Here is a 68,018-nt window from a genome sequence, read left to right as displayed (position 1 = left end):
AACGAAAGCCTATAATACATGAAGAGGCCCTGGGACTGCATCACGACGGTTTCTATTCTGCATGAACCGAGTAATTTTGTCTGCCATTGGTAGAAGATACCTTCAGTGAGAATTATTGTGCTTGGTCTGAGATTCAAGATACGAGATTGCAAGCTCAGCAGCCTTGCTTCCTGAAGCTATAACATTACCAACAGCCAGCCCATCCTTGTTATTTCCTATATGACAGCACAAAAGCTCACACAAACTTTTCAAGCTAACACACAAAGACTCGGGTTTAGACTGTTCACAAAAACTATTCATTGTTTGCTAAATGTTTAGACTGTTAGTTGACATGTTTTCTCAGATAATAGAATCCATTTCAGAAGATCTAGAAATAACGCAGTAGCAATGGGAAACTATAACAGGTTGACTAGATATTGAAAAATATTGTGGTACCCAGTCAACAAGGGGCATAGTTCATTTATCTAACAATTGTTTTGAACAAAAGACTAGTGGCTTGCCTGCGTAGAAGAACCCTGGAAGATTTTTCTCCATCTTCTCTATAGCGTCCAATACTGAACCGTAATCACGGCCATACAAAGGAAAAGCATTTCTCCAGTATATATGCCTGAGTACATAAGTACATAAAAGATAAAGTAGAAAAATATGAACATGTGGTGGTTAAAAGAATTGCACAAATGTTACTCCCTACAAAATGACGGACCACAAGAAAAGAAAACAGCATATAGCAATTGAATATCTACAATTAGAATAGCATGTTTGAGTACTTACTTCACAAAAGTTGGTTGCCCTTCTACACCCAAGAGCTTTTTAAGGTCAGAAGTCACAAGTTGTTTCAAAATAGACCTGTACAGGTATATTATCAGAAAAATGTAGCTAAAATGGAGAAAGAACAAAAATAATCAAAATAAGATTTATACGTTGGAGCTCCAGCAAGATCTCTATTGTGGCTTCCCCCAACAAATGTTGTATACAGATATTGGTCATCAGGAGCTCGATCTGGGAACATCATTGAGGAGAACAGAGTCCCTACACAAACAGAGGCATGTGTAAGGATGACAAACAGAATGTACTAAAGCAAACCAAAGTATAAATGCAGAGTCCAGATAAAAAGAGGCAAGCTACTTTATACCATTTAATTCATGGCTCAAAACAACAAGACTTGCAAACTGAGAACAGTCCAATTAAAGCTAAGCTAACCTACCAAGGGTTTTCAGACCATGTTTTTGCTGTTCCTTGTAGGGTATCAAGACTCCAAATCCTTCCAGAGGTTTTTTGACATCTTCCTTCTTAAAAGCTGTCACCATAAGAGATAGCGGGAGATAATTCACCTGTATAATTAAAAAAAATGAAATGTAGATAATGAAAGAGGTTACATCTCATGATTGTAAAATTTTAATATGATAGCTTGCAAGAACAACAATGCCAATGCTGCATTTGGTAACCTAAAAGGGTGATCCTAACCTGACCTTAGGAAGAAAGTCTAGCACAAAGGGAGCTCCACCTTTTCTGAACTTCATCCTCTGGACATTAGACAATGGAGCCTGAAAGAAAAATTGCAGAGGGAAAATATTATTTCATGACTATACTTGATGTTTATAAAAGCCTGACTGATTACAAAAGTACCAATCTGGCAAACTCTACAGATCAATGGCAAGAAATCTATTAGATCAGAGCCCAGAAGTTCTAAAAGATGAATCCAGGTTATAAGTTCTTACTGTCATTATAACAGCATCGAAGGTTTGGTTTTTAGCAAGATCCTTGCTACCAGCATCCTTCGAATCAACAGAAATCGACCACCCACCGGTCGAAGGGAGCCCGTCAAAGGTACATGCCAATGACAATACTTCTGTACCAAGCTTCACATTATCATCTCCAACTTCATTGTGAAGTGCATTTATTAGTGACTGAAATAAAAAATAACTTTTACGCTTTCTCAACCAGAAAAAAATTAGAGAACTTTAACAACATAGATGTTAGACAATACTGATAAATATAGAGAACTTTAACTGCATAGATGTTAGATGGTACTGATATTGTACTACAAAAAAATGCATTCCATACAGTGGGTATGGGCTTTTTTCAGACAGAGATAAAGGGACAGGGCAGTATTGAATCTGAATCGTTAGTATTTCTCATGATAAGTGTGTATATTCAGGACTCATCATTTCTACCATGCAAACTATCTAGAAACATTTAAAACTTTTTAGTTGCTTGAAAGACATTTTTCACTCAGTCATTTATTTGCTCAAAATACATATATGCAAGCTTATAAACCTGTATCAAGTCTATAAATAATGATTATGGAAGAATGTAACAGGGTGACTTGAGTTGGACATGGATATAAACAATAACCACATAGTACCAGCTTTTCTGGCCTGTGAGACTTATTAAAGAAGTGATACTCTTTCATGGAAGTGATGTCCTTGAGTGGTACAAACAAACAACTCTTTTAGTTGCATGATCTGAAATCTGAATTCACCAATTTTAAGTGGCACCAACAGTAACAGCATTACTAGGACTGATGAAATTTGAAGGGCTTTCCGATAAAATCATTTACAGTACTAAAACAGATGACAGTATCTCCATCAAGGAATTATAGTTTGAAAAGCAACAGGGGAGGAATACCTGCATGCCGCCATGAAATGAAAATGACGCACGTCTATTCCTTCTTTTCCCTGATAAATCACTTCCTGTCTTTACTGGGTCACCTTTAGCTGTTAGCTTAGACAAGATGGCACCAACAATGATAGAATGGTACCTGGGAGCATAGAAGGAACATGAAGTAATATGATTAGAAAATAAAAGATTGTTTTAAAATATAATTGAGCATAAAAGATGATTTTGACCATATTTATCACAAAGAAGTACTGAAATATAAATGTCAAGGAAAAACTCCACCAGGTTATCGGAAAATATGATTTAAAAGACAAGACAAGTATGATGCAAACAATAAGCAGTATCAATAGGTATTCGCCTGCCAATTCCCAATTCATGAAATTACAGCAGAAAATTAAAAGTGCAGTAGCCAGCTTACAGCATGAGACAATAAAGGCATGCAAGAAACTAAATTTGATGAATGATGATAATACCATGAATGCTGACTTGAAGGGTTTTCAAATTAAATTGATAATATGATACAGCAGCATGCAGGTACTAACATAAGAATGAATATAAAGGAACGGGATAGCAAAAACAAAAATATGAAAAAGAAATTATATTGAAAAGGTAATAAAAACATAATAAAGGAATGAACAGGAAAATTGACATGCAACTTACTTTCTTTCCAAATTCCACAATGCTGGAAATGCATGACGAATCTGCACAATCGAACAATTACTCATAACCAACACAGAAGCTAATGATATGATCGGATCATATGGGCCAGTAATTTTGTGGAATATCATCACTAAAAACACACCACACAATCAAGGGATGTACTGTTATGCACAAGTTACATTACTGCAAAAATATAGAGAGTAATATGTGTCCCAAATCTATAAACGAATGATGGGAAAAGGCATAGTAGCTCACAGATAATGACTCGGGATCTCCTGCACTTGTTCCAGCTACAAATGGATCAATAAGATAGTCAACAACCTGTAAGAAATTTAGAAGTTTTTAGCCACGGCCAATTCTGATGCTGACTAAGTCTGTTAATTTTCAGTCACTTGATTATCCATATTTTCTTCAAGAAACAATAACTCACTTCTCTTCCAAAGTGGCGTTCAAAGAAGCTCCCGACACTGCGAATGTTTTGAAACAAGACAATTCTATTATCTCCACACCCAAAAGAAAACACTGCAATGATGTACATATTGACATGCAAGGATATGTGTACTGAGGAAACACTTGGTATATAGCTCAAGACTTAAACAAAAATAAGAGTTTATTATATGATTGCCATTTGAAAATCCGCAGCAATGCAAGACACCAAAAGTATGAAGAATCACCTCTCACTTAAATGCTCATCAGACACTTTCCCAGAGTTTCTTGTGTTACTTTTCTTGTACAGAAATGGCTCCAGAAACAACGCAAGCTGCAAAGAGACAAGGATAGCACATAATTCAATACAAAGAATATAACATAAGCATAACTACATGGCTTGGAGAAAAAATCTGAATAAATGTAAAATTCGTTAAGTAGTTAACGTAAAGTAACTACAAGTAATGGAGGTAGGCACTGATAGTAGGAATGATATGGTATATTGTTATGCGAACCAACCAATCTGGTACTTTACTACGGAACTAATTCCAAAGAACTGCTAGTGAGGAATGAAAGAGTTTCTAGTGATAGGTGCTGCTATGAGTTAGCATAGCCCCAAAGAAAGTAGTCTGAGATCCCCTTTGAAGTAAGTGAAAGGGTGGAGCGAGCAAACCAGATAGCCCACAGAGTATCGGCTGTTTTCAATAGCTGAATATACCTTTGATTTCGTAGAAAGAACACTGCTTTTCATTAGTGAAATGGGATCCGCAGGAATCTTGAAACCAAAAGGCAGAGGTGAAGGTGAGGATAATACGTGGGAAAAAAAAGAGACACCCATGATTATATCAAAGCTTTTTTACCAGTGCCGGTGCTCCATCTTTGACAATGTAACGCTTGTGCTGGGAGTTAGGCTGAAACAGATATTAAACCATCAGCTATATGAAATGGGAAAAAATTAAGAAAATAAGTAATGCTTGGAGGGCAACACTAGCACATACATACTGCTGCCTGTCTTGTAGACCAAGATCATCAATTAGCCTGCTGACCTCCAGTTCACCTTCTGTCTGCAGGCAAAATATTAAGTAACCTCATCAACTAATCTGCTAACCTCAAAACCAAATTCCAAGCTAAACAAGGAGAGAAATCCATGTTCACCACCAAAAATGCACAATCAGCAGTCCAATTGCCCACAGAAGCACATGTTTTCGAGATGATGTGGCAATGCGGACTAAATGCTAATGCAGACAAACAGCAGGTTGTTCAATTGGCTTGGCTCGTTTCAACGACTACTGACTAAGTAACTAGTGGCACAATAACAATCATGCGGGGGAGGGAAATAGCAATGCAGACTAGCACAACCAAGGCCCACAAATTGTAAGCAGAACCGAAATGCACTCACCATGGTGTTAGCCCCTTCGTCCCAGAGGAACCCGGCCTCCGAATTGGTCCGTATCTTCCCACCCGCCCTGTCGGCCGCCTCGAACACTGTCACGTTCACGCCGCTCTTCCTCAGCCTGTACGCCGCCGCGAGCCCGCTGCACGAAACAACACAGAGCACACCCCCACCACCATTCCATCAAACACCTCACGGGCACAAACACAGATCAAAACCCGCAAGCAGCGCCACCACCGAAATGCGTGCGCTCACTCACCTGACTCCGGCGCCGATGACGGCGACCGACCTGGCGGGCGCGGCGCGGGGGTCGTCGGAGCCCGCCATCGCGAGGACGGGGCGGAGGCTGGCGCGCGGGTAGGCGGGGCGATAAGGATGTGACGAAGCGGGGGAGGCGGTGGTAGTCGAAGAAGAGAGCATTTGATTTGGGGTTTGGATGGGGATTTGCTTGTTGCCTTGTGCGCGGATCGGAGTTAGCTGGAGAGCTTGGGAAGGGGTGCCGTCTCGTGGAGTCGTTGGGGGCTTTCAGGTCAAAAACCTTTCCGGTGGGTTCCGGCGTTTCGCACGCCGTTTCCCATGGCTGGTGGTATACTGGTAGTGGATTTTTTACTATGCTCTTTAAAAACTGCGATATTTCAAGTACACTTTAGTTTTTGTTTGCATATCATAAAAATTAAATATGTTGGGATGTTGAATCCTTGAGCTAAAATTTATTACTTGTCACATCAAATCTTCGGATGCATGAGCTAATTATAAAACTAATTACATAGATGGAAGCTAATTCGCTAGACGAATCTATTAAGCCTAATTAATTCATGATTAGCACATATTTACTGTAGCATCACACTGTCAAATCATGAACTAATTAGGTTTAATAAATTCGTCTCGCGAATTAACCTCCATATGTGCAATTGGTTTTGTAATTAATCTATATTTAACTTTAGTGCTCGGAACAAAGGACCTCAGTAAAACGTGTTTTTAGAGAATTTTTAGTAGAAGCCAGTTTTTGTCCGTGGTTCGGCTTTAGAAGTTGGATGTTGGGCCGGCCCCGCTTACGAGCAGGGTGGGCTAGCCCTGCTGATTTGCTTTGCTTCATTCAATGTTCCAGTGCTGGTAGCCCATCAATTGAAAGAAAATTAATGAAGAAACATGGCCTAATGGGCAAGCATAGAGGGGTGCCAAGCGACAGAGGTCTTATAGAATCACATTTTCACTAGAAAAATATGCAGATCGTACGCAAGACACTGGAATGGCGTTTTTCTTTAGCATTTTCAGATAACAAAGAGATAATGCCAGCTGGAAATCGGAAATAATATTTCAGGTACAGACATGGCATATCACACGCAGGTCATGAAACGAATCATCATATTTTCAACAACCAAATGCACGGGTTTGTTTTTGGCACGCGAAAAAAGCTCGCCCAGCTTTGCCAGACAACGCATGGCGGCACCTTCCTCTCAGGAATTTGTCCACATACTGACATTGGAGGAACAAAGGTAGTTTTAGCAGAGCCTTTCGGAGCTCACGCGTCACAAAAATGGTGAATAAACTAGGAGCAGCAATGCGGTGTGCAATGTGGAGGAACAACTCCGATCCCAGGCTGAACACACGGACACAAAAGTCTGAAGAATACAGGAACCCGACGAACTCTGACACTGGAACTGGGCGGGGGCATTCCCAGCGTAGAGCCAACTTACTCATACATGCTAATTCGAAGCAAGAAACATTATCAGGGCCAACTGCTGCTTATACACACAGAAAAATTAAAATTTCAGCGTATTCCAACTTCCTACGATCAAATCTGAGCTAAGAGTGAAAAAGATAGGCAACGAGCAACATTCTAGGCCTGACAGAATGGAGCTTTTCAGTGCGAATTGTGCTGGTAGCTACAGTAGTACACAAGAAACTCGAAAGATGCTTCTCAGTTTTCATATGACAAAGCCACATGGACAGCAAGGATGACATGGCATATTCATACGCAGGTTTCGATCGGTTTTCAAGAACGCGAAACAGAATAAGGAGAGAGAATCCTTCAACGAACCTCTCCAAGAGCTTATCCAGAGCTCCAGACTGTCTAAGATGTCGCATTGAAGACCCATCATGTACGTCTACTGCGATGACTGCAGTAACGGATCCTCCAACCTCCGCGACGGCTCCTCCGACACCGGCATTGGTTGCTCCGCCGAACCCGACGGCGCCGGCGCCGGCGACAACGGCGGCCGGGCCTTCCACGGCAGCACGGGGAGGGGGCTATTGCGGCAGATGGGGCAGATCATGCTCTCCTGCACGAGCCACCTGTCGATGACGTTCCTGCACTTGTCGGTCTCGCGGCAGTGGAACACGTGGTTGCAGGAGAGGGTGCGAACCACCTCGCGGGCGTCCAGGCTGTACTGGCACATGGCGCAGTTGTAGCTCAGCTTCCGCTCCAGGGTCGTCACGCCGCCGAGCGCCATGACCCGCAGCCACCGCCAGCACCTCGCTAGCCGCCCGGTGCCGTAGGCCTCCATGGCCCAGAAGCCCGCGCCGACGACCAGGAGCATGGAGAAGCTGCCCACGGCCACGACGGCGACGGCCTGCCCGAGGCTGGCGGCGTCGTCGTCGGCCATGGTGCCTTCTCAGTTCTCACCCCTGACCTCTTGACTGCTTCTTGCTTCTCCTCCTATCTCGCTCTCTTGCTCTGCTTTAGCTGCTTTCTTGTTCGCTCGTGTGCCGTGTCGAATTGTGCTGTTTGAACGGTGGCCTTGGCGCGGTGGCTATTTGTAGACGAAGGGGTGGCTGCGCATGGCTATTTGTCGTTGGTTAGCATATGGGGCCCAGGGTCTCAGATGTGGCCAATCTTGGATAATCTGTTTAGATAACTCGGAAATGATTTGCTAAATGCCTAAATGAAATCGTTAAGGTACTGCATCAGATTGGTGAAATTAGACATTTCTCGATTTTCGAAGGGTATGGTCGTATGGATGAGTTTTGCCGGCGCAACCGTAGGCATCACAGCGGCCCAACCCAAAGCGTACCCTCGAACGAAGCCCACACGACATTTCGTCGAACAAATCGCGGGCGCCAAGGCCCAGATACACCCGCTCAGGCAGAAAAGCAAAGAGCTCTCGCTGACCTGACGCCGGGCGGCCGGGCGTTGAGCCGCTGACGATGACGACCGAACTCGCCGGCGGGGCGCAAAGGCCGGCGGCGGCTGATGTGGCGATGAAGCGGTTGTGCTTGTGCCGAAGCGAGCAAGCGCGCAGCGCAGGCAGCTGGGGCGATAATGGCGGGGCGAAGCGTGGGAGGAAGAGACGCTAGTGGCAGTCGATGAGACAAGTTCCTATGGCTTTGGGGCTCTGATGGGGATTTGCTTGTGCCTTGTGCGCCGTTTTGTCTGTGGATGGGAGTTGCTGGTGCAGTGGTGCTGGAGGCGCAGATTGTTCGCGGTCGTGGAGGCCTTGGGGTCAAATTGGGCGCTCCGAACTCTGAACGTAACGGATCCAGCAACTCCGAGTTCTGAATAGTAAACAGCGTATGAGTAAAATGAGGATCACAACGCCACGGCATATGCCACCCAACGACGGATGCTGAGCTTGGTCCTAAAAAAACGGATGCTGTGCTTGTTAGTTGTCGCAATGGAAGCAGACAAGCAGTGCTCCTGGCTAATTGGCCAGTCTGAAGAACTCTTGAATGCTTTGACACTGGCACTGAAGCTATAGCAGGGGAATTCAGTACTCCCCCCAAATTCAGAAAGGAAGGAGGCCAATGTGATTATGTGAACCACAGCAAAAGGACAGTTCACTGAAACCTGAATCTAAACAAAATCAACAAAATTTAACTGCTGGGGGTACTCCAACGCCAATAACTTCTATGACTGTATCTGAATTAAGTGAAAATTTATGAAGAAACAATTGGCAAACATTTTTAGCCTGACGCAATAGAGATTTTCAGTACCAAAATGTGCTCCTACTGCAAAAGAAATTGGAAAGACACTTTTCAGATTAGAGAACCGCAAAAGAAAGGATTGATGTTGAGGTTGTAGTATTTTATGTGGCTATCATGATTGATGTGGCCTATGGTATGAACTACTCACTACTAGTTAGTTGTCGCAACGAAAACTGTGCTACTTGGCTAATTGACAAGTCTGAAGAACTCTGAATGCTTTGACACTGAAGCTAGGAGGGGAACTCAATGCCGGCCCAAATTCAGAAGGGAAGGAAGCCAAAGTAGATAAACAGAGAACATCAGGGGTATGTAACTGGTGAAAGTGGTACTTACACTTGAACCACAGAAAAAGGAGAGTGCACTGAAACCTAAATCCAAACAAAACCAGTTGAATTTAACTACTGGGGGTACTACTCCAACGCCTGTGCCTACTATGACTGTGTCTGAATTCTGAACCTATGAGTACAGATAAAAAATTTATCACTTGGATTGAAAAATAATGAAGAGACAAATGTGAACATTTTTAGCCTAACACAATAGAGCTTTCCAGTACCGAAATGTGCTGCTACTGCAAAATAAATTGGAACGACAGTTTTCAGATCGGAGAACCGCAAAAGAAAGGAAAATGGTGCATTCTTGAGCAGAACGCCATAGGGGTCATTCAGAGCTCATCCCCTACTGAAATATGGAAATGTCTCACTGGCATGATGGGAGTAGAAGATCAGATTCAAGAGAATCGATGCATCAACTGTTCCTGATACTAACACAAAATGGAATGCTGGAACCTAACGTCATCACCTAATTAGCCATTTCATACATCAAAACAGCAGAGAAGTCATGAAACTGAACATTGAGAAGGCACATTCCCCTACTTCTGCTTCAGACTAGTAAATTGGCACCATCAGTCATATACTAGTCTTCAGGTAACAGTACAAGCAGTAGCTCCTGTTGCTATCACTGAACTAGAATGCAAGAGCAATCAGATGAAGCAAACAAAACGGCATCAAAATAAGCAAAGCAGGTCACAAGGTCCATTCATCATGTGTTAGACAAAAAATCTTCAGAGTTTGGGACTCAGATAAAGAATTACCAGAGGATTTTGTTTTGAGGCGGCATTACCAGAGTATTTCAAGCAGTACCGCAAGAAAAATCAACAATGCATTCTACCGTTCTGACCAAATCATAAATTTCTCGGCATAAGATGCCTTCTAAGCAGTATCAACTGGAGCAGATTATTAAAAGCGACTAGCCAAGAATCCACTGAATTTCGTCAGAACATTATAACTGATCCAACAACTAACAAATCACCATTTCTTGACCACATTCAGATGATTAGTACATCACAGGTGAACGCAGCTCTGAACAAAGAGCATAAACGCAGGTAAGCTCGATCCGTTTTTGACCAAATTCTTCAGATGTTTAGTACATCAGAGGTGAACAAAAGAACAGGAATGCATCTAACCTCGATGTGTTCCAGGAAAGCAAAATAGCGAAACAACGAAGGAATCTTTCAAGAACTAATCCAGACCATCAGACAAGACTCACTACCGTCCATCAGTTCCAACAACGCAGAAAAAGAAACGATGAAAGAATCCTTGAAAAAACTCCCGAAGAACTGATCCAGACTGCCCCACAAGACGCACCGTTTCATCCAAGCTCGATCGTGCATGTCTACTGCGATGGCGATGGCGATGGCGATGGCGATGGCGATGGCGATGGCGATGGCGATGGCGATGGCGATGGCGATGGTGATGGCGATGGCGATGGCGGCTGTAGTGTATCCTCGAACCACTCCGACGGCAGCCGCGGCGGTTGCCTCCGCGGTCGCGCCACAAAGGCCGACGGCAGCGGTAGCTGAGCCTCCAAATCCGTCGTCGACGGCGACCGCGCGGGCGCCGGTGGCGCGGATGCCGGCGGCGGCTTCCATGGCAGCACGGGGTAGGCGATCTTGCAGCAGACCGGGCAGCGCATTTGGTTCTCGCGGAGCCAGGCGTCGATGGTGTTCTCGCACTTGGCGCTCTTGCGGAGGTGGAAGACGTGGTCGCAGGAGAGCGTGCGGACCTCCTCCCGCTGGTCCAGGCCGCGGCGGCACAGGGCGCAGTCGTAGTCCAGCGCCTGCTCCAGGGTCGAGACGCCGCCGAGCGAGCCGACGCGCAGCCACCACCACCCTCGCGAGAGCCGGCCCTCGCGGTAGGCCTGGAGCGCGCACCAGCTGCACGCGCCGGTAGCCAAGGCAGCGGAGGCGCCGCTCGAGAGCGCGAGGCCGGTGAGGCCGATGATCTTCGCGACGCTGTTGTCGTCGGCCATGGCGCCTTCGCTCCCCTTCCTCCTCCTCCTCGCTTCCTGCGTCTCCTCTCGCTCTCTGGCTTTCGAGTTCGCTCGCGTTGCTCTCGTTGGATTGCGCGTGTTTGGGAGGTGGCGTTGCCCCTGCCCGTGCCGGTGGGTATTTGTAGAGGAAGACGAAGACGGCTGGCTGATGAGTTTGTTAGTGGGTTGGTTACGATGTGGGCCCCAGGTCTCGGTTCCCGACGACGGCCGTACGGTGCACCGGACGCCGGAAGAGGCACACGCAGCGCGTGGGGGGAGGACGGAAGGGGATGCTGCGAGTAATTGCGTGCCGGTCAAGACATCACGGCCGTCAGATCCCACCGGGCAGGTTGTTTCAGACCAATTTCACCTGGCAGGCTCCGCGACAGGTGGAGGAGGATGGATTGTTTTGCCCAAGCACCCACCAGCGTGAAACGGAACATTTTCTTGGTTGGCCAAGGAGGAAGGAAAGAAGGAAATGAGGCAGAAAAGTGGCAAAGCCCAAAAGCTTTTGAAGCAGCCCAATAGCAAGCGGCTCGACTGCATTTGTGGCGCAATCTGTCAACCCAAAAGTATCGAATTTTTTTTATTTTTATATTTTTTCTTTTACGATTTTGCAAAAATAAATAGCCGATTCAAAAATTTGCAGAAATAGACCCCTACCACCGGATTAAACTACCGCTATTTGAACCGACGGTAACTTCCCTCCTCTGGATAGTACACATGGACAAGGACCACCGATCCCTCTTTGGCACAGCTCATTTTAGCTTTGGCTTCATCTATTTTGCGCAAATCGAGACAACTGTAGCGTGAAGCTATTTGCAAGCTGGGGCTAAAATAAACTAGAAGACAGGTGAAGCCAATTTTTTTTACTTCACCGACTTTCGCTTCACCGGTGAAGCCGTTTTGGGAGAAATCCTCCCAAACGGCCCCTAAATCTGGCTTGCAAAATCTTTCCAAGTTCGACGCATCGCCTATCATAGCTCTGTGAATGAACTGAAACTGCAATCTGACAGAATGAGCTACTTTACGTTTAAAAAAAAAGAAGACAGAATGAGCTACTCTGACACTGAATACTGAAGAAAGAAGCGATGATGAGAAAGGGCAGAAGAGCGCAAGTCACACAAAGGAGGCAACATGCATGACACATTAGCATCAGAGAATCACTGATCGACTGCAGTCTGAAGAACATGACGGGCCTACGAATTCTGAACCACTGATCGACTGATCGACTGCAGTCTGCGCCGGCGTGCAGCAACAAGCTCGTCGGCTCGCGGCCCTTCGCGGCGTCGTACCACCAGTCGGCGAACACGGCGGCGAACCGGGCCGGACTGGACTAAGGAGGTCCGGTCGCCGCGGGACGCGCACGGCCAGCACGGAGGCGGGGGACGCGAATAGCGGCCGCTACGGCCAGGGGCCTGGGCAGCGGGTACTCGGGTGGATGGCCGTCTCGGCCACCTGCACGTGGTTGCTCGTCGCCTTGACCGGGTCTCCCTCGTTAGGCGCCTACAGCTAGCCATCTACGTACTAGGTGTGCATTGCACTAGTTGTTAGATCAGATTGATCGATCGATCACTTAATAATTTGATCCACGTTATGGCTATCCGCACGCACGCTCGCTTTTTTTTTATAAAAAAAACCTGAATTCGTGTAATACAATTTTCAACAAAGAAGCATTATATATACCACACGCACACCTAGCCCTGCTAATTGGGCTGTAACCCAAGTTGTAACCCCACCAACCTATTCTCACAAGGGAAATAAATGTAACCCGCTCCAATTCAAACCTTCACAATCAAATACCATACTACCCCAACTTTCTAGTGCATAAGTTATATAAACTGCTGACCAAATATGGTTACAACCCAATAGGTAGCTACTAGTAGCCAAACAAGTTGCAAGGTCCGCTCCCATCAACAAAAATGGAACACGGAATTCCTGTAGAATCAAAACAAAAACTTTTGCTCAGCTATTTTTTTTGTTCAACGGGGAGGAAGATCCCCACCTGATTCATTCATTCATTGAGCCTTTTGGAGGCCAAAAGTCTTTACACTGACATTTTTAGCAGGTTTGAAAATAGGAGGGGGTAAGGTTTGTCAGACATACAGTTCGGTTTACATTGAACCAAAAACTAAACACCAAGTCTCAGCGGTAACTCGCTCTTCTGCCCTAAACCGTTGGCTCCACAATCGGGCTTCGTCTCTGCAGGTTTGCCAGAACCTTTCGTGCGACGGAGGGGAGTGGCGGAACACAACCTCATTCCTGTGTTTCCAGAGAAGCCAGCATAGTAGGAGGAGGAAGCTTGAGAATTCTTGCGCTGGGACCGTTGTCGGACGAGCAACAGTCCACAGCTGCTTTACTGAAGCACCGGTAGTTGAGATACCCAGCGCCTCCCATGCGTGTGCCGCGAACTTGCAGTGAAAGATGATGTGGTCGCAGTCCTCGGGCTGCCCACACAGTTCACAAGCCGGATCATCCAGAATGTGCTTCTTGGCGAGATTCGCGCGGCACTGAATGCGCTCCTGAACAAGCAGCCAGCCACTGATAGGAGGCCAATTCCGTTCACTGATAGGAGGCCAATTCCTTCGCGTCCCAATGTAGGGACAGCAAGTTGGTACAAGAAAGCATATGGTTCATTCAGTCATACATGGCAATTTTACACTCGGTAATGTGTATGAGCCAGTTGCCTAGATGGCAAGTGAAATTCATAGCTCCATCACTAAGCTCACTTCTTGAGAGTAGCATCTTCGGAATCGCATGGTACAAGGACTAGAACTGGGACTTGCAAGGCTATCGAAGTAGGGATGCTCCATCGCTGCGACAGCTGATATCCTGTTTGAAGGATCAAGCTGAAGCATTTTCTGCAACACGTCAATCACAAAACCATCAGCTCAATTTCTTTGTTTCTTTCTTTTGGACAAAACATCCTAATAAAGCCATAAGCAGACTTTTCTCTTTCAGGGCATAATCAGATATTGATTTAGCTCTGAAGTGACAATTTAGCCAATGTTATCACTGACAAACGAATGAACAAACTGATATGAAGCATGTTAAGAACATACAGGTAATACCAAAAGAAAATGTAGACACGATAGACCCATTCCAAATATGAGAAAGGAAATGGATCAAATTCAGGTTATATATGCACAATTGTCTATTTCTTGAAAGTTAGAACAACCAAGGGTACTAGTAGTGTCTAACAGAGAAGAGTGAGGAAAATCAAACTGTCATCACACATAATAGCACATTTCAGATTATGCCAAGCAAGAACTAATTTAATGCAGCATTCCTTCAACTTGGTTAGAGAACCATAACTTCACGACCAAAAGAATGACACTATCCTAGCAACTAAGCAAGGTATTACTCATATTATGGCACCAACGTCTGAATGCAGAAGGGAAAACATACCTGAAAATGCGAAGCAACGGTTGCAACTCAGAGTCACCAGGAAAGAGAGCTTGTCTTCTGACCATTTCAGCTGCATTGAAAAGTTATGAATATCACAACAGGGTAAAAGTTTTAAGTACAAGTGTGAAATCTTTTAAATGCATCATCTGTTTATTAAGCCTAAGCAAAATATGCTATTTGGTTGTTCATAAAGTTAAAGGTGATGTGGACAATGCAGATTATGGGGCATTGTTAAGGGAATTGGGACTCAAGAGTTCAAGAGTCACCTCCATCTAAAAAATTTCCGGGATCAGAAAACAAAAACGCAAGCAAATTACATGCATTGTTTTTTTATTTTCTGGTTGACAGCACAAATAAAAGCGGCAGCAGTGCATCTCCCTTTTCTCCTCCTCTCCACCTCCAGCAAGCAACTCACCGCACCGGCCGCACCACAACATTTCGCTCCAGTGCTGCTCTCGTCAACCACGAAACCATTGCCACAAGAAATAGGGAAGCGGGTGGGGGATTTACCTTGGAGCCACGGATCCCGACCGGCCGTCTAGTGGTGGTGATCGCCGGAGGGACGGTGGACGCGGTTGTAGGCGGCCTCGCCTATGAGGTAGATCCCGAAGGCCGGATTCTTGAACAGCTCGGCCGCCGGCTTCATGGAGAGCTCGTCCCTCCGCCGGCCATGGAGGAGTCTGGATCGGGAGGGAGGCCAGGTGTGGTGGCGACGTGGCGTTGGCTGCGGCCTGCGGGTGAGATGGTGGTGTTGCGGCAGCGCAGGCGAGGCGGAGGTGGGTCGGGCGCGTGGCGGCGGTGGCGGGGAAAGGGAGGCGAGGTGAGAGGATGCGATGGGAGGTGGGTCGGGCGCGTGGTGAGTCTGGTGACTGCTCGGTGCTCGCTAGGCGCTAGCTACTCGCAGTCGCAGACTCGCTACCGGCCCATGCGACAACCCATGCATAATCGCCACACCAAATTCCAAATTGCTACGGAGGTAGAACCCAAACCGTGAATTTATTAGCAACGTTAGCACATTCGCACCTACAGTAAGCTCAAAGCAAAATCCAAACTGTTAAAGTTATTTCAGCTCAAACTATTTTTAGAACTACGCACACCTATATAAAATTAAGGGCTCCTTAGAAGCACAGGTTCATTAGCCTAGGGAAGGAATGGCTTTACAGGAATTTTTCTTAATTTTCAAATCCCTTCCACCATAGGATTTTTTAGCCCTTTCCCGTCACTGTTTGGCTGCTGCTAGCCCAACCCGGTGCCACCGCTGGCCGGCTGCTCCACCCGGCTATACCGTGACCCATGCCGCAACCGCGCGTGCTGGTCACGGCGCTGCCACCGCGCGTGCGCACGGTCCGGCCGGCCCCTCCTCGCCCGTGCCGTCTCTGCTCGACAGCACACCGCCGCCTTGCCTCAGCCTTATCTTCCCAAGCCGCTGCCGCAAGCCTCTCTCTCCCGCTGTTCTTTCTCGCATGAGCGAGCAAGCAGCTGTGGCTCCTCAAATCGCCAGCACCTGCAGCCTTAATCTTCCTGCACTTCCATCGAATCCAACAACCAGCACACCGGCTGCTCCAATCGGTCTCCCCTTCCTCCTAATCTCTATCTCTCACAACTCAAGCACCAGCAGCACAAATCCATGGAGGCCAAGTCATCTCAGGTCCTCTGTCCTCCCTTGCTCGAGCAGAGCAAGCAGACCAGCGCCCCTCTCACAAGCTCCATCCCCTTCTCTGATTTCCTCCACCAAGAAGCTGCTCCCGTCTTCCATGCTGCACGAGCTAGCAGCTTGATGTCGCCTTCATTCACTTCGTGCTTGGTGAGCATCCTCCACATCGAAGGGGGGAGGAGATCCAAGTAGCAGGAACTAGATCTGGGCGGACGGGGAGGCGGCGTGGTGGAGCAGACGCGGAGGCGGCGTAGTGGAGCGGAGAGAGGAAGGGCTCCCCATCGACGGCGCTTGGTCGGAGGGGCCGGCGTGGTCGGAGGGGCCGCCAGGGAAAATCAAGGGATAGGGGTGACAGACCCGTGGTCGTGGGCTGCCAAACGACGGGAAGATTTGGCCCGAGGCCGAAATCCACGTGGTGGGCCTTTCTGGGGAAAAAAAGGATCCCTGTGGGAATTTGGGTTCCCAAAGGAGCCCTAAAGGTAGTAAGTTTCCCGTCCATCTAGGGCTCATCTAGAGCGTCAACGTATTACGTTTTACGTCTGCCAGATCGAGATCAAGTCGTCATCATGAGGATTCTATCGGCGCCGGCGCCGGGACCGACGGTGGGGGAAGTGAACGCCAAGTCGTTGGTACCTCGTGCTGCAATGTGGGTGGTGGCCGCCTTCCTCCCATGTTTCAGCATCTGCGGCGCGGCGGCTATATGCTACTGCCTGAGCTATGATGAGTACGTCTTCTCCGAATCCGTCCGCAACTCCGTCCGCAGCGACCCGTGGCGGCTGGCGGCTGTCATGATGTGGGGAATCTACATGGCGGTGCTATCGGCGGTGATGATGTACATGCACCTGTTCCTGCCAAGCGCGCCCTTCGCCGTGCGGAAGGCACTCGTCGACGTCGGCGCCACCTGGATCGGCCTGCCCCTCTCGTGGGTCGCCCCTCTCGTCGCCTGCTTCGGCTACAACTGGATGGCCGTCGCCTTGGTTTGCGTCTTCCTCGCCCTCATCGCTGCCCTCCTGGCCCTCGGGGCATGGCTTTCTCGCACATACAACAACTAGTACTGCTAGGTTATTATTAGATTCGTTCGTTCATTCCATCCTGTTATTTGGTTGTTGATGATCACTTAATAAATCTTGAACATGACGATCACATACATGCTCTAGCTTGTTTTCATATTATGATGTGATGTAATTTTAATTCTATGCTCTTGAGACGGTGATCGGTCTTCTTCTTGAAACATATGGATAGATGTTTCTTGACACTGATCAATCGCCCTTAGCTAGTCGATGAGCCAAAGACCGCCGTCGCATTATTGGGCTTCGCCCTGTACGTCCGGCGGGGCTGCGGCCCCACGTTGGTCACCGCGCCGTGCCGCCGGGAGCTGCACCGCGAACGTAGGGTAGTTGATGGACCCGCCGTGGCAAAGGGCATCGCCGCGTGCCCGTCGGATAGGTCGAGGACGGCCTGCCCGTCGGGGTACGCCGTGACCGCTGTCATCATCACTCATCAGCGTCAAGCGGATCGCCGAGGGGCTCCACTGCGGCCGCGCCGCGCCGCCCGTGGAGGTGCATGCCCGGTCTGGTGTGTCGCCGGGGCCGGGGCCCCCGACGGCGAGGTGTCCCCACCCCACGCCACCAGGATGTGTGTTCACCCTGTGGCCGATCATGTCCGGCTTGAGCACCCCCGGCGACAAGATGTTCGACCCCCAAGACAAGAAGCCGACGACCACGGGCGCCGACTGGACGCCCGTCGTCACCGGGCGATATGACGGCCACGCCGTCGGGTTTGCGCCGGACGGCCTTGATGGCGTCGCCGTCAGTTTTCCCAATCGCTGGCTGCCGGGAGGACGTGCAGGTCGGGGATCAGGTATTCAGGTCCTCGCCTTCCACCGCCGAGTTCACCACAACCATGCCGGCGCCTCCGGTGTTCTTGACGGTGATGCCTTTCTGCACCACGTGGTCCACGCCACGGTTGCATGCGGATTACCATCTTGCCGGCCGGCCAAGCAGAGCCGCGCCCTTCCTTGCCCGTGGTGTCGTTGGACGCTTTGGCAGCAGCGTAGACGAGCAGCAACGGCAAGGGGTCGCCGGTACGAGGACACCCCGGTGAGGTTCTTGCCGTTGCCGAGGACGAACTAGCTAGGCGGTCGATGGCGGTGGTGAGCCACGGCGCGCCGTTGGCCAGCGTGCCTATGCCCGGCCGGCCGGCCTCTAGTTCCCGGCGGAGCACGCGACAAAGACGCCATTCTCCGTCGCTCTGTAGGCGCCCACGGTGATGCCTTCCTTGAAGATGGAGAGCACGTCGACGCCGTCTGCCGCCGCAGCCTGTCCCTGCCGCCCTGTTGGCCACCCCCGTTCGTCCGCTGGCCCTCGCCGCCCGATGGCAAATGGCATCACATGAACCTATTCAACTATGGCTCGAGCATTCATAGATACACAAGAACTAGCGCCTGGGGATGACAAAATTCCATTCAGAATGAAGAATACCTTGGATTGGGTTCCATGCTGCCAGCCTGATTCAGAAGCAGAATCAGTGCCGCGCAGACAACGTACTGTACGCGCATGTGAGGATGAACCAGTAGCAGGCAACAAACGAGTTGCCAGGCAACGACGTCAACACCATTCTTCTATGTTATAATCTAGTTTTATACGCCAGAATTACACTAGACAAATCCAACAAGTGCAAATCCAAATCCAAAATAATGGTACGGTGCAGGTGCAAATCAAACAAGCATATAGGGACTGTTGCATGCCTAAACGTAAACGTAAACTATCATCTGCACACAAGTATCTCCGTCATCCCGGTCGTCTGTACATCCAAAATTTGTGTTTCCTCGTTCCTCCGGCGAAATTTCGTCAGCTGCATGTGATCATCTGGGGATCCTGAACTTCCGTAAGGCATAAGGTCTTGGCTGTGACAGAGGGATGAAAGAAAGTGTTAATATTGCATTCTTTTTACTTCACTATCATGGAGAAATGTGTGGCTCGTGAGAGGAATACATACCAACTGCACCCGCCAGGTAGTCTGCGCCTTCTTTATCCTTTTGCTTTGGCTTCCAAGTGACTCCTCTGTTAACAGCTGCTTTCTCTTCATACTATTCCTCTGCTCCATGCTGGTCTCAGCAGCAGCAGCAATCCGTCTTTGTGACACCTCTAGCCTCCACCTAAGTTGCAGCCAGTACCTGAGTTCCAGATTCATTATCACCATAAGATCTGGCCTTGCATCTGTTGCAGCAGCCAGCACACAAATCATTAAGGTCGACAGCAATGTTGGAAGCAGAAATACCAAGCCTAAGCCTAGTAGTAAAGACTCTAGCAGTCTAGCTTACCAGCCAACCCTGAGATCTGAAGAAGCATGGGAAGGTACGCATCACGCTCAATTTGTAAAGGTACCCGTGGAATTGCTTGTACAAGAACCACTGTACAAAGAAAAGAATGGTAAGCCACTAAGCCTGAAACCACATCAACAGACACTAGTGTCCAAACTGATAAGACAATGTACCTCTGGTATATGAACTTGGGTGCCTAATTGCTTCAATTTGACACCTAATTATTGCTTGCAGTTGCATGATTATGGTATCAGTAGCTTCGTGCTGTGCGAAAAGGTGGCATGGTTAGCAACAAACGGAACAGCAACAAAAATATTTTTTAGGGTTAGAGGACACCACCTGGTGCTGCGCCTGAGTTGATCCAGCTATAGAATTCTCACTCCCAAACACCACAGCTAAATCATTGGTAGGTAAACCTGCAGACACATTTGCTCTGCCAACATTTTGAACTGCCGCTTCAAGATCAACACTTCTGTTTCCAGTTGATGAGAACAAATTACCTAAAATGGAAACCTATATTATTTAATGGTTATTCAACGAATGGGGCTCGCTAATTACGAAATGTTCTTACCCAGAGTTACTATGATAGCCAAAAATATCTCAAGCACATTAGCTGCGAACCCAAGTGTAGATGACATCTGAGGAAATAACATTTTTATTTAATTCATAATCCTTGATGCTAGAATGAACAATTATTTAACAGAATCAAGATGTATACCAAAATGAAACCATGGTTTGGGTGGCGTTGAGCAGTTATCATCATGGTTTCCAGATTCACCAAACAGCTCGGGAGCAAATTGATAGCAGTAGCTATTTTCTGTGATCTTTCAGTAATACCATCCTGCAAAAAGGAAGGCCATTACTTACTGATGTACATGCAAAGGCTGAACTTATTTATACATGCAAATACTTGAGCGTACCAAAATATTAGATATTTGAATGCAGTGGCAGTAAACAAGGCTACCCAGACCAAGGCACCCGAACAGCTCCTCCATGATCCAAGATGGGATCAGATCCCAGTACAGAACAGTGAATATGACTGATAGAGATAATATAAATGATGACGCAAGCATGTAGCCCTAGGAAAATGTAAATCATCAGGTAACAGTTATATGAAGCTGTTAGCGTACAATCAAGCTTCAAGGAAGCATACCTTTACAGTGGCTTTCCTATCCGCATAGACAAACATGAGGTAAGTGAAGGTTGACATACAAGTGAATGCATGCAGTAGGAGCAGAGTTGGACTCATGTCACTCTTGCTGATCACGATGCCATACATCAACCATATGATGCTGTTGATGAAGGCACTGACCATGGCTGGTGTCCCAAACAGTTCTGTCGTCTTATGGATGCTTCCGGTATGAACTTGGTAGATAAAAGGGAATGTGGATAAAACCACAGGGGTGAGCAAGCCAAATAAAGATGCACCCTTCTCGATACTCTGCTAAAACGAGTAGGTAATGGTCAAAATCAAAGAACTTGTGTACAGGTACAGCTAAAGAAGAATATATTCCAATGCATTATATATCAACCAAGACAGTAGACAGTATGAAAAGGAAATCTGTTGGGACATGTACAATGCAAAGCTTCTTACAGAGGCAACAGATAGACTACCATTTTGATCTAGTATGCTTAAAATGAAGCAAAATTCCATCAGGATAGATACTGTGTTGTTGTGTGCTAGCAATAGCACCTACAATTAATTTGGATCCTGTGTGGATAGAACCTGGTTCCAGAGGAGTTGAAGTGACTCAAAATCAAACCAAAATTACACGCTACTCTCTTCGTCCCAAATTGTAAGTCATTTTGGCATTTCTAGGTTAATAGCTTATGCTGTTCATCTAGATAAACACAATGTATAGATACATGGTTAAAACTATAAATCCAGAAGTGCCAAAACAACCTATAATTTGGAAAGGATGAAGTACAATGCAGGGCAGTTGTGTGTAGTGCCCCAAATCAAACCAGATTCGATGCTAGAATATGGTGCGGTTTCTATGCTGTATCTCACGTGAGTAGTACATCTGAAACAATGTGGTACTCCAGGCAATAAACTAGAATTTGCGGAAGCGAAACCGAATTGGGCAGCAATATCCGCAAGGCGCGCGCATCCCCGGCCCGTCCCCCGCTGCGGAGCAAACGAAGTACGTACCTGTGGCTGCGGTGGTGGAGCAGCGCACGCGCACGGTGGCGGAGAGGTCCCGGCCGATAGAGCGGAGGCGGTGATGTTTCGCGGGAGCTCGGCCAGGGTTGGGGAGGGCCTTGGGGGCAGCTGCGGAGGAGGGCAGTGCGGGAGGGGTCCGATACCCGTAGCAGCACGCGGAAGAAGCATCGGCGGCGTGGGGAGTAGTGGCTCCGACGAGGGAGGCGGAGCGAGCGAGAGCGGGGCCGGCACGAGTGGCGCAGGTGTCGGCGACGCTAGTGGCGATGGCGTTGGCGTCGACGCAGACGAGGGAGATGCGGCGGGCGTACCCAGTGGTGCCGCTGGAGAGGTGCGCGAGATCCGGGGCGGCGCGACTGGAGGAAGAGGTGGCGCAGGCGTCGGTGAAGGAAGTAGCGGTAGCGTAGGCGTCGGCGCGGGCGATGGAGAAGCCGCGGGCGGACACGGCGCTGGCGCTGGAGAGGTACGCGGCGCGGGCGAGACCCGGGGCGGCGCGGCTGGAGAAGGTGGCGCGGGCGTCGGTGGAGGAAGTGGCGGTAGCGTCGGCGTCGGCGTGGACGAGGGAGAAGCACCCGGCGGTGGTGCTGGAGAGGTGTGCGGTGGCGTCGTCGTCGAGGAAGCAGGGTGCGGCGTCATGTAGGAGGGAGGTCGCGCCGAGGCGGTTGGGGGTGGCACCGGCGACGTACGTGGTGGAGGCGGCGTCGGCGAGGGTGATGGCGTCGGCGTCGGCGATGGGGTTGGAGGCGGTGCGGGCGCCGTCTCCGCGGAGAGTGGCGGCCCCCACAGCCGCGTGAGGATCCTCGCCATGTCTGTGGGGTTCGCGCTGGAGAGGTGGGGTTTTTGGCCTTGGGCTTGGGGGTGGTGGTGGGAGAGGGGCAAGTTGAAAGCACCCCAACGCTGGCGGGCGAGGCGTGTGCCGTGCGCCGCAACGTGCGGGCGGTCTGATCTGATGTGATCCTGCACGTACACCGTGGCTGTGGGAAGCAGCAGGGCCGGTCAGCACGTACACCACGGCCCTGTGGTCTGTCCGGTCTGGCTGGCGTGCGGCGAGTTGGGACGTACGGCATCTCCGATCCATTGGACGCGGGGCCGCAATTGGGGTTCAGGTTCATCATCGACGTCGTGTTGGCCGTGCGTTGCGTGCAGGTACATCCCGGCGGCCGTCATGCGTGCGCGCCTTGGCCACCGGGCGCGTCCCATGGAGACTAGACGGGGACAGGGGAGAGTTGGTCGAGTCGAGCCGGATGCAGACCCACCCACTGCTCCCTCCAACTGCGTTGCCAGCGTCGATGAACCCGGCCGGCTGGCTCCGATCGGGGTCCGTGCGCCGTGGCCGGCCTTTTGCGCACCCCGTGTGGGACCACGCCCACACACCGCGGCGACTGCATTTGCATGTCGACCCGTTCGCCACCTTGTACTGCAACGTCGCCGAGCCCGAGCGCGGAGACCGCAACCGCGACGACGCTGCGTGACGGAATGGCTGCTCCGCGCATCAATTTTTTGCCATTGGTTTTGCGCAGGGCGTGATCCCAGTTCCCAATCTCCAAAATTTTCGCCTCACTGCTGCGTTGCCAGCGTCGATCTTTATAATGCCGATTGGCAGCGTCGATCTGTACGTACCTATGCTGCTGTGCAGAAGATTCATCACTGCTTCAGCTTTGACTGCTGGCTTGCAGCCTCGCAGTTCCCTTCCGGTAATTGCTCAGCCGTGCAAACAGCGTTGTCACTTCGCTATGATCCCGTGCAAACTGGAGCCCAGCGCGCTGCCGGACCGGAGCATGTTCCATGTCCTGCGGACGTGCGCGCATGAATGATGCAGCACTGGGCGGCGGCCGAGACACGCTCGCCGCAGTGGAACACGTGGTCGCACGAGAGCGTGCGGACGCGCAGCCGACGCCACCCCCTCGAGAACCAGCCCTCGCGGCAGGCTTTGATAGCCCACCAGGACTTGCGACGGTGACGCCGATGACCAGCCCGCCGCTGACGTCGTCGACGTGGGCGGCGTCGCCAAGGAAGCAGAGATCCAGTGGGAGAGCGCGCTGGCCGCTTTGACGGTATTTCATTTACCGTCCGGGCACCAGGCCACCTGAACCGTTGGATATCATTCCCGCGGTCAGGATCTCAAGACCAAGTCAGAGCGGATCGCTCCCCTCCTGCTCTTGTCGCCTGAAAGCACTAAGCGGCTCGGCTTCTACCGCCGGTTCCGCGAGCTTCACCGCGCGGCGCCCATACTCGCCTTCCTCAACGACGGCGACATCGCTAGGACCGCTGCCGCGAGCACTCCGATAGGCGCGCGCTTGTAGACTGTAGTCATTCACTTGGATCCGCGGACTTCACCGCGCGCCGCCCATGCTCCACCGTGGCCATAAACGTAGAGTCGTCGACTCACCCAATGGTATCACAGCATGATCCACGAATAATCCATTGCGGTATCGCCCAATATGATCACGGATCAGTGATCACTCCGGGAGTTGCTAGTGCGAGGGCAAATCATCTGACATGGAGAAGCAAATGTTGCTTTGCAAATCTTCTGATTTCCACGAATAATCTGTACTAGTAACTACAACGCGGTGTGCACGAACAGCTCTGAGCGCAAGCTGAAGAACACAATAACAGCAATACAGAATGAGCTACTCCGAAGTCTGAAGCGATCAGGGGAACACAATAACAGCAGGTAGGCAACAAGCAGGGGATTAGTTTTCGGAATGTGTGGGAGGTGAAGGGAAGCATTGACCAACAGAAGTCTGAACAATGAGCAGACCGTACGAACTCTGACCGTTAAAAAGGGTCAGTGCTGCTGATACTTACACTGGAGTCACAGTTAAAAGATGAGCAGCACCAAATTTGAACTTACCAAAAAACTAGCCGATTGAACATTTCGAGGGTATTCCAAGATCTATTCACATGACTCTATCTGATCCAAGCACTGATATGCAACGGCAAGCTGCAGTTTAATTAAGTAACACATGCATAATATAAACTTCTTTTTTTCAGTAGCACATTGTTTTTTGAAGGGTCTAAAAATTCTTTCAGTAGCATATTGTACTTTTCAGATTAGAAATCTAAAAATTCTTTCAGTAGCATACTGTCTTACCCCGCAGCTCGAGTTTTTCTAGAGAACTGCAATTTCAGCAAGGAAATATTATATGCAGTATCAATTTAGAGTTCAGACCTTGCAGCACAAAGAAATGACACAGAGATTACCAAAGAAATTAACCAGGAATCTACTAGCTTAGAACACAACGACAGACAATTCACCAATTCTCGGCTATATTCAGACGTTTCGTCCATGATAGGTGAACGTGGCTCTGAACAAAAGTGCAGTAACACAGCTAAGGTCGACCAAAAGTTCCGTGAAAGCAGAAAACAGAAACAACGAAGAATCCTTCAACAACCGGTCAAGACCAGCAGACAAGAGGCACTCGCTACTCTCGATCAGTTCCTTCAAGAACCTCTCCACCGAGAACCTGACAAGACGCGCTAGCATCATCATTCCATCGAAGCCCGATCACCTATGCAAACTGCGAGTCTGCGATGACGGCAGTAGTGGTTCCTTCGACCCCGACGACGGCTTCGGCGGTGCTGTCTCCTCCAACCCTGACGACGACTCCGACGGCTGTGTCTTCTCCAATCCCGATTCCCGACGACGACTGCAGCAGCGGTGTCTCTTCCGATGCTGATGACGACTGCGGCGGCGGCGTCTCTCCCAACCCCGACGATGACTACGGCTCCGGAGGCGCCGACGGCGAAGGCGGGGGTGCGCGCGCTGGCGCTGGCGGCGGCGTCTTCCACGGCAGCACGGGACGAGGGGTTTGTCGCAGATCGGGCTTGTCGATGTGGTCCTCGCACTTCTCGCTGTCATCGCCGCAGTGGAACACGTGGTTGCAGGAGAGCGTGCGGACCTTGTCGCCGGCCTCCAAGGTGTCGCGGCACAGGACGCAGAGGCCGCTCAGCGTCCGCTCTAGGGTCGTGACGCCGCCAAGCGTCGAGACGCGCAGCCGTCGCCACCCTCTCACCAAGCTGAAGTCCACGACCAGGATGATGAGGGCGATGGAGACCCACACGACCATGGGGATGACGACGAGGACGACGTGGACCACGACGACGGCGATGGCCATCCCAATGCTCAGGTCGTCGTCCTCGTCCATTGGTCCCTCGCTCCCTTTGGCTCCTGATTGCCTCGCTTCTTCTCGCTATCTCCTGCTTTGGCTTTCTTGCTCTCTCGTTCTTGGTTTGCGCTCGTTTGAAAGGTTGGCTATATTGTCGCCATGACTACTTGTAGACGAAGAGGGTGCTGGTTGGTCGGTTAGTGATGAGTTCGTTACCAGGTAGGCCCCGCAGCTCTTCCCCCAAGGGTGGCCGCTTGGCGGCAGTTGGAATGGGATGCTGGCAATCTAATGTGATTTTGTTGATTCTGTCGTAGCAACGTGTTCACCTGCATCTGGAAATGGGAAATGTATTTTTTTTTCAAGACTGAAACAATGGAGATTGTAGATTTAGTGTGCTGGATTAATTTGATGAACTTGTTTTAGAATCGTGGAGGTCCAGAACTAAAAAAATCGGTGAGAATAATTCTTAAGTCAGAAACTTACTTTATGGAAGATTTGTACGCCTTTCTTCTTGACGTCAAATCATGTAGTCCTCCTCGGGTCATATATTGTGAAGATTTTCTTTTCGAGGATATTTTTATATCTATAGTACTCTAATGGAAATATACACACTTCTCCATTGAAGAATCTAAGCATGTAACTTTGAGTGAAGCACAATATTTTTAGACATGTTCACATATTCTCGAATATGTAGGATAGCATGCATGTCATTGCATCATAACCACGATACAACAATAGGACTAGCGCAAAATAAAGAAAAATTAAATGCTAAACACAAGCGGCCCGCATACTTGTGCCTATACTTTTGGTGATTAGAAAAATACCGTCCAAATACGCTATCGGAGCTTAGCCGTTTGGAAATTCAAATATTTGGGCCAGTATCCAACCAATCCTACTAAACAGCCTGGCCCAAATTTTGCACAGGCCGTGTGTGACCCAAGCCTTATATTCAAAATAATTATCTACAACGAAGCGGCCCAGCCCAAAGCATCACCTCAAACGTGTCCAACTGCCACATTTGATTGACACCTCTAAAAAAATGTAACACTGACAAGTGACAACCCGGCCGGACCCACAGGCACCTCTGGTTACCCGAGCGAGCATAGACCCCAATCGTTTCCGTTGCGGCGCGTCGCAGAATCCACGTCACTGCTTCGAAGAATTCACGTCAGCCTGCTCCAGGGCTCACCGACCTGACGCTGGTGACCGACCTCGCGGCGGCGCGGGGTCCTCCGAGGTCGTTACTGCGGAGGGCTGTATAGCACGTATGTTGCAATTTTACCACATGTCACCTTCTATGACTTTGTGTGTGAGAAGAGCTGGTGCATGTATGTGAGAGAGGCAAAACTATAAATCATGCACCGAGTATCAAAATTAAATTCTGATTGCATCATTAGATTTCTGACAATAAAAGTTTCCCAATAAGATCCCACTGTATTTGGACGAATTTTTTTTATTTGTATTTTTTAATTAAGGTTGCATATTTTCTGTGAGACATATACATATGGAACAAATTATACAAACCTGTGGAACAGAACAATCATACGCATCGGAATGGTGCAATCGAAATTTAATTTTGATGCTTGGTGTAAGATTTATAGTTTTTTTAGTTCCCATGTGGGATAACATCAACAGCTTTATCTTTTCATGCATGTATGCACCAGTTTAGTGGCAATCACCGAAGAAACAGTTCTATTGGGCTGAATTATATCCTGCTAGGTGCTGCCGGATAGAAGGTGGTAAGCGCGGATTTGTCGTCTCTGAAGACATGTAACCGCACCCGCCGCCACGGTGTGGACAAGCCACTGCAACTCGCAAATACTTGCTTCAAAGTTGATCTGGAGCAACTAAAGACGGTTTGGTTTGCAAAATCTTTAGGATGTCGACGCTTCATACGTTCTTAAGAAATTAATCGGCGAGACAGCAGTGCAGTGTGAATTAACAACCGGTAGTTTCAACAGCTCTGAACACTGAAGTACTGAATGCAAAACGTAAGTCGGCAAGTGTAATTGCATCTCAGCGTCGCATGAACTTACTCCAAAACTGAACCAGAGAAATGAAAAGGTTTGGCTTGCAAAATCTTCAAAACATTCTGACGAACTAGTAACGGCATGCAATGTGCATTAACAACTCTGAAAGACTTAGCACAGTCAGTCAGTCAGTCACACTGATTGCCACGCACAAGTCACTAATCGCAAACAGTAAGACATTTGTCTACGTACTTAGTACTTGAAAGTTAAAACAGTATACTGTGAAGCTTGATCAGAAATTCGAATTAATTTTCTAAAATCGAAAACACACAAGGCTGGGAGATAAACACATTATTGTTTGAAAAACATCAAATAACAAAATACCGCTTCACTAACAAAAACACCTATCGATCTACTTCCTCCGTCCTAAATTACTATTCGTTTTGGTAATTTGAACAGAGGAAGTACATGCAAAATAAATTGAATAAATTAGACCAAGGGAGTAGGCTTGGTTGAGCACTCGGGGCTATCCTCCTGTGGTTTGTATATGCACTCCAATTTATTATCCTACATGTTGTAGCAGTAGACGGATGCATTGAATAGTGCTCATCATGGATATAGTAGATCCGAGTTCCGCTCTTGGCGCTGATGCGTTACCGCGGCCAACCGCGCGGGCCACGTCGCGTCCTTTTCACGGCTAATCCGGCGGCCCCGGGGCCGCCACCGTGGCGTGCGGCTTTCCGGGAAGCCCCTCAGGTTCGCAGCGTATCAGATCGGGGTCCGGGGAGGTCCCCAGTGTACAGTAAATGCGCCTTTTTTCTTGCGGCGCCCCCCTCCCCCCGTGCTCCAGAATATTTCTCCACCAAGAAGAAAAAATTCGGAGATCGTGCTGGTTTTGCGGAAAGGCGCCCACCTGGCGTTTTGCAGGGAGGCCCCCGCCACCACCCACCCCCGCCGTGTGCCCGCGGCCCGAGGTGAGGGCCACGTGTCCGTTTCGCGCCCTTTTCTTGAAAGATGGTGTGGTATCCATCTAGGAACAGCTCGTAGTTGCCAGCATCCATTGCCTTGAGCCAAGCGGGACCGTCAGGCGTAGAGCCCAACTCGAAGATGTTGAAGACTTCACGCTGGTCCCGACCAAAACCAACTTGCTCGGTAACACAACAAGATGGACGTAATCGAACTCTTCTAACTCAGCAACTGCATCATACATCTTGGTGACAAAGTTGGGCGTGGCTGGCGGACGCGGGACCCGTGGGCGGAGGACGTCGAGCGTCGCGGCGTCGTACACCGCCATCTCGCCGCTGGTGTCCATGCCGAACATCCTGCCGTCGTGGTAGGCGAAGTCGAAGAAGCCGTAGCCTATTGGGTTGGGCTTCGCCACCTTGGTCCAGGCCGCATCTCTCCGGACCGGCAAAAGAGCATACCCGTCCTCCCCTGCATCATGTGGTACATCATGATCGTCGCGCCCTCCGCTGCCGGAGCGTCGGGCGGGACATGGACGGCGAAGCGTAATAAATCCGTGAAATCGAGGTAGGTTGGGTGTAACATCGAGCTGCTACAGAGAGCTGTTTGCGCGTCGAGACGGTGCACGTAGCTTAGGTTCCTGATGCGGCCGCCGTCCCAGACGGCGTTGAGGTTGGCCAAGGCAGCCGTCGCGCCGGTGGCCAGGTGCGAGAGGTGGCAGGACGCGTTGCGGGCATCGACGACGATGGACCAGCCGCGCGACAAGGGGAAGATGAGCGCGGTGCTCCGACGACGACTCCGAGCCTGAACTAGCGTGGGGAAGCAGGAGGCGCGGCGCCGGCCCTACAACGGCGCGCCATGCCCAGCACACGGAGCGGAACGCGGCGAGCCCGGTGACGGCGTCGCGGGACCTCTGCCCAATGAGTTGCAGGAGATCTGCGGGAAGGCTCAACCAGTCGGGTTGTTCCTGGTCTGCTATTGCCGATCGTGTTACTGATGGGATGATGATTCAGGCCAAGAACACACGACGGAGCACGGCTTCCTGATCCTTTTATACAAGGCCAAGCCGGAATCGAGGCTCTGTATCAAACTCTAAAATGAGGTCTACCTTCCTAAAAAATAGGACTATAAATAAGATATATCACAATAAGATATATCAAAAACCGTACCTATTCGACTCTTGGTTTCATAATCTTTACGTGAAGTGTTTCATTCTTTTAGTGTGCGTTTGGTTTGAGGGACGAAGTGGGACGCGACAGGACGATCCCACTTCGTCCCACATTTGGTTTGGAGACAGGTTGGGCGGGAACATCCCTACGAGAAAATATACCCTCCAGATGCGGGATGCCCCCATCCCACCAAAACGAGCGGACGGGGCATCCCACTTTGCCCCGGTCACGCGTGGTTTGGCGCTGTTCGCTTGGGCGGCGGGGAGGCGGCGACCGGGCACAACTGTTGTGGGTTCGCATGCCGCTTTGATGCCTGGAGCCTGGTGTAGCTTAGCTTCCCATTCCTACAACTGCAACACGCAAGTATTCTCTCCAGAACTGAACTAAGCAAAAGAATTGAACAGCCTGGCTTGCAAAATCTTTGGGTGGTCGGCAAGACGGCAGTGCAGTGTGAATTAACAGCTCCGAACACTGGTACTGAAATACTGAATGAGAAGCGCAAGTCGTCAAGTGTTGCATCGTTGCATCATATGGACTTGCTCCAAAACCGAACCGGAGAAATGAAACGGTCCAGCTTGCAAAATCTTCAAAACATTCTGAAGAACTAGTAACGGCAACGGCAATGCAATGTGCATGAGCAACTTTGAACGCAGTGCAACTCTGAAAACTTAATACTATCACATTGATTGCAACGTCCAAGTCACCGATCACAGTTCACAAGCAACCAACATCAGTTAGCAACAGCACAGATTAATCGAATTCACACCAAAACGAACTGATTGTGTCTGAGGTCAACAGTAGAAACAAAAATCATCAACTAATGGAAAATATGTGAAGAAACAAATAGGCAAGCATAGAGAGCTGTTCGGTAACTCAAACCTGACAGAACTCAGCCCTCAGAGCTGATCTCATCGATCAGACAACATTCACCATCCACGACTAGTTCCAAGAATGCAAAAACAAGAAGGCCAAAGAATCTTTCAAGAACCTCTCCGAGAACTATACAATATGAATTGCTTTGACACTTTGAGAAAAGAAACTGTCCGGAATTCCTAAGTCTCTCAATTTACTTTACAACAGAACCAAGATACCATCAGACAGAACATACTGGCGGTGCTACAAGACCTGTGCAAGTGAATGCATTTGAGATGAACACTAGAATCCAAACTACGAAAGCTTATCAACTCTAGAAATAAAGGGCTGCTAAAGGGCTAAGTAACACAGGTCTTATATAAATGACATTTTGAGTAAGAAATTGTACTGATTGTACATAAGAAACTGGAATGGTGTTTTTCATCACCTTTTTCAGGTTAAAACTTAATGTCAGCTGAGAATTAGACATAGTAATATTCAGGGACAGACTTAGCATCAAGTCATAAGATTTTCAGAACCACTAGTCATATTTTCAACATCCATGTCAATACGGGGCTTTGGCACATAAGAAAATAACAATTAGAGGAAGGAACGCATGTTAAGCACTATTGCGAGAAATTAGCAAGCATTGATGAGAATAGTTTATACCAAAATGTTGCAATTCTTATCCTAAAATACCTATTCATCAGCATAAATTTTCACATTGAGGCATAATAAAATGGTACGGACTATACTACCAAATTAATCGACAAGAATCTATTATCTTTCGTCATAACGCCTGAACTGATGCAGGGTAAACATAGCTATGAAAAAAAAACAGGAAACCAACTAATCTCGATCAGTTTCAAGAATTCAAAACAACAGACACACCGAAGGAATTCAAGAACTGATCCAGACCATTAGACACCCCCGTCCTCGATCTCTATTAAGAACTCAGAATAGAAATGATGAAATAATCCTTCTAGAACTGATCCTGACCTTCAAACAAGGCGCACCAACCTCTACCAGTTCGCAGAAACAAGAAAACCAAAGAATCTTTCAGGAACTCTCCAGGAACTTAATCCAGACCGCCCGACGAGACGGGCCAACACCGTTCCATCCAACTGCGACGGCTGCAGCAATGGCTCCTCCGACACCGGCGACGACTCCGGCGATGCTGTGTCCTCCAAATCCGACGGCGCGGGCGCGGGTGCGGGCAATGGCGACGCCGGCGGCGGCGCCTTCCACGGCAGCACGAGGCGAGGGGTCTTGCGGCAGACCGGGCAGGACATCGTCGGCTCATCGCGAAGCCACTTGTCGATGTGGTCCTTGCACTTGTCGTTCTCGCCGCAGTGGAACACGTGGTTGCACGAGAGCGTGCGGACCACCTCGAGGGCGTCCATGCTGTCCATGCAGATGGTGCAGTTGTAGCTGAGCTTCCGCTCCAGGGTGGTCACGCCGTCGAGCGTCCTGATGCGCAGCCACCGCCACGCTCTCTTCAGGCTGCTGCGGTAGGCGTACGCGCACATGCTCCCGGCGATGACGCCGGGAACGGAGATCCCCACGGCCAGGCCGGCGGGCATGGTGCCTGGCCTGCGCGCCCCTTGGCTCTTCTCCTCTCGCTCTCTCTCTCGAGATGCTCTGCCTTTCTTGCTCGCGCTCTCGCGTCTCTCTTGGGCTGTGCGTGTTGGGATGGCTGGGCATTGGTGCGGTGGCTATTTGTAGACGAAGACGAAGGGGGCGGCTGATTACTTCGTTGGTCGGTTAGTTACCAAGTGGGCCCCGGGGCTCGAGTCCCCATGGCGACCGTACGGGGGCGGTTGGAATGGAGAACAGGACGCTGGCGATCGGGTGCTTGGGTTTGGCTTGTGCGTGGTTACGCGTGGCGATCATTTCGTCGAACAGCTCTCGGGCAGAAGCACCCAAACGCAATGTCGTCGTAGGCCGGCATGGCGAATACGGGGCGGCGCCGATGGGCGCGGGCGGCGGGCGGAGCCATAAGGATTGGACAGCAGATGATGGCGTTTAGTTTGCTTTATGGATTGGGAGTTGCCTCGTTTTCTCTTGTGTCAAAATGGAGCGCTTGTTTTTCTTAGTGTCTTTAAGCCTGACGAACTCTGAAGGTCTCAAAAGGTTTGGCTTGCAAAATCTATGGGAGTTCCACCCGTCATACATTGGTGAGGAAACCAGAAACAGGATTGCAATGTGCATGAATTACTCTGGAAAAATATGGTAAGGTGAGACCTCTATCTACCACAAGATCTTAATCGCTTTGACAGTCTGACGAATCCTGAAAGTCTGAATCGAGTACTAGTAGCAACATTATTTAACATCAGCGAAGCAACTCAGCCTAACAAACCCTGAAATTCTGAATCGCCTTGACATTCAGATCCTACAAACTCTGTCCGAGTCTCTGCACACACTACACAATGGAAGGGCTGACAGAAGCAAGAAACATCGCCACTTCATCAGTCGCTGTAAAAGAGAGTGGCACTGAAAACTGAATTTCCGACGAAACGAACTGTTAATGAAGAGTTCAGCAAATGACGGGAATTTAGTGAAGAAACAAATGGGCAAGCAGAGAGAGCTGCTTAAGAAACATAACCATGACAGAAGAGCTTTTCAGTAGCAAATCGTGCTGCTACTAGTAATAGTACTACTAGCTGAATGGGGAGAAACACAAAGTAAAGCTAAATCTTAGCACTGTTCCCAGATTAGCGCTGCATACAGCAGAAGAGTCGAGGATTAAGCAGCATTATAACAACATTCAGTTATCATATTTTCATAACAGTCACAGCTGCTGCACGCATCATTGAATCGAGATGCAAGAAAAACAATATGAAGCCAACAGAAATGATTTCAGACTTCAGAGTAAAAACAGGCAGACAAGGTCAAAAAAATTGCAGAACAACAAGTCATATGGTTAACAGCCAAATCTACAGAGCTTTGGCACTCGAACAAATTACGAACAGGAGCAAGTGATGCCATGAACTACAGCAAGAAGTTACTAGCAAACATTTTGGTGAACAGTTTATACCAAAATCCTTCATTTTCATCCAACATGCCCACTCAGCAGTTTCAATTCCAGATTGGGGACAAAGAAATATTACAGACTAACAAATCAATCAACAAGAATCAGTATTAGCTGCTTTCGTCAGAACAATGGAACGAACATATCACCGTTTCTTTGCCAAATACAGGTGTTTAGTTCATCAGAGGCGAATACAGCTCTGAACAATAGGAACCCAGCTCCAAGAAAGCAAAAGACAGAAACAACGAAGGAATCCTTCAAAAACTGACCCAGACCATCAGACAAGAGGCACTACCCTCGATCTGTTCCAAGAATGCAGAAACAAAAACGACGAAAGAATCCTTCAAGAACCTCTCCAAGAACTGATCCAGAGCGCTCGACGAGACGATAGACGCGCCAACACCGTTCCATCCAAGCCCGATCATGCGTGTCTACGGCGACGACGACTGTGGCCGTGACTCCTCCGACACCGGCGACGACAGCGGTGGGTCCTCCCCCGACGCCATTGTCGAGAGCGGCAGCGGCAGCTCCTGAGACCCCGAAGACGAAGCCGATGGCGACGGCACCTGACGCACCAGTGGATCCTCCAAATCCGACGCCGACGGCGCCGATGTGGGAGGCGCCTTCCACGGCGACACGGGGAGAGCGACCTTGCGGCAGGCCGGGCAGGCGACGCGGTTCTCGCGGAGCCAGTCGTCGATGGCGTTCTTGCACTTCTCGCTCCCGCAGCGGTGGAAGACGTGGTCGCAGGAGAGCGTGCGGACCTCCTCGCGGGCGTCCAAGCTCCCGCCGCACAGGGCGCAGGTGTAGCCCAGCGCCTCCTCCAGGGTCGTGGCGCCGCCGAGCGCCCAGACGCGCAGCCGCCGCCAACCCCTCGCCAGGCGGCCGGTGCGGTAGGCCTGGTAGCCCGCGAAGATGATCACGGGGGAGGAGACGCCGAGCAGGACGGCGAAGGCCTTCCCGAGGCTGAGGCCGTCGGTAGCCATGGCGGCTTCGCTCCCCTGCCCCCCTCTTCTTGCTTCTTGCCTCCTCTCCTCTCGCTCTCTCTTCACGCTCTGGCCTTGTTGCTCGCTCGCTAGCGTCGCTCTTGGATTGTGTCGTGCGCGATTGAAAGCCTTGGGCATCGGCGCCGCGTATATTTGTAGGAGGTCGAAGGGGGTGGCCGGGTGGCTTCCGAGTTAGTTACTCGGCGGTTAGAATGTGGGCCCTGCGTCTCGATTCCCGACGACGGCCGTGCATTGGACGCCGCCGGAAGCGCAGCAGAGGGGATGGAAGAAGGGTTTGCTGCAGGCGGCCATCAGATTTCACCGGACACGGTAGTGTGGCGGGCCTTCATTGCTGTTCTCGACTTGGGCCAAGCCCATTACATCCATTGGACTGGACAAAGGAAGGCTACGCTTGAGCTGCCGCGCCTTCTTCCTTGGTGGAGCTGGGAAGACAAGAATTGGATGGAAGGAGGATTGGAGGAAGGAAACGTAGTGAGGATGATCCACAGCTGCGACTGATTAACTCATTTACGAATTTTCGAAGCCTGGTCATTAATTAACTGTTACGGATTTGCGATGCCTCTTCTTATGGCATCCGTGCTTTCCCCCAGGCGATCCTTAACTCTAGGTTGTGCGAGCCTGGGCACAAACTGTTGTGCATGTAGCATCAAGGTGAACATACCTTGCATGTAGTATAAGTGGTACTTGGCTGCACAACCCAGAGTAGAAGTAATACAGTACCACGGGCACAAACTGTTTTGCAAAGATATCAGATAAATCCAGGAATTCCCTGCCTAAACTTTACTAAATGAAAAAGGGAACAAATTGTTCCTGAACTGCTTGTTTACTCTTACAACAACAACCTTGACCCTCTGATTGTTACACAATAAATATATCCTCAAGATGTTATACGCCCGCAACAAAGGAAGATGCCTAAGGAGGGGGTTACTCGGTGAGTTTAACTCTAGCTGAAGTGCACAGCAGACAGGAGATGCAACATGCTGTCTGATGGGCCCATAAGAAACCACATTCGAAGATGTTGCCAAGCTGATCTTCTCCGGGTTTCAAAATTTTCTGGAACAAACTCTTCAATTTGGATAGCTCAATCCACGAAACTCACCAAACATGTGAGATCACGAATGCCTACATCAAATAATGTGTGTGCCGGTAATATCTGTTGATGTACTTTGACTGCAGAAAACAATAGATACAAAGTTAGATCCTGTCCAAAGCAGGTTCAGATGTTTTAACTACCGAAGACAGAACACCACTTCATACCTTTACATTGTCAACATCTGGTGTGTCCGGGTTTTTCACAGGATAAAATTTGTAAAATTTGATATTTTCAAACGCCTCTTTCTCCTTAGGATCCATATCATCAATAGCTTTCTTCCTGGCTTCTTTAGCCTGCAGAAGTTTCATGAAACAGTGAATACTAATGAAAGTAGATCTCTTGTAAATATAGTAAATATATTTCGGGTGTTTGTGGACCTGTTTCAGTTCTCTCTTCCTTTCTCTAACCTTCTCCTTTAAAAATTCCTGTAAAAGAAATGCAGCGGCAAAATTAGGAAGGTTAAGGAACTATCGTGAACAATGGTAAGTTTAGCTTATTGATCACAAAAATTAATGCTGTACCTTAAATTTTTCTTTCTCATCCTCCGGCAGGACCTCATCTTTAACTTTCTGATCAGCAAAGTCCTGCATTGCAACACAATGATTCAAGTCATTCAACACAGATGTACTTCCATGGGTGAATAGTGTATCAGGGCGGAGCAAAACAAACTCCAATACAAACCTCGTATTCATCCATTTCCCAGTCAAAGTCATCTACTATCTGCAGCAAGCAGAACAAAGTAAAGTAGTAAACACGGTAATACATGGCGACAATCTACAGCTAATGAAATTAAGAGGGTGTTTGGTAGCACTCCACTCCACAAAAAACAGCTCCACTTCACCAACTCCACAAAATTGCCTGCCAAACACGTCCAGCTCCACAAACTCTAGCTCCAGAAAAAACGTGGAGCTAGGGGTTAGATCCACATTTTTTTTGAAGTACCTCAAAGGGTGCTCCAAAAACATCAGTTTCAGACCTCCTCATGGAGTTGGGGTTATTTACCCACCTTGCCACCGGTTCCACAACTTACTGGTTCGTTTCTAATTTTTCTATCCACTCCCTATCGCCCGTTTCCTCCTGCCGCTGCTCAGCCGACAGCCAAAACGCGCCGGCCCCGACCGTTGGACCCTGCCGCCCTCGATCGCGGGACCCTGCCGCCCTCGACCGCTGTTGCCCGCCACCGGCCCGTCCCCAACCGCTGGACCCTGCTCCCAGCTCCCATCTGCGCGCCCATCCGCTCCCATCCGATCCGCGTGCCGTCCAACGCCAACCTCCTCGTTCACCCGCGCCGCTGCTCCCCGCCAGCAGCCTGCCAGCGGACCCCGCGCGCCGCCGTTCCCCATCCACTAGCCTGCCCCCGGAACCCGCGCGCCGTCGCTCCCTGGACCTTGCGCGCGGCCGTTCCATGCTCGCCACCGCCTCCATTCGTGCCGCGCCCGCCCCTGCCTGCGCCGCCGCTACCGCTGGGCGCCGGAACTGGAGCCGCCCACCGCATTTGGCCCTTTGCCCCTTGCGCCATCATCAGGCCAGCGCGAACAGAGGAATGGATGGGGAGAAAAGAGAAGGGGGAGAGAGAGAGGAAGAGGAGGAGGAGAGAAAAGAAAAGAGACTGACATGTGGGCCCATTCACAAAGGGTAAAAGAGAGTATTCACAACATATTCTCATGTTCTGGAGCTGGAGCACTGCAATTAGCCAAACACGTACAACAACTCCATATTTTCCTAGAGTTGGTGGAGTGGAACTGCAAAAAGATGGAGTTGGTGGAGTGGAGTTGTTTTTTATGGAGTGGAGTGCTGCCAAACACCCCTTAAACTCATGAAAAAGTTAGGGGGCATTAAGTACACTGATGTTATTCGTAACATGAAGGATCAGCTAAAAGTGGAAAGTAGGGTGAGCAGATATAACTGTCACTCCCATGTGAATAGAGAGAACAGCCCACTACTCCATTTATGTTTGCACGATTGAATTGTGATTTGGTAATAGTTTAGAGGTCAAGCATCCAACCGATTGCGACACAGCAAACAATATTGAAGGAGGCATAAGAGCAATAAACATGTAACCATATCAGTAACGAAAGATGCAGAGCGGTTCTCAGCAGCATGTGGGTGTTAACCTATGCAGCAAGGTTGATGGTAGGACAGTAATTATTCTACTTCATTCAACAGAAACATTCCAAATATAAGCCTAGTTACGCTCACAATAAATTTATATTAGGTGTAAACTGTGATTCAATGCTGCTTTTTCTAAATTTATTTCCCTGGAAATCATGTCCCCTCCATGATTTAATAACAAATAACATATGCCAAGTAAATAAGAAAAAGGAACAATTCTTGATTTTTAGGTAATACTGCTCAATGAAACAAACCCACAAAAGGATCTTACTGGTGGTTCTTGAGGATACAAGAAATTGATAACCGTGTCATCTTCATCTTCAACAGGTTGCAGTGGCATATAATCTGCAGCAATAACAAACAAGGTTTGTACGATGAGGTTACCTGGGGAAAAAAATAATGAAAACCATATAATGCCATACATATTTAAACCGAGCGACTTAATGACTACTAGTAGAACAGTTCGAGGATATGCGCTAGTATTTGAGAACACGTTTGCTGCATAGGGTTCATAGGGACTAGGGAGTGTTGGTTTATTTCAAATGATTAATGACATGCCATGCCGTCATCATCCCACCTAGCTTATGCTTGTTGCCCAGGTGGCTGCCTCGCTTGGTGGTCATCAATACATCTAGGTGCCACCTCACCACCTGCCTAGAGCTTTTATAACATAACATGCTTGGACTCTTTACATCTTGACTACAGAACATGTTTTGCATGCCCTAAACCTCATGTTGCAAACATTATCAAGGCATAACGCCAAACAAATTTGAGATGCACTATTACGTGCTATCGAATTATTAAGAAATGACATGTGACTGTAAATGATGATTCAGTAGCATCAAATAACAGTCAACCAACAACAGGAATCAGCCAGCTAAGTAGATCTTAATTTATAAGACATTACGTTTGTTTGTGAGCGTATTACTTCAATTGCCATTCCTATGAATGAACATAGAGTTGCATCACAACCATTTAACTAAGACGTAGCTGGAGCTCCATGGAATATTATGCTCACATTCAAGCAGTGTCATTTACATGTTCTTGGACTGAAGTACTGCCAAGGGTAAGCACAGCATTTGAGCCTCGGTCTAAGGATAAAAGGCATTTCAGGGATCCTAAAGTAACAATGTGTATTCCTGGAGAAGACATAAGCGTATGAAAAATAAACCCGATTCAGCTTACATGGCATGCAGTAGTCAAACTTCTTGACTCTCTCAGTTTTGAGATGCTTAAGCGCAGACCTGCAAAAGGTATAAACCTGAGATTTTGTACAAATAGTAACCAGTGGAACAGCAGAGCAGGCAACTCATTGGATGAGAATGAAAATGCCCGCATAAATGAATAGACAACAGAAATGAAAGTATATACTCCTACCTTGAAGCATGAAATTTCAGAAACATAAATTCATAAATCAACTGACCTTCGCTGGGTGCAACCGAGAGTGAATATTTTTGTTTTCAAACTGTCAATCCTGCTGAGCCTATAGACAAAACAATACCAAAGTGAGAAATATAAGTTTTGATGGCTAGAGAAAAGGAATACATGAGCAACAAAAACAATAGGCAACAAATATAGCTCAATATAACATAGAAGTACCGGTCCTCAAGGGGAACGTAAGGCACCCATGCCATCTTCATCGCCTTCATTGGCACTATTTCTTCATTTTCTCTTTGGACCGAATTTATGCCGATCTTATCTGATGGAGGGAAAGGACAGTCTACCTGCCAAAAGAAAAAAAATCAAGTGTAAATGAGACCCACCATCCAGTGATAACTAGTAACATACGTTAGGCCTTCAACAAATTATTTGACGGAGCCACCACAAACTACAATTATGACAAGAAACGTTCATCACTGCATATTAGAGTCAGACACCATGACACCAGGAAATCCAATAGGAAAACTATGAGCACCCGAATTGTTACAGAACTAGTATAGAAGGTACTAAATATGCCTACAAAATATAGCCCCCTTGGTAATATCAACCAGCAATCTAAACGGAGTTTCTTGCCTTCTTTGTTTTCAAAAAATTTGCCACAAACTTTAACCTTAAAAACTGACATATACATTTTTTATCTAGTGCAATCGATAATTTTACATAAAATTAAGAAACAATAATATATACCAAAGATGGTATGAATTGCATGGTGATGCAAAAGTACAAACATAATTGCAGAATTTTTTAGCTGGCATAGTCCTGACTCATGAGCTAGGCGTTCAGCTTAAGATGATGTAGAACTACAGGACAATTTTCCATGGCACATAGAATAACAAGTTTTGGAACTCAAAATAGTAGAGTAATATAATCATAGTATAGCTATTCGGTCAAGATGGTAGATAAAAACTTACCGCGATTATAACTGGAATAAGCACTATCTTTGATTCACCATTCACATACAATAGCTGAGCTGCATGTCAACAAGAGCCAATTAGATTTGTATGGAACAATATTCAACAGGCTCAACTAGTAAGCAAATGAAACAGATGGCATATACTAAAATCCGTTTTATACATCCAACATATAAACAGTGCTGTACGGATAGAACTTTAGAATCTTACTAAACCAGACTAATGGCTCTTCAAGATAAAATTCAGATTAAATTTAGCCCAGACAGCATTAGTGTGCCATTGCTGAAATATTACAAATATCAACAAGCATTAATCAAGTCACTTTAGAAACTAGCTGAAAAGGAAGTGCACTTACGCTCAGTGCTTCCAAACAAGTAAACTGTCTTGCCATAAAGTTCTCCCCCTTCTTCTAATGTTTTCTGTTCACCAACCACCACCACAGAACAGTGTGAGGGGAAGCTTTAGGAGGGGTGCCGCGAAGAGTACCGTTTAAAGCATTCAAAAAGCAAGAAATAAAAGATTAACTTTGGTCACCATACCTCTAAGTTTTCAAAGTTCCAGTTGAATTCCTTTATCTTATCAATGTTTTCCCACTGCAGATGATATTGTAAATAATATAAGTTTTAATAAAAAGCTGTGAGCTATGTCCAGATGTGCATTTCTAACGTACACAGTACAAATAAAAGAAGGCATGGATGGGAGCAAACCTCAGTGCCAACAGGAAAAGCAGATAACCACAGATCCTCCTGAACAGAACAGCAAATCATTAGTCAAAACACCCTGAAGTAAAATAGCAAGGCATACAGGACAGGCAAGCACAATCTAAATCATAGCGGTAATTTGCAAAAATGATCCTGTTTGAGCCGACATGCAAGAAAATGTTTCTAAAGTCATCATCTTTAATGTACCTTAAACTTTGGTGCTAATCTGGCATGATTCTCAAACCTATGTGTAACAATCACTAGCAATGGACAGAAGAAAATGCTGACCTAATAAAATGTAGACTCCAGCACAAGGCGTACAGATTTGAAAATTTTAATCCATAACGAATTATGTAACACCAACGTAGAGCATTCCGATTTCCTAGTGAGATGAGGATAATACAATTGCCGAACCAAGTCTAGTCCTACATAACTATGAGATGCCACATTTGAGCATCAATGCCGGCAGAAAGGAACATTCATCCCCAGTTTTTTAACTAATCAAAGAACTGCAAATCTGACCCCGCAAGAGCAACAATCTGAACTGGAGCAGTTCGCGAGCTAATCAGATCAGGACGAATCCACGCTTGCTACTCGAGGATACCAAAATCTATAACTAACAAATCGAAGGACGCATCCCAGACAGGTCATCATGAAGCCAGAAGCCTACTCACGAGATTCCTCTTCTCGGGAAAGTATTCCGTGGGCTCGGCCGGCGCCTTGACGCGCTTCGCCCGCCCCCGCTTGGCCGGCTCCTTCGCCGCCGCCTCCGGCTTGCTCGAATCAGTGGCCGCCGCCTCGGCCGCCGTGCGCTTCTTGCCCCTCGGGCGCGCCATTGCTCTCGGCTGCTAGGGTTTGGGTTCCGGCTCGCCTTCGGATCAGGGGGGTTGGTGCGTCGGCCGGCCGATTTTGAAGGGAAGTATCGGGGCGTGAAATCAACGCTACGCAAAATTTGAAGCGGGGACGGGATGGGCAGGGCGAGGAAGGAGAAGGAACGGGGAGGCAGCGCCGGCGCGGGCCTCGTGGCCTTGGGTGTGTTCGGCGGGCTGTGGGAGCCGTTGAATTGAACACGAGGCAAGTTTTGGACCGTCCGATGGCACAGAATCGAGAGGGTGCGGGATGAGGAGAGAGACACAGGCCGCGTGGAAAAAACGCTGCTGGAGATCTGCGTGGTTAGGACTTGGCAGCGAGATTCAAATTTAGTGCGGATGGCATGTGGGCTCCACCTAAAACTAATCTCGATTCACTGGTTCACACCTTATTTTAAGGCGCTGTCAGGCTGGCCCCCTGTTTTTGCGTTTGTATATCGCCCACCTCTGTGCCATTGCTTGGATATTTACATTCTAGCACGTTTTTTTAATCTTGTTTGTTTCAGTTTTTTTTTCTTGGGAGAGTGTTTTTTCAAAAAGAAGTATATTTTACTACCCAAACTATCTAAACTGTCCGTTTAAATCTAAAGCAAAATTTAGACTCAATTTACTTCTTCAAACTATATCAGTTGATCCAATCCTTCAAACTTAGACAACTTATCTTTTGCATATCTCCTCGTACAAGTTGAGATTCATATTCAAATTTTACAAGATGGTCCATTGAGAATTTTTCATGTAGTTTGTATCTCTAGAATCAATTCCATAATAAATGTTCCTATCCTATAAATAACTACAAAAAATTATTAATGCATTTTTAACATAGAGCATCATGTTTTATATCCGCTCACAAAATTTAAACTTAAAACTCCGCTTTTGTGCAACGAAATAAAACAACAAATCTCATTGTGAGTAGTTGGATCACCTACAATATTTTTGGGGACTAAACCAAGCATGAATTTTGTTATGGAGGTTAAGACAATGAAGTGGATCACCGAGATTGTAAAGTTGATTCTTTCCTCTTTTTTTTCAAATGAAGAAGACACTTACAACTTGGCTCGTCACTAGGTGTTTTCGTAGCCTAACTTTGTGCTATGGTTTTTGGCGAACTATTGCTTAAATTATTAAATTTTGCAAGTTGAGATTCATATTCAAGAGAAACTACAAAAACTACAAATACACGCTCTATCTCCATTTGGTACATTTGTGTTAAAGACAACGCAGATATGATATTCCAGGATTCCGATAACTTTGCCCGCCCTTAGCAAAGATTTGAAGATATACAATTCAAAACGAATAGGGGATGTGGGAGCCCTTAGTCATTGAGAGTATCGTTTAGACTCCAAATACACCCTAATTTGAGTCTTAGAATCGTTGCAGCATATACATACTTGTTGGGCTTTGGTAAATAAATACTTGAAGCTACATAACGCGGCATGATGCCACCACCATCAATATTGGAAATAGACCTGTGACCTTGAAGGCATAGATGCTCTAGGTTGCCGTTGCAGATTCAACCTTATTTTATTAGGTGACTAGGGCAGGAAGATATCTGTTTTTTTATGAGGCGTCATCAAATCTATCTTTGATATCTTTCATATTTTATAAGAAAACCTTTCCTAAAAAGAGAGCATTGACTATAAGTCTCTTGTATATTAGCAAAAGGGGAGACCTCAACAATCCTCCTTACTCACGCGCCTGTCCCGCCTCCTCCCCCTTCTTTGTCTGTGCGCTCGAAGTTGCCAACCTTCGCTTCGTTGGTGAGAGTCGCTAGCCTTCCCGTCCACCCACACCCCATCCTTTCTAGATCCAAACCCTCCCAAAGCATCCGCCAGCTACCCCTCTCGATTCGGTGATACCATCATCGCTGGATCCGCCGATGCCATCACTGCTAGATCCGCCACCCCGCACAAATGCCACTACCGCTTACTGCTGCGTCCATGATGCACAGACACCAGCCCTCCCCGATCCATCTCCTTTACCACCACGATGGGCAGCACCAATGTCCCCTACCGTCTACCCACACCCCTCAACAATCACCTGTTCGGCAACATACATCCATTTAGATCCAGCCAACAAATCCCCTCCATAACCCGAACAGTAGCTCTTTGGAGTAAAATTCGTCGGCAAAGAAGCCATGGTGCTCGATGGTGAAGAAGGAAATCGTGTAAAGAAAGAGGTGCTCATGAAGTTGGATTTACTTGTTTTTCCCTTTTTTTCAACCTTTTATTTTGATTCCTACATTTCTTTTCCTTTCAAATCGGGAGGACAACCATCTCAATTTACCCTTTCCGATTTAAATTGTAAGTTATTTTAGTCTTTTTAGTAGACTAGCAGAAATACCGGTGCGTCGCTACAGGTCCTTACTTGCTCTCACATTATTATTTACTGATTCCTAATATGTTGGCTTCACTTCACAATATGTTGGTGTGTTGTCCCTATTAGTCATCTCTTTGCAAGTATAGTAGTAGAAGACATTTGTGTGTGGTTTGATGCCATCTGTTTATTATATAGGATCCACACATGGAAATAAAAAAAATTCACCGCTTAATCTCCGCTCTATCCATTCATTTGATTTCCCCCGTACTCATCATCATCCAGCCAGTCGCTGCCTCTTCGTCCATCGGCGCCACCCACATCTTGCCTCATCCTCGCTGTCCTTGCCGTTGCCCAGGCAAGCGCTCGTCCTCCTCGCGCCTAGCCTCATTCCCACTTCGAGCGCTACGCCACAACGCCTCTTACTACCATGAGCAAGAGTGCATTCTCCTCTTCTTCTCGTTCCATCCACCTTCCTCTATAATACACTCCAAATCGTAGCGTTTATGGGTTCTTCAACAGAGGATACACTAAGATAACACGTATATAGGTTTAGATTATGTATATTAATTAATTTCACGCATTTTGACATGTTAATGTTTAGACGACTTAATATAGAACCTTTATATCTACAAAGTTATCTTGTACAATAGTTAACTCTATAATCTCTTAATTTGTTCATAGATAAGAAAACAATGAGATCATAACTTTGCAATAACACAACAATAATAAGTCCTTAGTACGTTAAAAAAAATCCTACAGTAGCTAATAATTGTTGCCTTGAATATAGTTGTAGAGTTGCACTTCAAATCCAAATGACTCTGAGGTGGCTTGGCGTGAAGTAGGCGTCGTCTACTATCTATAGTCTTGAATAGCTTGCATCGCCGTTCTAGAAACAAACTGGAACAAAGATATTAATATATCTCTGCAATGATAACGAGTGGTTCCAAGATAGCTGTAGTTGTTTTCCAGCAGGAGCACCAGCGGTCCGGGTAGATCAGTGGCAGGAGTGGTGATAGTAGCTCCTGCTGGTCGACCTTGGATTTGGCGGTGCAGAAGATGGGGGAGTCGGTGCCAGCGGCGCTATAGCCCCGCCGGGCAGGAACCAAGGAATCGCGCGGAGGCCGGAGGCCACGACGTGGATGGGGACGATGGAGGTGGCATCCTCGGGGCCGACGTCGGTGGGGAGAGCCTAGGAGTTGAGAAAGCCGAGGCGGCGAAGCGCGTTTGGTTGACCGCCGCAACATCTCCATGCTCGAGCGCAGGCACACAACGGCGCCAGTAGCAGCGAAGAAAACTGAGCTGGAGGAAAGCAAGAGGCGTCGTAAACCTCCAGTCAATTGCAGTAAAGTTTAGGGACCTTTTTGAAAAACCATCAAGACATATTCTAAGGACTACTGGTTGATTATGAAAAAATTGAGAGACTTTTTTTTAAACAATCACGACAGTTGGAAGAAACAACCGATCTTTAATATTAGATATATGGTAATGCTATGGCTCGTGCGTCCGGACGTGTTGGACGCTTGTCACCAAAAATATCTGGCGCGAGTCCCACAAACATCTTCTCTCCTTCCACCTTATCCTTTCTCTCCCACAGTCCTTCCTTATCCTTTTGTCTAGAGATAAATCACCCGCACCACTCACTCTCTCCCTCTGCCACGCAGTTCATGCGGGCACGGGCGCGAGGAGGAGGCGGTGACGGCGGGGCGGAGCGGCAGAGGCGGAGGTGGGGCGGAGGGGGAGGGGTTGGGTGGTAGCGGGGGAAGGGCCGGGCGGAGGCGGAGTGGGCGGCAGGGCGGAGGGAGGCCAACGGCGGAGCGGAGACGGCGCTGGTGGAGTGCGGGGGCCGACGGTCTCGGGGTGGAGTGGGAGGGGGGTGCTCGGGTGGAGGAACGGAGGGGTTGGCGGAGGCGGGCGGCGGCGGTGGCCAAGGGCGAGCCGCGCCGGCCGCCACCATCCTCCTTCTCCTCCACCATTTCCTAGCGTCGGATCCCACTGTGCAGTGCTCCTCCTGCCAGGGGTTGCTGCATGTTGTAAGCGTATATTTCAAGTGTTTCAGATGTTTGAGAAGAATGTTGCAAGTGTTTCATGTGGAAGTTGCAAAGTAGATCTAGATATTGTGATGTTGCATATGCTTTACACACATGTTGCAAGTGTTTTATCTGGAGATTGCATTTTCAATGAGAGATTTGAATGTTCCATGCAATATGAAACAGATGTTGCGGCGGTTTTTTTTCCTCATCATCAGCAGATGGCTAATATTTTTTCAACATATTTTTGATATTGCAAACGGTGATTTTCTATATTGCAAACATTTATTTTCTATATTGCAGATGTTATTTTTTGATGTTGTGATGGACCGTTGGAGTGTCCGAGTCCGGGCGCCGGCAACGCTGTATATAGATATAGATTTTATAACGCCATCCTCTCGGTCTTGAAATCATCGGCCCAGTATCTCAGTAACATTCTCTGAACACCCAGCGGCCCAGCCCAGAGCAGCTTAAGCACGTGTCCAAGCGCTTAGCTGACATCTTGGACCCACTCGACCTCGACCGCCCACGGCCCCACCCGTCATACACACGCGGAACCACGTACGCACGGAGGCCGCGGGCTTCCTCGAAGTCCCGAAAGGAAAGCCGAGAGCCGACCTGTACCACGCGGAGCGGCCGCCCTAGAAGCAGTCGCTTCCGTCCCCTTCCTCCTCTCCTTCGCTTCGCCGCCGAACCAAACCACCGCACCCCTTGCCGCCACGTTCCCGACCCTCCTCGCGTCCTCCTCCGTGCGCGGTCGGCGTCCACGAGGCCGCTCGATCCCAAAGGTCAGATCCGAACTCCATCCTGGTCCAAACCACGCCGAATTTTTCTAGGTTTTGGTACGGATCTAGGGTTTGCCGCTGAATCTCGTGTGAGGCTGTCGTTCGGTTCGCTTATGGCCGCTGGGCGCCACGGAGGGTACAGGGATTACGAGGCGAGGGAGCGGGAGCTCGACGCTGAGGGCTCCAGGAGGAGCAAGGAGCAGCAGAACCATCTTGGCGGCCGCCACCGTGACGCGGACCGCCGCCGCGACGGCGGGCGCAGCAGGGGTGGCAGGGACCTCGCCAACGGCCACGGTCGCCGCCGCTCGCCCCCGCCCAGGAGCCGTCTCGCGGGTAGGCTCGGGGACCGTGAGCCTGGGGAAGTGCTGAGCGGCAGTGCGTCTGATGACTCTGGTGGGAGGCCTCATAGAGGAAGGGAGAATGGCATTCCCAGTTCTAGCAGGGAGGGCGAGTCTGCGGCTGCGTCAGCGGCAGCGGGTGCAGCGGTCTCGTCGCCGAGCAAGAAGAGGAAATTCTCGCCTATAATTTGGGACAGGGATAGCCCAAAGCCGCCACATTCTGATGCATCAAGGGGCAAGAAAGTGGTAGAATCTGTGCCTGCTGAGCTCCCTCCGCCTCCGCCGTTGCCTCCAAAAGACCATGTCCCAGTGAGATTAGCTGTGGAGAAGTCACCTATAGATGTGGAGCCTACTGTTGGTACAGAGAGTGCTGAGCAGTTGCCGGAACATGAGAATAGGGTGGCAGAGGAGGAAGAGGAGTATCCAACAATGAGGAACATATCAACTTCAAGGTGGGCTGGTGCTAATGATGATGAGGAAGATGGTGCATCACCAATGAAAAAGAAAAGTGCATCACCTGCAGACTCTGTGCCGGGGCAGTGGAAAAGGGCAAGCCCGGAACTTGGTGAGGTTGTGGTCAGTGATATCTCTGGAGGAAGGACCATGTCTAGGTCATCTGACTCGGGGAGAATGGGTAATGATGAGAAAGAAGATTTTGAAGTAGATAAAGATGACTATATGGATGTTGACAGGGGGCAGGCCAGTGACAGTGATGCAGAAATTAGAATGTCAGATACCGATTCAGAGGATGAAGCACGCAGACCTGAAACCCCTGAACCAGTGAAGGCACCACACAGGTGTATCAATATGCTTCAAGGTTGCAGAAGTGTTGATGAGTTTGAGAGGCTCAACAAAATTAATGAGGGCACATATGGTGTTGTATATAGAGCAAGGGATAAGAAGACAAATGAGATTGTTGCTCTGAAGAAGGTAAAGATGGAGAAAGAGCGAGAAGGTTTCCCGTTAACCTCTCTAAGGGAAATAAATATCCTCTTGTCTTTCCACCATCCTTCGATAGTGGATGTTAAGGAAGTAGTAGTTGGAAGTAGTCTAGATAGTATCTTTATGGTTATGGAGTACATGGAACATGATCTAAAAGGTGTCATGGAGACAATGAAACAACCGTATACCCAAAGTGAGGTCAAATGTTTGATGATTCAACTGTTAGAGGGTGTAAAGTATCTACATGACAATTGGGTACTTCATAGGTAATTATTGTTTACATTCGTTTTTGTTTGCATAAGTCAAATCTGTTCATGTTGCTGATACACGCCCACAATTTTTTCAGGGATCTGAAGACCTCAAATCTTTTGCTGAATAACCGCGGTGAGTTGAAAATATGTGATTTTGGACTGTCTCGTCAATATGGGAGCCCACTAAAACCTTATACTCAACTGGTTGTGACTTTGTGGTACAGGTAGGTCATCAGCCAACATCAGATTCCTCAGCAGTGTTTCGGTTTTCTTCTAAAGTTATTCATCAAGAGTTCTATTTGCTAAACCAAGGACTCACCTTTACTGCTCCTTGTGGCTACAGGGCCCCAGAACTATTGCTAGGAACAAAGGAGTATTCTACTGCTATTGATATGTGGTCTGTGGGCTGTATAATGGCGGAGCTTCTGGCCAAAGAACCATTATTCAATGGAAAAACAGAGTTTGAACAGCTAGATAAGGTATTTAATCTGTCCTGATCTCCTATAGTCCTGCAGCTCTTGATATAAATTTTATTCGATGATATCTCATGTTGAAGCTACTTCTTTGGCAGATATTTAGAACACTTGGCACACCTAATGAGAAGATTTGGCCTGGCTATGCCAAATTACCTGGTGTGAAAGTCAATTTTGTCAAACAACCGTGAGTTTCTCTACATCTGTACTGTATTTTGTTGTTATTTTTCTGAGTGTTCATTTTTGTTTGACAGCATCGATTTTTTGGTCTTATCAGGTATAACAGGCTAAGGGATAAGTTCCCAGCTGCATCTTTTTCTGGGCGACCAATCCTGTCTGAAGCTGGTTTTGATCTGCTCAACAGTCTGCTAACTTATGACCCTGACAAGGTGCAATTCATAATCTCCAATTGACATTTAATTTGGTGTTCTTGTATTCTCATCATGCATACCTGTCTAAGCACACTTGTTTATCTCGTACAGCGTATATCGGCAGATGATGCTCTGAAGCACAAATGGTTCTCTGAAGTTCCTCTTCCTAAGTCCAAGGACTTCATGCCTACATTCCCTGCGCTTAATGAACTGGACAGGTAATTTAAATCTATCCGCACTAGCCTAATATTACATGGTTCAAATTCCATACATCCAGAATTGATTTCTTATAATTTTGTTAAAATACGCAGGCGTACCAAACGGTACCTGAAGAGCCCTGACCCTCTAGAAGAGCAACGTTTGAAAGAACTGCAAGGGAACATAGGCAACCGTGGGCTTTTTGGCTGAACTAGGACCACTTGCTTGGGTTCCTATCCGTACTAACTGTTATGCTTCACCCTGAATCAACAAGATCAGATATCTTCTGAGGTGAGATGTGCCATGGACATGAAGTATCACATCTTCTTGGTGTCTACCAGCGACTGATAGTGTTCTTTAGCAGGCTTGGTGCCGGTTAAGTGGATGAGGTTTCTCCTTATGGTCCATCATAGAAATTTTCTTGCAGGAATTAACACTCCATCCACATTGATCCTAAAAGCAAATATAATCTGCCTGCATCGTAAGGTGTGGCATGTTGGCTTTTATTGGTTACACCAGTTTCACCTTTGGAACTTCTGTATGTAAAATATTCCAGATTGGTACGTTGTAAACAATGTTCAGTGTGTTGGATTAAAATAAAACATCATCATTATCGTTATTCTTTATGCTCCTCGTGCCTTTTCTTTTGATCTTTGCATTTTGTTTGCAAGAGACGAAAGAAGCGCAGGGGAAGGATGCATTTTGCTTTTCACCAGGAAATCAATGGACATTAATACAACTTGGAAGGTAATATATGCAAAAGCCAATTGCTAGTACTGCTGACTTAAACCTAATGAGCGTGGAACTTATCCTCGTTCCTGAAAGATTAGTTTGTATGGAATGTGTGATCTCTTAAGACTATTTAGGTGAACAGACTTAATATTAATGTGATATCTTTCATTTTCATGTTGGACTTAATATTAATGTGTGATCTCTTAAGACTATTTAGGTCATGCACATAGCAGCTGCTTCCATGTCATTTTCTAAATAATAAATTGAAAAGGAAAACAACTGGAAAGAAATGACAAGAAATGAAGAAAACTGAGCTGAGTGAGATGTTTCTTACATGGATGTTTTCTCCTTGCCATCTCAACTACAAGAGATCAGTGACATTTCATAGTCGACGTTGGAGTGCTTTTCTTCACTTATTTTCATTTCACTACCAAGATGTATAGGTGAATAATTTTGAGATATGTCCATAAAACAATTTTGGAACTTGAACTTAATGCGTGGATCTAACATCTGCTTTGACTTTGATCTTGATATTAATTTTGGCATCAAATAGAGAATTTATGGTAGATTTCTTCCTATTCATCATGCAGTGCATCACCATTCTTGTATGCTCTTTTGCTTCCCTGTTGATTAAGTGCATAAGTATGAACGCATTACATATGTTGAATCCTTAGAAATAAATATTAGGTTCTTGTTCTGTATCCTTCCTACCAAATGGGCTAGTACTTGAATAAAAGGCTTTCCACTCTGGTTATACGTGTCTTAGCATTTTGAGCACATTTGTCACCATGGTTAAAGTTGAATTCATGAATGTGGGGTATACATGGTGCTAACAAAAAGCTCAGGGTTCTTGTGGTGTTCTTGAGCAATGTAGTTTGCTTGCTGCACCTGCACGCAGGTTTTGGTAGCCTTGACTGGGACATGCTTTTCTGCTATTTGTCTTGTTATGTGCTTTGCACCTGGTGATAATTACTTCTTTATACCACCCAAGAGCTGGGAGAGTTTGTTAAACTCACTACAATTGTTGTATGACGCGTCTGCAGCTAAGCTGTGGCTGCTTCAAGATAGGAAGCTTCATGGCCGTCAGCTTTGTTGTACCTAAGTGACTAAATTTGTGGAGGACCTTCAAAAAGTGTTCATCTTTTACTATTGAACCATGTTGGTCAGTGTACTATCCTTCCTTGTACATTAGTAACCATTCTTCTAACTTATTTGGAGATTATTCTTCTACAATTTTTGTATGGTAGGTAGCTTATGTTCACTTGACAGTTCTAACATAGCTTACTGAAAAACGCAACGCGAAGTGGTTCCCAGTGATAAATAACAGCGAATCAGGTGAAAATTTGTAGGCAATGTCATGTGCGATTTGATCAAATCCATCTTTCTTTAAGTTTTTGGAGAGCAACGTGGAAGGGAGCTTTTAGGTGAGTATTAAAAGTTTTATGCTTGTGTCTCCGAGACTCCGAGAGGTGTTCTCTTTGGCAGTTCCCACATCCATGTAGACTGAATTTTCTTCTCTTTTCAACTTACTCCTTCAACGTTTGTTTAGCAGTTACAGTGATCGGGGAGTATTATCTTTATTCATCTGGTTTAGACTTTAAACGCACTGGTCCGCAGATCTAATCGTAGCTACTGTGGTTGGGAAAGTATTCTTTATGCTTTCTATCTATTGTGTTCCCGTCCAACTTCACAGGATACATAATTGATGATCTGGCGCTATGCTTGCGAAGTTACTGGGATATGGTTTTCGATTAGAGCTGTCTCAGGCGAAGTGTTTCATATGTTTATCGTGCGAGCTTCGTTGACCTGTGGCGTCAGCTTGTCATGTTAGTAGTTAATGATCGAGGCTTTGGACTAGAGGTGCTAGATAACGTGGCGGCGCCGGACAATCTTGCCCGACGTTAGCTTCCGATTCTAAGCCCGGAGAAATCTTCGCAAAGTCAGGAGGATTGAGCTGCGTTTGCCCCCTTGTGCTGCTTCATGATCGGGCCAGATGTAGCAATTGGATTGCAAATTGCGCTGGCCCGGCCTGAAGTTGCATTATTCTTCGTCTTCATGGGTGAAATGTAAATGTGGTGGTTGGTGTAACTTTGATGGCCATGGCTGTGGCCTGTGGAGATCGACATGGGAGGGCAGCTCACTGTGTCCACGACATGGACAAAAAGGGCAGCGTTTGCATCATCATAAAGGACGGCAGGAAGCAGAGCTCATGTTCGCACGTAAATATGGTCCGGTTGATGCAGCGCGGGTCGCTGGAAAATCTATTGTAGTGGCGGACTGGCGGGGCGTGCGTGTGTTGTAGGACTGTAGGAGTAATTTACGATTCTTTATGTTTGCCTTGGGCTGGGCCTTGTCTTCCAATGGTGTGGTAACTGGATAAACAGCTTGCTGCCGGATAAACAACTTGCTGCCGGCAGCCACTCCAACAGTGAGGCCTCGATGGTTATAAGGGCACGTCTAACATAGCTGCTGTATATTTGATTTGCCATGTCAGGCACAGACGGCTAAAATAGTGAGCTATCTATTTAGATGTATGTCTGTATCTATTTAGATGTATATCTGCAAGTTATTTAATTTATTTATAGAAACGATGATCAAGTGTACATTTCATCTTTGTAGCCATTTTGGAGCTCAACTGAGAGGATCAATGATATTAAATTTAGTCACATAGTCCTTTTTTTGAAAATCATAAATATAATATATATTAATATCAATAGGTACTTTGAATACATGATATGATATAGTAAAGTTGCAATACCATTATAACGTAGGTCTAATTTTGGATATGCCCATAACACTGCCATATATGCTCAACTAAAATCCTTCATGAGTTGCTTATGTGTAAATGGAGCACGTATAGCCGAGTTTCTAGTAAGTACCTCTGCGAAGCATGGATTAGGATTATTATTTGTACTCCCGATGATAGGATAATAGTTGCACTCGGATTCTCATTTAAATCCAATGGAATTTTAACTAATTCTTTTTCATCTTCAACTATCATATTACGCAAGCTTGCACTACGTTAACAACATCATCCCGCTTCCACATTCGTGTTGGACGACGTACAATATCAAATTAGGATTGCAACACGCCGAATGCACACTCAACATCCTTCAATATCCTTCCTTGCCCCTTCTTGACGTTGCACATATAATTTGTGTTTCTCCGTTTAAGGTGATGATATTGTCATCCCGCTTCCACATTCGTGTTGGACGACGTACAATATCAAATTAGGATTGCAACACGCCGAATGCACACTCAACATCCTTCAATATCCTTCCTTGCCCCTTCTTGACGTTGCACATATAATTTGTGTTTCTCCGTTTAAGGTGATGATATTGTCTTCACAAAGGCTGCCCACTCGGGATATATTCCGTCAGCAAGATAGTACCCCATGTCATATTGGTTCCCATTTACAACAAATTGTAGTCTTGTTGCTTCTCCTTTTATCGCATCAATGAATAGTGACGACTTATTCAACACATTGATATCATTATAGGCACTAGCGGTACAAAAAATGCATGCTTACCGCTTCAAGGATCATAGTAGGATTTTTTTTTTATCACCACGAGTAAACATGGTAGCCCAATCTTTTGGACAATTCTTCCACGCGCAATGCATACAGCCAATACTTCCTATCATTCCTGGGAAGCCAGGGGACTCATTTTCTTGCAAGATTTTTTCAGCCATCCCAATCTTTATCATTCCTGGGAAGCCAGGAGACTCATTTTCTTGCAAGATTTTTTCAGCCAGCCCAATCTTTTGGACAATTCTTCCACGCGCAATGCATACAGCTAATACTTCCTATCATTCCTGGGAAGCCCCATTTTCTTGCAAGATTTTTTCAGGAGACTCATTTTCTTGCAAGATTTTTTCTAGTTCATCAATTCTTGAAGGGCACAGGTACTCTCCACCAAAACATTCAATCACTCCTTCGGCGAATTTCCCTAAGAACTCCAAAGACACCCTAAGAACTCCAAAGACGTGCTAGCAGCAATCTTCAAAACCTCGTCAAGTTGGTCAGCTGGCGTGCCATATCCTAGCCATCGAATGGCCGCAGTACACTTTTGCAAAGGTGAGTGGCCATCTCTTCCAGCTGCATCCACTCTTTGGGTAAAAAAAGATCCCAATCACTAAGAACACCAACAATTCGAAGAAACAAAGGCTGTGTCATCCGAAACCTTCTACGGAACATCTCATCAGTGTAGTTAGGATTTGCAGAGAAGTAATTAGCAACAAGATCATCATGACCAGCTTCTCGATTTCTAGGAATATACATCTGAGGTCCACTTTGACGCTGACGATGGCTGGGTGGTTCAGAAGATGCTCCTTCAAATTTGGCCTTCAATTTGTCACCAATCCTCCTCCGAAATGATTCTAACTTTTCATCCTCGGCAAGGAAATCATCAAGTGTATAAACATCCGCTGGATCAATTTCCACAGGTTCCTCACCTTCGTCATCTTCCTGCACTGCCTCCTGTTCATCGTGCTCTCTCTGTTCCTCCAGATCTGACAGAATGAAACTAAAGTTCACCATCAGAACTTAACAGTAAGAAAATGCAGTAACCTGAAACTGAAACAGCAAGGATCTTCAATGTGACACAGACCTGAAACTGAAACGGCAATGCCTGAAACTAAAACTGAACAGCAAGGATCTAACTGACAGAATGACAACCTTCTTGATCCAAACATCCAACAGCTTTCTTGATCAGAACATCCCTGCAAGATGTAACTAAAACTGTCAAGATGCTAACAGGAACCATATTGCCAAGCTAACAGAAATTATATTGCCAAGCTAACAGTTAGATGCTAACAGAATTCATATTGGCAAGCTAACAGTTAGATGCTAACAGAAATCATATTGCCAAGGTAACACTAACCTCAGTTGTAATCAGAAAATAATTTCTTCTTCAAACACTTCATTGTATTTGCATGCTCTAACTTTTCCTCATCGGACATCAATGCTACGTCCATAGCGAGAAGGCGGTTGGTTATATGTCTCAAACATCCTAGCTTCAACTTCATACTTTCTTGCCTCCATTTGCACCTCTGCTGCCTCCTTTTGCTCCTTTGCTGCTAGGTGGGCAAGCTTTGCTTGTTCAATCTTCTCGGATGGTAGCTTCTTTTGTACTTCCAATACCTTCAGCCGGTTTGCATGTTCATCATCCTGAATTTTACCAAAAGTATTCATCTCCTCAAGATCTGTATTGTCAACGTCCTTCCTGTTGGCATTTTTAGCCTTCTTTTCAAGTGCTGCCTTTTCAGCTTTTTTTTTTTGCCTCATTGGCCTTGGGATTTCTTCCAGATCCTCCAGGTCTGCATTGTCCATGTCCTCTCCTTCATTATCCTTATTTGAACTCTTCCTTTTGCGTGCTTGTTTCAACCCATTGTTGTATGTTATCCACTTCGCCTCATTTCGGACTGTGTACCATACATCCATCAAGACAAAATGCCCCAGCTTGAGCTTTTTGTTGTCTTCTACGTAGAAAACATGAGCCTTATCAATCCACATTTGATCATTATACCCACTAGTAAAAACCCTTCGAGCCTTCAACCAAGCACTATGGAAGAGGTCAGTCCATTTATTAACCTTATGCCAACGATCCTTCGCTTGCTTAGCATTTCTTCTCCTCTGACTTGAGGTAGTCTCATTGTAGGTGTCAACAACATACCAATATTGTTCATTCTTCCTATCAGCGCCGATGCTTGAGTCCGTTGAATTGTGCAGCCATGAGCTCATCTGTAATAATGCTTTTCATTGTTAGTAGGGGTATGAAAAACAAAACAGCAAAAAGGAACCAGCCTACAGCCATGAAAACTCACAAGCCTGACATCTTCTTCTTGAGTCCAAAGGATTCGCTTCTCAGTCCTAGGTAACTCCAACTCATCCCCGCTGTCAACACTAACATAATTACTATTTTCTGTTGATGAATGAGGAGTGGCCAATTCTTCTTCTGTTGGTGTATCTTCCATAGTACGCGGCGGCTTGAATGGCGCAAACTGAGCAGGCCCCCCAACAAAATGAAAATTTTGAGACAAATGAAGCTGGATAAAGTTTGTGAAACCACCAGGAGGTGTTGGATTTTTATCCCTGTAAAAGTATATTGTGAACTAAATTAAAGACACAGCTCATTGATGTCATAAATTAGCTAGTAGACATCCCTGCAAAAGTATATCAGCACAACATATGACAACTAGTAAGATTCTACCACATCAACTGCATGATTTCAATTTCTGACTTCATAATAGTCCAATACAACAAAGAATTCAGCAGTATGACATCTAAATCTATCAGCAGATCAGAACAACAAGATAAAATTAGAATTGCCATTGCCAAGACCAAAACCATTCCTACTCAAAACAATTATGTGATTATACTATATCTACATAATTGCTCTTCAATTGGATCACTAACAGCAAGTGAACTTTGAGTGCCTGATACACTAACTATACAGCAACTGTCTCAGTTTGGATCAGTTTTGCAGACATTTAGTTTTTGTTTGGAACAGACACATGTGCAATTGAGAATGAGTCTTTGCAGAGAAGTAAAACATGTCATTTTGTTGAACAGAATTGATATCTCGGTCCATATGAACAAAATTGAGAATGAGTATTGTATACCATGTTGCCGGATCTGAAGATTGAGGTAGCATCCATGGTTGAGGCATGGAGCTTTGCCTGGCGCCGGCTAAGAAGCTGCCGGGGCCTTTGAAGAAGCGGCCCCCGTCGACAAAGGAGGTCGGTGAAGCTCCAGCAGATGCAGATGCACCCGCGCCGTTGTGCTCCGGCACAGGCGCCGCGCGGCCCGAACTCATCTGCTCCGGCGCCGCCGCAGCTCCCCCGGTGGATGCATCGGCGCTGCCACCGGTTCTTTCCTCACCGACGACGACACGAGAGCCTTCCGCGCTTGCGCCGCAGCGGCTCTCCGCTCCCGCGAAGCGTCCGCCTTGAGCAGCTCTCGTGCCGGCGCCGCCTGATTTTCCTGCAGCCGCATGGTGTCCGTCGCTGCTCAGATTCAGGGAGGAGAGGAGACAGAGCAAGGCCAAGGGGGCTATTTGGGGAAGGAGCGCGTGGTACTGGGCGCGAAAGGGAAAAGCGCGCGCGCGGCGCCGAGCGCATCGGATCCCCGCCGCCGGCGACGAACGGCAACGACTCCTACAACGCGCCCCAGGAGCCGTCGCCTCGCGTGGGAGCACGAGCTCCTGCCGTAGACGAACGAGGCGCCGGCGAGCATCTCTTTCCTCAGTAAATGCTTACCACGGAGGACGAATCTGCTGATGTGGAGGCATATAGACGTCAGCCGTCTCTCTGTTTACGTGCCCTAACTCAAGACGGCTCACGCTGCCACCGGGGCCGAGCCGCCGGCGACACCGGAGTTACCAGTGCGTCGCCGGTGCCGAGAAAAGCGAACGAGCCCGGCTCCTGCACCTGTCGCCCACGTGTTGGCCACCCAGCGAGCGTCGCGGGGCGGTAACGAACGATGAAACGATGCGCTGCCGTCGAGAGCCACCCGTACAAGCGGCCAGTGTAACGGTGTGGCTTACGGGTGGCCCCGGACACAGCGTGCCCCCACCTGGAAGCGAGTGATTCACCACCTGTGCGGTCTCGGGCCGCCTCTGCAATTGCCTCGAGTCAGCCCCGTCGTTTACTTCAACTGGTCACGTCGGGCCTCTTCTGCTTTTACCTCGGGTTGGGTCCCGTCGCTGATCCGCAGTTTGATACTCATCCGAGAGGAGGAGAAATTACCGCAGAGGGCCTTGAAGTTCACCCAAGGAATCTACAACGGTTACATGTCCGGGCTTCAGGTAGATTCCAGTACCCCGAACCCCCGGTTTAGACTCTGTTCCGTTGCGCATGACTAACATAGATACTAATTAAAAGTATTAAATATAAATTAATTACAAAATGAATGGCATAAATGAAGGTTAATTCGCGATACGAATCTATTAAACCTAATTAGTTTATGATTTGATCATGTGTTGCTACAGCAAATATGTGCTAATTATGAATTAATTAGGTTTAATAGTTTCGTCTCGCGAATTAGTCATGTTTATACAATTAGTTTTATAATTAGTTCATACGTATCCAAATATCCGATATGACCCGACATGAATCCAAACCGTAATGTACTTAGTACTACTCTTATTTCTAGAAAAAAACGTGCTGAGAGGAGTCTTCACACTTCAGCTGCCAACATATTGTAACTCTTATTTTTTATAAGAGAGTTGATTTTTTTTAAAATCGTTTCTGTAGACATAGGCACTGCTGGTACTACGATATATCGTTAAAACTCCACTTACGAAATGTGTAAATGAAACTTTTAAACTTTCAAATGTGTAACCCTAAGCGGTAAGCCTAAGTAAGGGGGTCTTTGTTTCCTAGAGGCTAAACTTTAACCCCAGTCACATCGGATGTTTGATACTAATTAGGAGTATTGAATATAGTCTAATTACAAAATTAATTGGACAGATGGATGCTAATTCGCGAGATAAAACTATTAAGCCTAATTAATCCATGATTTGATAATGTGGTGCTATAGTAATCATTTGCTAATGATGAATTAATTAGGTTTAATAGATTCGTCTCGCGAATTAGCCTTGTGCTTCTCCAATTAGTTTTATAATTAGGGGTGTTTGGTTTCGCGGACTAAAGTTTAGTCCCTGTCACATCGAATGTTAGAAGTATTAAACATACACTAATTACAAAACTAATTGCACAAATGGAGGCTGGCTTAATAGATTCGTCTCGCGAATTAGTCTCCATCTGTGCAATTAGTTTTATAATTAATATATATTTAATACTAATTAGTATCTAAACATTCGATGTGACAGTAACTAAACTTTGGACTAAAGAAGCAAACATGAACTTAGCTCATGTTTAGTCACATTCTACGTGACAAAGGCTAAACTTTAGCCTAAGAATCCCACGCGCCCTATCTATTAACAGGTGTCAATAGGAGTGATCCAACAATTTAGAGCTGATGATGACGTCAGTTGGATACATGAATGGTTATCCAGGCCGTGTTTAGTTGGGGAATTTGGGAGGTGCCAAATTACTGTTACAGCACTGTAGCACACTGTAGCGTTTCGTTTGTATTTGTGAATTATTGTCCAAATATTGACTAATTAGGCTCAAAAGATTCGTCTCGCAAAGTACAACAAAACTGTGCAATTAGTTTTTAATTTCATCTACATTTAGTACTCCATGCATGTACCGCAAGTTTGATGTGATGGGGAATCTTCTTTTTGCATAGTGTCAAAGTTGGGAGTTGGGAGTAACTAAACATGGCCCCAGTTTGACGCTTCGCTAAATACCATATCTGACCCTCCAAAAAATATATGGAGTGATTAATGCCAATTGTATCGGGTCCTACATGCTTGATTTTGTTTGCCTCACCAATCTCATTACCATTCATGCTCTATTATAGTATGTGAGTTGCTCATAAAAGAAGGCAACAACACATATCCAAAACAGATATGCAAGGGAAAAAAAAGAAAGAAAAAGAAAAAGAAAACTCAACAAGTTTCCAAAAATTCATCCCCAACGTCTCAAACCGAGGGGCAATAACGTCACTTCCGCACGCCCGCGAGCCGTTTCACTTCGCCCCCTCCCCCTCCTTGCCCTTGAAGCCAGTCACTGCCCCCTTCCTCTGCTCTCGTCAGACTCCCCCCGAAACCAACCAAAAACCGCTCGGCCGGCCACGCCTCGCACGCGGACTGCGCTGGTTTTCCTCCACTCTCGGCGGCGTTGGACAGGCCGTGGCGGGCGCTTGCATTGGGGCAGGGGCCGTAGCGGCAGAGGCGGCGGCGCTCGGGGCTTCGAGCGAGCGGCGAGAAGGGTGGGGCCGCGGAGATGTTCTACTCCAAGGACCTGCTGTCGAAGAAGGGCCCGCTCGGGACGGTGTGGGTAGCGGCGTTCTGCGGCGAGGCGGCGCTCAACCGGGACCAGGTCGCGCGCACGGACATCGTCGCCTCCGTTGGTAACGACTCGATGTCAACTCCTGCAATGCGAGAGCAATTGCCCCCTTTTCACTGGATTTTTAGAGTAGTTTTGGTGGGGATATGGGCTGGGCAGCAGGGGGCCTCTCTAATTAATCTAGTAATTTGCGATTGTGATGTTGGTTTGCAGCAGTGGGAGAAGTGGGGATAAGGGAGGGGTTTATGGTGGGGTTTAGGTTTAAAAACTGGCATGGGAGGGTGATTTGGGCCTTGGGTGTTTGGTGCCCTTTCCTGTGGTGTGGCGTTTGTAACTCTGTTTGTCATGTCAGTTTTGGGTGGGTTTTTTTAGATGGTTTTCGCCAGCGGAAGGTTTGGGGGTTTTAGGTCAGGAAGGGTTTTATTGATGGCACTTGATGACTTGAGCATAATCCCGAGAATTGGGTGCGCCAACCAGACTTACCATGTGAACCAATTCTCCATACCACACGCCAACCTATAGCTTTGATTAGATGATGATCTCTACGTGTTCTTATAGCTGCTGGTGATGTTTAAAGAAAGGGGGCAGCTTTCTTTTTCTAGACCAAGCTATTTTGTTCAGGAATTCTCCTAGCAGGTTTATAATGCTGACACATTTCGTTTCACCGTTGGCAGATAAGATTTTATCTGATGTCCAGGGCCCACATGGAATTTCCCAGAGAATACTGGCACAGCTTCTGTTTGGAATTGTTAGGATATACTCCAAGAAAGTGTACTACCTGTACCTTGATTGTGAGGAAATTCGCTCATTGCAACTAAGGCTATGTGTGGAACCTAGTGTGCTAACTGGAGGGTCGACGCGTGGACCTTTGAAGCAAGCGAATAAAGCTGTCCGTGCTGGAAGGTCAGTGGCAGGCCATCAAAACACCAGCAGGGTCAAGAAACCTGTTCATGCTGTTAGAACTGAAGTCTCTAGTCCAGTATCAAGTGAAGGCCTCTCTTTAAGGGTAGAAACAGAAGTTATTGTACGGACATCTGTGGTAATCCGGGAAGCACGTTTGCCAGATGATCTGCCAACCTTCACGAGACCTAAAAGATTTGAGCTTGACTCTTTCGATTTAGGGATTGCTGAAGATACGTAAGCATTCTTGGTCATATACTAGCCTCATTAGTTTGTTACATGGAACGTGGTTTGCTTAGCTATCCTTTTAACCTTTCTTTGCAGAGATGATGAAGGTGAGGATCACCATCAGTCAGCATCTCAAGGTATTGATACCATTAGCATTTCTTTCGCTTTTGTTATTTTGCTTTTCCATCCATTTTGTTTTCTTGAGATACTTCCACCAGACCTTTGCATTTTGGACCTAGCATGCATACAATTGAAAAATTGCAAATACGTACCCTGCTTCCTTCTTATTGTGAAACATTTTATACATTTCCTGCTTCCTTTTTTGTATAGATATTCTATTGGAGGATGAGCGCCATCGTGTCCCCTATTTTTATGAGGTACCCATCTCCTTGGGCTCCATTGGATGCACAAGAGTAGTGGGGCTGGAGCCCCCACTGCCCTCCCCTAAATCCGCCTCTGACTGATGGGGTTTGGTCTGTTCAACAAATTGACACTGCTCTAGGTGCCTCCACCTGTGACCTGTGCAGCGCTCTAGCCTGCTGTTGTCTCATGTGGTGTTAGTTTTTGATATATGCAACTATAAGTTAGTTTCAGCTCTTTCGTGGACTATTTTGTAAAACGATTACACTCACAATTGCTTCTTAGACGTGCTACTCTTTGCTTTTCCAATATTATGATTCAATTTTTCTGGCTTCATTTTTTTTACATCCTGTTTCTTTGGATAACTGAAGCTTAAAGTTTATTCAATGGCACAGTCTTATCAGAGGGCGTCATGTTCATACGATGTTGATTCTACATGTTTTATGCCGGAATACATGTAAGAACTTGAGCTTCTTCCTAATGATAGTAAAAGAATGTCCTTTGGATTTCTGAGCTTCCTTGTAATGCAGTGCTGTCCCACATGAAGTGATGCTTGCCATTAGTGAAGCAAACAATATTCTGGACTTGAGTACCAAAGGGGATAAACCTGAAAGAGAAAACCAGAATGCTGATTCTGCTTGGTTCACACCAGTGAAGGAGTAAGTATAGTTCTCTGTTGCCTGTCTGTCCTCACAGCATAAGAGCGCATTTCTTCTTTTGTTGGTTCCTAAAATGATTTTGGAACAGTGTTCTTCCGCCTGATATGATGGATATGGTGTCTGAAGCAACTGACCCTTCAGACAAAAGCAAAACTAGGGATAATTCTATAAGAGATGTGAACATGGATGAGACTAATGGGGGTTCCGCCTGCTCTATGGCTCCTATCCCTCCGCAAGAGTGAGTAAAAGCTACTTTTTTACCCATAAATTTTCTTTTGTTACAGCAAATCTTCCAGATTTTTGGGCCATACTGTTGATAGATGTTGATCAGAATAGGCTTTGCTTTGAAACAGAAGTCAAGAAGGGCAAAACTCAGAGAATATTGAGAACATGACCTGTGGGAGTCTTAGTGAAAATAACCCATCAATTGAAGCATCAGGGAATAATTCACTGCTAGAAAAATCGAACACAATTCCTCCACCTTCAGCAGAATTTCCAGAGCATGACGCTGGAGAACATGAGTCACCTGAAGCTCCTGTCTTAAGCTGTGAAACAGGGGCAGAGAATGAGCTATCACCTTCTACTCCAGAGCCCTTGCCAGAGGGCGTCCCAGGTCTAGTTTTGTGACAAAATTATCTATTCTACTTATGGTATTAATCATACACATTGTGAGCTTCACCCGCTTCTGTTCCAGGGCCATCATCGTCTTCTAGATTTAGGGTTAGGACACCAGCTAAAACTGAGAAGAGCCAGGCTACTAGAAAAAGGAGGGTGTTGTACAATAAGGAGGATTACATACCGACAGAACGAGAAGGCAGGCGGAGGGTTAGGAGAAGGTTAACTTGGCCATTGTGTGATGAGGGTACCGTACTACCGAATATGTAAGAACAACTTCTAGCTCAGACTCTTTCACAAGTTGCATTACCCGTACATGCTGGTTTGGAGGCGTGTTTTGGCTTAAGCTGATAAATCTAGGTTCTCATTTGTGTTTCATATGGATATTTAAGACAAGGTATATATGATTTATCTCGTAGAAGTTTTTTGGTTGGATTTGCGTAATAGAGCAGCTCTCTGTCTTCTTTAACAGGGAACACATCTAATGCAATCATTTGAAACAGAGAACATTTTCGCTTGAGAACTAAAAATCAACATGGAAAAATGATCTCAGCTAATCTCATGTCTTGCTAACTGAAAATCCCAAAATCTGGGTTATTTATTGGGGTTTAACTATATAACCTCACTAGGGCTTGTTGACCTTAGTTGAATGGACTTCTTTAGCTGCTACAATTATAAACCAAATGAAGCGATTCAAGAAACGTAACCTAGTCAAACAAGCATAGAAGTTTTCACAGTGAAGTTTTATTGTTATCACTTATCTCTTTTCTATATTCTTCATTTCCTCTTTGTTGGGACTAGTGAGATGGTAGGCTGCATTTCCTTGGAAGTGATTCTCAGAATATTATGGGTCATTCCATGCTTTCATCGAACTGTAACATGTAATATTTTTGTAATTCATTTTTATTTGTTTTAGGATAATGAGAGCAGCAATAGAGGATGCAAGTGATCTAGTGCAGCAAAGAAGGAAGGCGCCTCATACTCATCTTGATACTTGGAAGGTGGCAAAAGTTGGTTCCCTACCATATACGTTCATGGATCCACTGATTCCATGTAGGTCACGTATTCAGGCATTAGTAGGCGCAATTGTTGATGTGAACTTCAATGTTAACTCAGTGTGCCCTTTTATTTTGACAGATAAGACTTCAACCCCCCTTGCATGCGTTGCTGCACCAGAGGCACCTGAAAGTTTATGGGAGGGATCAGTTAAAGCAAGGAGGCGCCTTTCCTACGAACACACTGAATCTGTCCATTCTTGCAAGGATACTGGAAGTACAGAACGAGAAAGCATTCTAGATGCATCAAGAAAGAGAAAGCTGGATGAGGGAACAGATTTTGAGGCTTCTGTTGGCTGTCACACAGAAAATGGGCCTGTTCAAGATGGAGTTTGTGAATGCAATGAAGATACAGCCAAAGAGAAGGGCCCTCGAGTTGAAGGAGATGAACCTAGTTCAGAAATACTACCGAAGAAGGGACTGCATGAATCAGAAAACCAAATTTCGTTGCACAATGAAGCACTGAATGCTGCTCTAGATAATATAGATGAGGTAAGTTATTGCATGCATCAAACTCACATGATAGGACTTTCTATGATTTATGATGAAAACAGTTGTATTTGAAATGACATTCACATGCAGGATATTCCTAATGAAGAGCCTACCAGAGATGAAGGTAATGTTTATAAACTGTTATAGCTTATGCTGTTCTATAGATGTTTTTGTACTTTGTCAGGCTTTTTTATATGCACACTGTTGTTTTGCAGGTTTGCTGAATTCAACTCGAACTAGGTATCTAATGATCTTGTTCTGTTGCTTATAAATTATTATTATTTCCTTCCTGGCTCTAGCCTTTTAATCTGTTGCTTATCTAAATTTACTCATTTAGGAAAATAGCAAATTGCCTCCATAAGCTATTCCTGGATCAGAAGAGTAAGGAGGGAACTAATACTTTAAGTCTTAATCAAGTCCTTGAAGGGGCAAAGAGGAGAACTGCAGCAACTTTGTTCTATGAAACTCTGGTATGGTTTCTGTAGCTTCCTGCTTGGATGATAATCTGCGTGGCATCATGTTTCTTTGTTCAAGGATTGATTTGCTTTTATATTGCTATTGGGAAATGATAGCTCAAGTTTCCCTCACATTTCCGTTCCAATCATGAGCTATCCTTTCCTTCCTTGCGGCCAAATTCATAGTGTATTTCTTTACTAAAGTGATTAGTATATATACATCAAGCTGTGAATCTTGGGCATCTCAATCCATCGTAATTCCACCCTGCTCACCAAACGTTATCTGTACCTTGCAGCTTATTAGTAAACAGTGAAATCCTCGTATTCTTATACATGTTTTTCTTCTGCAGATTCTGAAGAGCCGTGAGCTCGTACAAGTTAACCAAGAGCAGCCTTATGCGGATATCATACTCTCAGCGACTCCGCAACTTGAAGCAGAGGTTCAGCGCTGTGGGAACTAATCTTCATATTAACTTAACATGCTCCTTAGTTTTATGACCTGACCTGACCTGACCTGAGTGTAGAATTTCACCTCGTCATTATCTACTGTAGCATCTTCTAGATGGCCGTTCACATGTATATATGAGCTGCTCATGGGCATGGAAAAAGGCAACAGCCGAATACAAAGCAGAAAAAGCGAGTGAGATCTTGACTTTCTATTATCATACAACATAGAAGTATTTAATCAAATTAGAAAGAGTCCTGGGATATTTAGCTAGGATTGAAAATAGTTAAGCAGTCAAAAAAGAGGTTTTACTTAATGAGCGGAAGTACGGGTCAAGTACGGGATCAGATCTCATAGTTTCATAACTGAATAGGAAGTCGACTTTCTTTACCACTCATCAGTACTGAAGGGTATTGTTCAGAAGAAGAGAAATCGAACAACTGTATGAGCGTTAGCTGGTAAGGAGCAAAGGATATAGTCTGAGCTCATAGTTTAGTTTAAATTATACTAGTGGATGTGCACGTGCCACGGCCACGTGTATAATTAAAACATGACAAATAAATTTAATAAATAAAATAAGATAAATAATTATTATAGGAATCCGAGTAAGCAATAAAAGACATGCATATTGATTGAAATACTTGTTTAATGCTAATACATTAACAATTTATCTTTATCAACTAACGGACTCATACGAACCTTGACCATATACTGCTTCACCTTTTTTTCAACATGTAGTCGTACAAATATTTTACTATAAGGTAATGGCTTCTACACTAATCACGGTGTAGTGTAGACTCTTCTCATTCACATCTCGGCCCTATGTTAAACCTTTAGCCTTCTAGCTCAGTTGGCTCACGAGTAGCTCGGGTTGTTAACAAAATAAGTAAAAATAGCTGCTCGGCTCGTTTAAAAATCCACCAAGCCAAGCCAAACTGAACCAAAATATGAATAAGCTGAGCCAACTCGTGAGATTCTGACTTGGCGTCTAGCCCTATGTACAATTGATCAAATAAAAGGGAACAATTGTGCTTGTGTCTAGATGCATATATTGCAAAATGAAACATTTTTTAGAGTCTTTCTGTTGATTCTTTAACTAAAATTATTATCTAACCAATCACAATCTCGTTTGTCCCTAAATTTAAGTTTTATATTTCCAAATTTGGCACCATGTAGTTGTTATGTCCTTATGTGTTACGCCACGTGACACCATGCATGGAATGTAATTTGATAATTCTTCCAATCGCAATCTCATTTGTCCCTTACTTTATTTAATTTTTTTATTTCAAAACATGGCTCCACGATTTTGGGAGTGATAGTTCTTTCTATAAAATTAGATCTAACTAATCACAATCTAGTTTCTCCCTTGCTTTATGTAATTTTGAAAATGTTGATCAAGAAATTTAGTTGAGCAATGAAGGAAGCTTTTTTGTTTATAAAGTGGGCAGAAGATCCAAATTATTACATTTAAACTAAAACTGCTTCTCTTTTTTTCCGAAGAAACTAAAACTGCTTCTCAATCTAATACTTCATCAATACTACGCAAGATCCACTCCACAAATGCATTTATTTTCATGGTCGTCATTAACCGATTGCCATTGATCATGTACTCGTATAAATCAGTAAGGGAACGTGGAACGCATAATTTCCTTGACTGTGCTTCTAATTTCTTGATCTCCTCGGCACGTGCGGCAACGGCAGCTTTAATGCTATCGTGCGCCATAACATCCGTACGCAGCCCAGTTCTAAGCACAGTGACAGTGCGCAAATAACATGCATCATGTGGAGCATAAAAAATTCCAAAGCACCTTCAAGGTTTGATATCCATGGGTATGTGCCGTTTTCAATCAAGGTGATAGACGTGAAAGCAAGCTGAAATTCTCCGGCAGACATGAATTAGAAATTTACATAACACCAACTGAATGTGATTAATTTTTCAATTTGTTAACGCACCTCTATCATAATTTACACAAACTCTTGTGACCATCATAAAGTAGTTGTTGAGTTCGGCATCAAGGAATTTTCCACCGATCCTGACAATACGGACGAATCCAATGCAACTAAAAAAAAAGATCCATTATTTTTGGCATAAAATGCATAATTTGATTGCTAATTAATTGCAATGAAAAAAGTCCTTCACGCAGATCTCCCTATGGATCAAATGAGCAGCTGGGGTTCATCGGGCCAACGAAAGCCACAACCGCTAGCAAGTCGACCTCGGAACCATGCGCCATCGAAAGAGCATCATCCAGAATCATGAAAAAGGCTGATGAAACCATCTTATCCTATATTTCTTTCAAACAGTGTTTTGTGTATATATGACCTTTGGTTAAAGATGAAGAAACGTCCAGTGGGTCACC

General features: G+C 46.5%; 8 protein-coding genes across 10 annotated transcripts in view; 2 read left to right on the top strand and 6 right to left on the bottom strand.

The window, feature by feature from the left end:
• Window positions 1-5,638, bottom strand: part of LOC101781148 (protoporphyrinogen oxidase, mitochondrial) — a 5,834-nt gene extending 196 nt beyond the window's left edge. The window contains exons 1-17 of the mRNA XM_004975973.4: window positions 5,358-5,638; window positions 5,105-5,240; window positions 4,704-4,769; window positions 4,566-4,616; window positions 4,424-4,480; window positions 3,954-4,039; window positions 3,710-3,746; window positions 3,535-3,600; window positions 3,280-3,320; window positions 2,629-2,761; window positions 1,719-1,907; window positions 1,470-1,544; window positions 1,205-1,331; window positions 921-1,029; window positions 772-846; window positions 501-607; window positions 1-215 (exon numbers count right to left, since the gene is read on the bottom strand). The exon at window positions 1-215 is cut by the window's left edge and continues 196 nt beyond it. Of these exons, the coding sequence (XP_004976030.1) occupies window positions 103-215; window positions 501-607; window positions 772-846; window positions 921-1,029; window positions 1,205-1,331; window positions 1,470-1,544; window positions 1,719-1,907; window positions 2,629-2,761; window positions 3,280-3,320; window positions 3,535-3,600; window positions 3,710-3,746; window positions 3,954-4,039; window positions 4,424-4,480; window positions 4,566-4,616; window positions 4,704-4,769; window positions 5,105-5,240; window positions 5,358-5,518 (1,629 nt within the window). The 5' untranslated portion in view covers window positions 5,519-5,638 and the 3' untranslated portion in view covers window positions 1-102. The remainder of the gene's footprint in view (window positions 216-500; window positions 608-771; window positions 847-920; window positions 1,030-1,204; window positions 1,332-1,469; window positions 1,545-1,718; window positions 1,908-2,628; window positions 2,762-3,279; window positions 3,321-3,534; window positions 3,601-3,709; window positions 3,747-3,953; window positions 4,040-4,423; window positions 4,481-4,565; window positions 4,617-4,703; window positions 4,770-5,104; window positions 5,241-5,357) is intronic.
• A 4,695-nt stretch (window positions 5,639-10,333) lies between these two features.
• On the bottom strand, window positions 10,334-11,448 carry LOC101758871 (E3 ubiquitin-protein ligase RNF167). Its single transcript, XM_022828734.1, has one exon. It carries the CDS (start codon window positions 11,327-11,329, stop codon window positions 10,694-10,696), a length of 636 nt encoding a protein of 211 aa, XP_022684469.1. The 5' UTR covers window positions 11,330-11,448; the 3' UTR covers window positions 10,334-10,693.
• Window positions 11,449-18,998: 7,550 nt separating this feature from the next.
• LOC101758463 lies at window positions 18,999-22,690 on the bottom strand. Its single transcript, XM_022828680.1, has 10 exons — window positions 21,866-22,690; window positions 20,867-21,154; window positions 20,634-20,792; window positions 20,432-20,554; window positions 20,285-20,351; window positions 20,053-20,213; window positions 19,887-19,977; window positions 19,714-19,803; window positions 19,389-19,609; window positions 18,999-19,296 (listed from the first exon to the last, which is right to left on the bottom strand). The coding sequence occupies exons 1-10, from the start codon at window positions 22,679-22,681 to the stop codon at window positions 19,255-19,257; spliced, it is 2,058 nt and encodes a 685-aa protein (XP_022684415.1). The 5' UTR covers window positions 22,682-22,690; the 3' UTR covers window positions 18,999-19,254.
• Window positions 22,691-34,399: 11,709 nt separating this feature from the next.
• LOC101757249 (E3 ubiquitin-protein ligase RNF149) lies at window positions 34,400-34,963 on the bottom strand. Its single transcript, XM_004978041.2, has one exon. The coding sequence runs from the start codon at window positions 34,952-34,954 to the stop codon at window positions 34,400-34,402; it is 555 nt and encodes a 184-aa protein (XP_004978098.1). The 5' UTR covers window positions 34,955-34,963.
• A 729-nt stretch (window positions 34,964-35,692) lies between these two features.
• On the bottom strand, window positions 35,693-42,238 carry LOC101779803 (protein HEAT INTOLERANT 4). The gene is made up of 14 exons (XM_004975972.4): window positions 41,907-42,238; window positions 41,239-41,277; window positions 41,071-41,124; window positions 40,887-40,950; window positions 40,532-40,590; window positions 39,780-39,904; window positions 39,604-39,663; window positions 39,366-39,424; window positions 38,452-38,525; window positions 36,750-36,788; window positions 36,590-36,652; window positions 36,446-36,493; window positions 36,233-36,361; window positions 35,693-36,145 (listed from the first exon to the last, which is right to left on the bottom strand). Exons 1-14 carry the CDS (start codon window positions 42,066-42,068, stop codon window positions 36,098-36,100), a joined length of 1,023 nt encoding a protein of 340 aa, XP_004976029.1. The 5' UTR covers window positions 42,069-42,238; the 3' UTR covers window positions 35,693-36,097.
• Window positions 42,239-47,342: 5,104 nt separating this feature from the next.
• On the top strand, window positions 47,343-50,428 carry LOC101779139 (cyclin-dependent kinase G-2). Its single transcript, XM_004975971.3, has 7 exons — window positions 47,343-48,775; window positions 48,856-48,984; window positions 49,104-49,239; window positions 49,332-49,420; window positions 49,511-49,622; window positions 49,716-49,822; window positions 49,916-50,428. The coding sequence occupies exons 1-7, from the start codon at window positions 47,343-47,345 to the stop codon at window positions 50,010-50,012; spliced, it is 2,103 nt and encodes a 700-aa protein (XP_004976028.1). The 3' UTR covers window positions 50,013-50,428.
• A 3,532-nt stretch (window positions 50,429-53,960) lies between these two features.
• On the bottom strand, window positions 53,961-57,961 carry LOC101778723 (glutathione S-transferase T3). 3 transcript variants are annotated; one of them, XM_012847920.2, is made up of 6 exons: window positions 57,612-57,961; window positions 57,156-57,516; window positions 56,358-56,625; window positions 55,415-56,274; window positions 55,142-55,253; window positions 53,961-55,057 (listed from the first exon to the last, which is right to left on the bottom strand). In XM_012847920.2, the coding sequence occupies exons 1-4, from the start codon at window positions 57,766-57,768 to the stop codon at window positions 55,483-55,485; spliced, it is 1,578 nt and encodes a 525-aa protein (XP_012703374.1). In that variant the 5' UTR covers window positions 57,769-57,961; the 3' UTR covers window positions 53,961-55,057; window positions 55,142-55,253; window positions 55,415-55,482. The 3 variants fall into 3 exon arrangements, with proteins under 3 accessions (XP_012703374.1, XP_012703375.1, XP_022684090.1); XM_012847921.2 differs by having other exon boundaries at window positions 53,961-55,043; XM_022828355.1 differs by having other exon boundaries at window positions 57,792-57,957.
• Window positions 57,962-60,150: 2,189 nt separating this feature from the next.
• On the top strand, window positions 60,151-65,878 carry LOC101756839 (sister chromatid cohesion 1 protein 2). Its single transcript, XM_004978040.4, has 15 exons — window positions 60,151-60,513; window positions 61,124-61,586; window positions 61,674-61,714; window positions 61,908-61,954; window positions 62,333-62,394; window positions 62,468-62,596; window positions 62,685-62,834; window positions 62,950-63,209; window positions 63,291-63,477; window positions 64,128-64,264; window positions 64,349-64,758; window positions 64,849-64,882; window positions 64,974-64,998; window positions 65,096-65,228; window positions 65,564-65,878. The coding sequence occupies exons 1-15, from the start codon at window positions 60,387-60,389 to the stop codon at window positions 65,672-65,674; spliced, it is 2,316 nt and encodes a 771-aa protein (XP_004978097.1). The 5' UTR covers window positions 60,151-60,386; the 3' UTR covers window positions 65,675-65,878.
• The last annotated feature ends 2,140 nt before the right edge of the window (window positions 65,879-68,018 follow it).

The sequence above is a fragment of the Setaria italica genome, chromosome VII (assembly GCF_000263155.2).
Source record: "Setaria italica strain Yugu1 chromosome VII, Setaria_italica_v2.0, whole genome shotgun sequence".
In the NCBI taxonomy this organism is placed as follows: Eukaryota; Viridiplantae; Streptophyta; class Magnoliopsida; order Poales; family Poaceae; genus Setaria; species Setaria italica.
The sequence above is the reverse complement of the archived record's forward strand: the minus strand, read 5'-3'. Positions and strand labels throughout refer to the sequence as shown.

What these genes read in the sequence shown, in the direction of transcription:
- LOC101758871 (XM_022828734.1), bottom strand. Translation starts at nt 11,329, where the DNA reads ATGGCCGACGACAACAGCGTCGCGAAGATCATCGGCCTCACCGGCCTC.
- LOC101758463 (XM_022828680.1), bottom strand. Translation starts at nt 22,681, where the DNA reads ATGGCGAGGATCCTCACGCGGCTGTGGGGGCCGCCACTCTCCGCGGAG. An exon ending in CCCAAGTTCATATACCAGAG is followed by an intron (nt 19,804 to 19,886) that starts GTACATTGTCTT and finishes TTCTTTGTACAG; the next exon opens with TGGTTCTTGTACAAGCAATT. An exon ending in TCAGATCTCAGGGTTGGCTG is followed by an intron (nt 19,610 to 19,713) that starts GTAAGCTAGACT and finishes CTGCTGCAACAG; the next exon opens with ATGCAAGGCCAGATCTTATG.
- LOC101757249 (XM_004978041.2), bottom strand. Translation starts at nt 34,954, where the DNA reads ATGGCTACCGACGGCCTCAGCCTCGGGAAGGCCTTCGCCGTCCTGCTC.
- LOC101779803 (XM_004975972.4), bottom strand. Translation starts at nt 42,068, where the DNA reads ATGGCGCGCCCGAGGGGCAAGAAGCGCACGGCGGCCGAGGCGGCGGCC. An exon ending in TGTATCCTCAAGAACCACCA is followed by an intron (nt 36,789 to 38,451) that starts GTAAGATCCTTT and finishes TGCTTGCTGCAG; the next exon opens with ATAGTAGATGACTTTGACTG. An exon ending in CAGATGTTGACAATGTAAAG is followed by an intron (nt 36,146 to 36,232) that starts GTATGAAGTGGT and finishes TGTTTTCTGCAG; the next exon opens with TCAAAGTACATCAACAGATA.
- LOC101779139 (XM_004975971.3), top strand. Translation starts at nt 47,343, where the DNA reads ATGGCCGCTGGGCGCCACGGAGGGTACAGGGATTACGAGGCGAGGGAG. An exon ending in GACAATTGGGTACTTCATAG is followed by an intron (nt 48,776 to 48,855) that starts GTAATTATTGTT and finishes CAATTTTTTCAG; the next exon opens with GGATCTGAAGACCTCAAATC. An exon ending in TAACTTATGACCCTGACAAG is followed by an intron (nt 49,623 to 49,715) that starts GTGCAATTCATA and finishes TATCTCGTACAG; the next exon opens with CGTATATCGGCAGATGATGC.
- LOC101778723 (XM_012847920.2), bottom strand. Translation starts at nt 57,768, where the DNA reads ATGCTCGCCGGCGCCTCGTTCGTCTACGGCAGGAGCTCGTGCTCCCAC. An exon ending in GCTTTTCCCTTTCGCGCCCA is followed by an intron (nt 57,517 to 57,611) that starts GTACCACGCGCT and finishes ATGCGGCTGCAG; the next exon opens with GAAAATCAGGCGGCGCCGGC. An exon ending in AAGAAGAAGATGTCAGGCTT is followed by an intron (nt 56,275 to 56,357) that starts GTGAGTTTTCAT and finishes GCATTATTACAG; the next exon opens with ATGAGCTCATGGCTGCACAA.
- LOC101756839 (XM_004978040.4), top strand. Translation starts at nt 60,387, where the DNA reads ATGTTCTACTCCAAGGACCTGCTGTCGAAGAAGGGCCCGCTCGGGACG. An exon ending in GTGTCCCCTATTTTTATGAG is followed by an intron (nt 61,955 to 62,332) that starts GTACCCATCTCC and finishes TCAATGGCACAG; the next exon opens with TCTTATCAGAGGGCGTCATG. An exon ending in CTTTGTTCTATGAAACTCTG is followed by an intron (nt 65,229 to 65,563) that starts GTATGGTTTCTG and finishes TTTCTTCTGCAG; the next exon opens with ATTCTGAAGAGCCGTGAGCT.